We start from the raw sequence: 72,089 nt of genomic DNA, 5'->3' as shown, positions 1-72,089 counted from the left end.
TGAAAATTTGTCATCTAGCTTTCCACATACTTATATGTGATATAAAATAATACTGTTAGTTTTTGAAGGGATTCAGAGCAAGTCTCCCGCAAATGTGCCACTTTGCTGCAAGGGCTATTTTGAGCTGAAGGCAATGGAGACCCTGCAGGTTCAAAGAGAAATTTTGCTCCTCCCTTAACTACCTAGAAGAGTCTAAATTGGGGGTGTTTCCCAGAATTAGAGTTAGTATTACACATAAATTTTATTTGTGTATGGTAAAGCAAACATCTAATTACCAAATATCTGCTCTTCTTCTTGTTGCCCAGTGAATTGCCCTCCTCCCCTTTGAAGCCCCAGATCCCTATCCCATACTTAGCTTAGGATGGATATAAGCCACATTTTACCTTTCTGTCTTAGAACCTCTCGTTAATATGGTGCTCCTGTATGTATGAAATTAGATTTGCTTTGCTCCTGTTAATCTGTTTTATGTCAATGTAATTCCTAGACCAGCCAGAGAATCTTTGAAGGACACAAGAAAATTTTTCTCCCCAACATTTTAAAGGATATATATATATATACATATATATATATGTATATATATATATGTTTATGGTTTATTAGTAGATTTAAACATATGACTGAGAAGAACCTATTCAGTAAAAGGAGTTTTTCTAAGGATAAAAAGAGATCTCATGTATTCTCAAATATTTAAAATAATAAGATAAAAAGATTAATGTTAAAATAATATTACAAACATATTTAATATTGTATAGCATGTTGAGAAACCTTCTGTAGGGAGGACAAGCATACTCCTGATAAACAGATAAGAAAACTAAGGCTCAAAGAGATGAGGTGTTTTCTCAATGTCACACAGTTATAGATTACTAGAGTAATGTGCAAAAATATGCGTGAAGAGGAGGTCGAAGAATTTTATATTTACTACTCTTTTTATATATATATTCACAGACTCTTCATTTAAATTAATTTATTGAGAAACTAGGCATGTTATACAACCTGATTCCCAGGTAATGAAAATCTTTAATTTTAGCATTTGAAGAAAGCTTACTGGAGATGAATTTAATATTTACTTTCTCTTTTCCTTGACAGTTCAGTGTTATTATCATGAAGGTCAATAGGATGCAATTCAAAAATGCCTTTAAAATTACGTGGGGAGTGGAGGTTATTTGACCAAACAATGAATGATGTGTTGTATTTTTGTATTGAGGAGAATGTATTTTTCTAGCTGCTAAGTTATTGTCTGCTTTCCTGTATGTTTTTTAAAGGAAATAAGATTCCTTCCTCTTTTCAGCACCAATCCCAGTCTTTCTACTTTGCTGATGCAGGGGAGGAAAAATAATATTTCCTCTATGCTTCTAGATTCTTGGTTGAGAATTACCTGTCCCATAATAAAAAACAGATTTACAGGAGAAAAACAGAAGTTTAATAACATGCATACCTCCTATATACTTGGGAGATACCAAGAAAAACTAAGTAACTCCCTGAAATGGCCCAAGCCACCACCTTAAATACTATTTCCAGCTAAAGAGAAAAAGAAATGTTGAGGTGGGGACCGGGGGCAGTGGAGAGCCAGTTGTGGAAGGTTATTAGGAAAATCACGGGAATGGAGTTGTTAGGCAGATTTGGGTTGTTCATTCTCCAGTGATAAGAGTTTCATAGATTTAGTCTTCCTCCTCTTCCTGGTACAGAGAGGGGGATGCCCTTACAGATGGAGAGTTCATTATAAATGTAAATTTCTCTTACAAAGGGTAACTTCTACTCAGTTTTCAGGGCTTCTTCTGTGTCTGTTCTTCCTTAAAAATAATCAGTGTAAAATAATCCTTATGCCAAAAAGTGTTTTTTGGGGTTACAAATTCTTGTCCTCTTTACTGTATTTGTTTCAAAGTAAGGGCAATATACTTAGAGCTGAGAACTTGAGGATTTTCATGAGATTAAGTGCATAAAACTCATGAAAACATGAAAAAACATGAAAAAAGTTACTACCTTTATGACACTGAAGCCAAGAGTTTACGTGTTTAAACTCCATTGGAATTCCACATTTTCAGTTATATTCTGGGGGGCTATAATATATGCAGATTTACTTAACCTTCCTAATAGTGACATGTTACCTGTTCTCAACTGAGAATGTGTTTCATAATATTCATGGTATGAATAATTTTTATTGGACCACTGTGTTTAATTTTTTCCTATATTTTCTTCTTCTTCTTCTTTTTTTTTGGACTCTGTACAAACTACTTTTCATTACCAACTGAGAATGTGTTTCATAATATTCATGGTATGAATAATTTTTATTGGACCACTGTGTTTAATTTTTTCCTATATTTTCTTCTTCTTTTTTTTGGACTCCGTACAAACTACTTTTCATTACTTTTGTACAAAGCATGAGATTTCAACACAAAGTTGTACAAAACAGAGACCCTAGAAAACCAGGGTTCAAAGGTGTCTCTCTGAACAATGTAGGAGGAGTGATAAAGGTAAAGGAAAAGAAGCTATCTGGCCACCAGTGCAGGGGTTAATTATCCTTGCCCAAGGCAAAAGAGAAGAGGGTGCCTGGGATTCTTTTTCCTCTGCAATTTGTGGTTTTGATATAAAAAGACTTCAGGAAGACTGGCCAGCACCACTAGCCCAACAGAAAAGCCTCAGGATCCGAGGAGGGGAGGGGTGAGCTTGTCATCAAGAAAGAGCTGAATTTCTGGCATCTCCTTTGATTTGAAACTCTAAGTCAGGCTTAGAAAACATTAGGAAAATGGACATCAATGAGAGTGGTGGCAAATTGTTATGTCTTTTCAGATACTAAATAATTGTCAAGGGTAGTAGATGAAGAATGGGTTTTATTTTTTTATTTATTTTTTTTTAAAGATTTTATTTATTTATTTGACAGAGAGATCACAAGCAGGCAGAGAGGCAGACAGAGAAAGAGGAGGAAGCAGGCTCCCTGCTGAGCAGAGAGCCCGATGCAGGGCTCAATCCCAGGACTCTGAGATCATGACCTGAGCCGAAGGCAGCGGCTTAACCCACTGAGCCACCCAGGCGCCCCAAGAATGGGTTTTAAATCCTTTGAAGTCATACAAAATGTTCCACATGTCCATAACGCCAAAGGCAGTTGCAGGACTAGCTGTTTGCTCACATTTTCACTTTCCTACACTAACCTTCACCCAGAATTCAGTGTCTTTCCTGGCTTTCACAAGATAACCTGTCTTACTTAGAATTTAGTGAGTTTCTAAACAAAGAGTTCCACTAGGCCCATACCACCCAGACCAGTTTGAACTTAACCCCTGACTCAAGCCAGCACAGATGGACCATGGAGTGACCCAGGGAGTGATGGAGAATTACCATTGTTTCATTATACTACTAAAAATCTCTGCCCAAAGAGGAGCACAAGCCTCCTTTACGTAGCATGCAATGTCTGCATAGGCATGTTTCCTTAAGGCCCATGGGCCACCTTATGCCCATCTTTACACAGGATGATAAGGTGCCCCTATCCAAATATTCATTCTAACCCTAAATAAAAGGAACCCATTTATTTTTGCCAAGGGCATGTTAGTTCCATTATGTTTCTAGCAACATAACTACATGTATGACAGTTTCCTTTCTTTCTCACTTTTGTTCCCCCCCATGCACGTTTCCTCCTGTGAGCTCTCAGTTTTCACGTTATAATATGAAACCTTTCATATATTCATATTATATTCATATTCATATTATAATATGAACTTTCTCCTTTAATGTGTTGGTGCTGACAACTCTGTTTACCTGATGAAAACTTTTAAGACATTTCCTACAAGATGAATTATTGCATTAGCTGTTAAAATGATGCAAATTTGCATTTACATTTAAAGGAAAAAAAAAACCTAACACATGAAAAAGTGCTTGATTGTGGAGCACATATCAAAAGCGTTGACAACAGGAATTCAGCCACCTAGAAATACTTTATAAAAATAGCTATTTTAACCAAGTCATGAACAGTTTAATAGACTGTATTGCTACATACTCATGTGCAATTCCTTTTACTTTTTTAAGCTTTCCCATTATGAAAATTTCCAAGCATTTTGAAATAAATAATACCATGACTGTCAGTCAGCTTTAAAAGCTATCAACATTTTTCTATACACATTTTACCTATTCTTCCTGCTTTCTACTTCTGCTAGGATATGTCAAAGCACTTCATTTTTAAATTCTTTAACATGCATCTTTAGAAAAAGGACACTGAAAATCCACCGTACCTTATCATATCTTAATCATAACAAAAATATTTAATAAGATTTAATTCTCAATACACAGTCCAACTTCTTTGGTTGTTTAAAATGTTTCTTTTTCATAAAATCAGCATCAACTCAAAGCTCATTATATCCTCTAACATGTTTCTGTTTTACACATGAAAAGTCTTAATCGTTTTATTCTAGTTTCATGTCCTTGAAATAAATCTGCTAAAAGCAGAATTGAAACAGAGCAGAAGAGGAAGGTTGTGGATCCCAGGACATAAGCTGGTTGTGATAGACACAGGCAGGAAAAAAGGAGGCATATTTCAGAAAGTATAGCTGCAGTGAAATACAATTTTAAAGAGAAGAACATTGCCTTAGAACCTGTGCAAATTCCACTATAGGCTATTTTTCAAACTTAGATCTTCTGAAGTTCTTTTAGTTCATTTTAACTCTTGGGTTGCTGTTTCCATCTCTTTTTATGTCCCCATTTTCCAGATGTGTGCTAATTATCTCTTGGGATATCATTTATTTCAAGGTGAATTTTGTTTTCTGAAGGCACATATTTGTTTGATAATTCTAGGATCTTTGAGACCTAAACCTCCACAATCCCCTTAGTGATTCTCCTCATTGTTTTTTTACCCCACACCTGGAGTTTATAAGGACTTTTTCCAAATATTCTCAGGTATTCTCAGATTTCCACAAAATATATGCTCTCCTTTTGGGGTGAGTGTTGGGAATTTCCCAGAGTCCCTTCTCTCTTTCTGTTCTCATTGCTGCTAATATTATCCAGCGGCTTATGATACTTACAGAGTATTGATCATGTTCATTCATATTTCGGGTTTGTGAGGATTACTTTGTCACCTCGCTCTGCTTAAGATGTTCATACATGTGTTGTTGTTGTTGTTTAAGATTTTATTTATTTATTTGAATGAGAATGAGAGCAAGAGAGAGCATGAGAGGGGAGGGGGTCAGAGGGAGAAGCAGACCAGGGAGCCTGATGCAGGACTCGATCCTGGGACTCCAGGATCATGACCTGAGCTGAAGGCAGCTGCTCAACCAACTAAGCCATCCAGCCACCCCATACATGTGTTTTGATTTAATTTCATTATTTTAGTTTTTCTGTCTGTGTTTAGATAGATTGTTATGTTCTTGTCACCAGAAGAATTCTCTTTGCACAGTTAATAAAATTACTCACACTTTGAGAATATTTAGTTGTCATTTTTGATATTTTACTAGCATGCCCTTAGAGAACACAAGTTCTAGTGATAACAGATGTCAAAACAGAAACCCCTGCAGTCTTCAGTCTGTGTGTTTGTGTGTGAGCAAGTCAAGAGTCCCTGGAGGGTATAATACCTATAAATATTAATTTTTTAAAAAAGTTGTAGTTATTCTAATAATGTTAATATCACAATATAAATTCTAGATGTGGGAACACTAAGTTTCAGGAATGTCACCTTTTGAAAGAAATTATTAGATCCCTTTTGTTACATTCCTTCATGCCCGAAAGAAGGAGGATAAGATCCTGGGGACATCTCTCACATACAGTCATGGTACTCAGTCACAGTTTGAAGCCAGTATGGTCACTGCTGATGTTCATGTAAGTCCAGCAAGGACATGATGAACAGTGTTCTATCATCACAGAAATAGAGGAGACAATGGGTCGATATGAATATGGGAGAACAGGGACAAGATTTAATCTAACAAATCCCCTTACTGTTATAGTTCGTTATCAAGTACTACCACCGATCTCTTTCCCTGACTCATTACAGACAGGATAGATACCATACCATGGTGACAGGACTGAAATAAGGGATTAGTCACATTGACACATTGCTAAAGATAGGTTATGGATATTTTGTCCAAACCTTGGTTTCTGTTTGCTACTCAGTCTTGTTTATTTTCTAAAAAACTGGAATCCTTAAATTTTTTTTTTTTTTTACTCCAAACCTAAGACTCTTAGGATAATGGTGTAACTGACAGAATCTAGATGGTGGGCTGAATCATAAACCCCTGATTAGATGTGCCGTTATCATAGTTTTTCTTAGTTTAGGATGTACTCAGATGATTCTGAGGCAGCACGAAAGGGATGTTCAGCAGTTAGGTTTGCTCACCTTTCTGGTCTTTCCTCAGTAGCCCACAAAGTCATTGGCTGAGACCCAGCAGCTTGCAAAGCTGGGTCTCATCTTGTCTGAGAGCACTTAAAAAGGCCTTCTTCAACAACACTGATGCCCTCACTCCCTCTGATTTCCTCAAATATGTTATTTGCTTTTTCCTTTTTCATAGGAAAACCTGGTACTTACTTTCCAAATACTAACATTTATCAAGTTAATCATATATTTGGTTTATTTGTATCTCTAACTAACTTCCCTTGAACAGTTTGAAGGTCTGAGCCACTGTTGGCATAAACACCCACCACTACCCACCTGCTGATTAGTGATTTTTATAATTTAAGTTTTGTATTATATAAATTGCTATGATCAATACAGTTCTCAGTGCTCCCTATGGATTTAAATACTTTAACATTTTTATGGAGAATAATGTGTGTGGAGTTTTAACATCTTAACCCATACATCTGAGTAATAGGCACCTATGCCACTTGTTTAAGAATCTTTTTTTTTTTTTTAAAGATTTTATTTATTTATTTGTCATAGAGAGAGAAGTGGCAGGCAGAGGCAGAGGGAGAAGCAGGCTCGCCGCCAAGCAAGGAGCCCGATGTGGGACTCGATCCCAGGACGCTGGGATCATGACCTGAGCCGAAGGCAGCTGCTCAACCAACTGAGCCACCCAGGCGTCCCCACTTGTTTAAGAATCTTAATCCTAATTGGCTAAAATATGAAATCATGTCATGACCATCCTGGTTACTACACATACACCATCTTCTGAGAGAGTGTTATTGAGAGACAAGGAAGAGCATGAAACTAGATACTTTTATAGGTAAATTACAAAATAAAGGCAAATTCACAAGCACACACAGTTCTATACAGTGCTATTACCTGTCCACCATTTTGTGAACCATTTCCCATATGCCTACCCAAAACTTTCATCAACTTTTCATTTGTAGTCTCTGTGTCCATTCATTGAAATTCCACACCCTGCTCTGGGAGAAAGATATTCTCCATTTTTTCAGTATTGGAAATCACAGCCACATGTTTCATTCAACTAAAAGTTGTATCAGAAAACAAGTGTATTCCATAAACATCAGAAGGCAGCATACAATAAAAATACTGGGAAGACAAGGAAAAATGCCTTACTTGTCCAGTGGACCAAGCTAGTCCACAAGGCCATACCTGCCCCCATACCAGGCTTGTGGCTTCAACCTGCGACTCTATAACCTCACTATCATATCCTTTATAGGGACAAGATAAGATAATTGAAGTCTCAAAGAAGGGAACAGAAATTGCTATGCAGCCCAACACATACCCAATAGGTAATGAATGCTACAATTCTCCAGCTATTGCTCTATGGTTATTAGAATAGTGAAAGGTACTTTATTATTTAGAATCATAGATATATTTCTGACCCCTGAAAAGGGTCAAGAAATAAAAGTAAGAACATTAAGTCATTCTTAGGTTTGAATAATTAACATATAGTTCCTTCTCTGTAGGGGTCTGTCCCTTTTAGGAGGTTTATGTTAACAAAGAGAAAAAAAAGAGATTAAAATGTTGTAGAATAAAAATATTTTACAGGAGGAATTTACCCAGCTACATGGAAATTACTTGGCTGAAAAACATAAAGACATGAGATGGCATTAAAGATCAATTATAGGACAATAGTACCAAATACCTGATAACTAACAGGAGTATCAAGTGATACACCCAAATGCTATTTTCTTCAGCAAATGATTGCTACATTTTCTTTCTGAGAAAGAGGTCATGCTCAGAAAGAATTGTGAAATTATAGTGGCTAATTGGATTTACTACTGCCTAATAGAATGCTTAAGGAAATTTTTCAGTCAGGGACAGAAACTATAATTAAATTTGATTTCAAATGCTAATGTTGACCATTTGATATGAGTTTCATCTATACTTGCATTCACCAAATACTTCTTGAACATCTCAAGTGCTAGGTACTCTAGGAGACCTCAGAGATAAACATGCTCACATTCCAGTGAGTATGACTTTTTAAAAAAAATATTGAACTTGTATAAGTAGCTTAGTGAACATACAAACTAACATATACAGTTGAACCTTGAACAATATGGGGGTTAGTGGAGCTGACCCCCATGTAGTAGAAAATCCATGTATAATCTGACTCCCCCTAAACTACTGATAGCTTACTGTTGACTAGAAGCCTTACTGATAACATAAACAGTTGATGAACACATATTTTTCATTACATATTTTTATATATCAAATTCTTATAATAAAATAAGCTAAAGGGAAGAAAATCAGAAGGAATAAAGTATTGTACTATAAAAAATCTGCATATAACTGGACCTATACAGTTTAAACCTGTGCTGTTCAAAGGTCAACTGTATACATATGTGTTTCATTTAACTCTCATCCTATTGATTTAGGTTTAATCCTAGCCTGTGAAGATAATTTAAAATCTTTATTTTGTGATCTACTCTATTAGTTGCTCTCTTGTTTCTTTTCTTCCCACCAACTTATTTCATCTATAAAACTGATAGCTATTTCATTTATATTATCACTGAAGTAAAGTGATAAACATTTGGGAAGCATTAAAACTCCGTTTTATGAGTTTGTAGTCAAGCAGACTTTCTTTTTCTCAAATTATAATCAGTGAAATGTAGAGATACTTTACCAAACTGCTTTTATCTTCAGTCTGATCATACGCAAAGTAGTAAAAATAGTATTTATCTCTGAGGCCTTATATGACAATTAAATTGATATTCCACTATTATACTCAAAGTGCCTGGCACATCCTAGGGACTAATTAACTAATCAACTAACCAACAAACTGTGGCAGCAGACCACAGTCATCCTTCCTAGTTACTCTTGATCTATTATTCAAATATCTATTGAATATCAACACTACTCCAAGTATTATACTGAAGTCTAAAGATCTCAGAAACAGTAAAATGCATTTTCAAGTTTGCAACTATGAGAGACAGAAATAAGCAAAATATTAGAGTGAAGCAATTGTATCATCAAACAAGATACAACATTGATCAATTCCATCCATAGTTTCGTTTTCTACATCATTCACAGATATCCGAGCAGATGCTTTGTAATTTTTAAAAAACTCAAGATATAGCTCCATCAACTGAAGGTGAAGTTCAAATTGCATGATAAAGTCAAGTTTTAATCAGTCTTTCAAGCCTTATTTTGACTTATCCCTTACTTTGATTAATCCCAGTGCCTTTCATATATTCTCTCTCCAAGCAACCAAACTATTCACCATTTTACATACATATTATTTGCCTCTTGTTGCCACAAATTTGCATATGCACGCTTTTCTATGTTTCCTTTTCTTTGCCTAGTAAATTCATATTTCAAAGATGAATTTAGATATATCCACTTTTATGAAGCTCTTCTGATTTTCTGAGGTAGAGAGAATGCTTGCCTCTTCTAGGTTCCCAAAGATATCATATATGCCTCTTCTATAAATAAGAAATATATTAACCTTAATAGTAATCTATGTATGTATGTATTTTTAGTAATCTCTACACCCACTGTGGGGCTTGAATCCACAAGTCCATGTACTTCTCTAAAAGAAAGTGGGGGACCTATGTGGCTCAGTTGGTTAAATGTCTGATTCTTGATTTTGGCTCAGGTCATGATCTCAGAGTTGTGAGATCAAGACACCACTGGGCTCTAAGAAGTGTGTGGGGACTCCTTGAGATTCTCTCTCTCTCTCTCTCCCTCTGCTCCCCATCCCCCCACCTATCTCCCTCTCTAAAATTACAAAAAAAGAAAAGGAGTCACATGCTCTTCTGACTGAGGCAGCCAGGTACCCCAATACTAATCTTTCCTAATGATGAAATAATATTTCAACATATGGAATATTTAATTTATTTAATCATTTTTATATTGGTATTTCTATATAGTTGTATTTTGCTTTGATTTTTTTTTGTTTCAGGCATATTTGTTCAAACAGTTTTTTTTTTTTTAAGATTTTATTTATTTATTTAACAGACAGAGAACACAAGTAGGCAGAGAGGCAGGGAGAGAGAGAGTAGGGGAAGCAGGCTTCCCACTGAGCAGAGAGCCAGGACCCTGGGATCATGACCTGAGCCAAAGGCAGAGGCTTTAAACCACTGAGCAACCCAGGCACCGCTTGTTCATATAATTTTAACATAAATGACAGAGATCGGATTACTTCATCAACATTGCATTATTATTTATATGTATTTTCAGTCATCTTTTTAATTTACCTTAAATTTAAATACATTTGAAATATCTCAAACTTTAAAGAAGCTACCCACTTCTGAATTAAAGAATATTAATGCAATACAAATAATCACTACATTTCTATTTCAATCTTAAGGTTTTTTTAATATATAAATTATGTTTAATTTAAGAAGATAACCATCTTATGTTAACTTCCCAGTAGCTGTTCTATCTAGCTTATTTTGAGAGTTTGAGTTCTCTAAACCAAGAAAGGTCCTATGCAATTAATGATGCACAAATAATATACTTTTCTTTCTAAAACAAATGCCTTAGAATTTAGTCTTCAGATGATTGCCACATGTAAAAAACCTGTATCTTGAATAAATGGTTAGATATCCAAAGATGTTTCCATTACTCAAATAATTTTTGCCTTATTCCTTGAACCTATCTCTGAAGACAATAATATAAATCATTATTTTACATTTATTCCTCTTTTTTCCTACTAAGGAATTCATCACTTCACTCTAATTTGCATTGCTGACCAAGTTATATTCTAATTGCCAAAATGTTATATATACCTTCAAATTGTAAATGTTAAAAAAAAAGTGTCTGAATCCAAAGTACTTCTAAAAGGAGATTTTTAATGATTCTTTAGCATCACTGTAATAATTTTCTAGAAGGTCTACTTTAAAGATGACAGAACTCATCTTTTTCATTATGTGTCTTCCAAGATAATTTGCTTTATTTAGTGTTTTATATTTGTATTACATTTTATAATTCTTAATTTTTTTAAATTTTAAAAAAAGATTGATTTATTTTTGCAAGAGAGAGAGAGCACGCACAAGCACACATCAATGGGGGCAGAGAGAGAAGCAGACTCCCCACAGAGCAGGGAACCCAACACGGGACTCAATCCCAGGACCCCAGGATCATGACCTGAGCCGAAGGCAGTGGCTTAACCCACTGAGCCACCCAGGCGCCCCACATTTCACAATTTTAAAATAGATTTCACATATATGTTTTTCATTTGACCCACACATCAGTATTGAATGTCAACAAGTAGTTATTAAACACCCTTATTTTACTGATGTTTCTGTGACACTCAAAGACATTGTGTTCATCCTCCACCAAAAAAATCACTTGAACCAATAAATGAATTCAATAAATTTGTTGGATACAAAATTAATATACATAAATCTGTGGTATTTCTATATACTAATAATGATCAGAAAGAGAAATTAAGAAAACTACCATTCGCAGCTGCATTAAAAATAATAAAATACTTAGGAATAAATTTAATCAAGGAAATGAAAGACCTATGGCAATCTGGAGAAAGAACAAAGCTGGAGGTATCATACTTCCTGATTTCAAATTATATACAAAATTGTGGTAAACAAAATAGTATGTTACTGGCATAAAACAGACACATAGATCAATGGGACAGAATAAGGAGACCAGAAATAAACCCATGCTTTTATGGTTGATTAATCTTTGACAAAGAAAGCAAGAACATACGATGGGAAAAACATAGTATCTTCAACAAATGGTATTGGAAAAACTGAACAACTACATGCAAAAGAATGAAACTGGATAAGTGTTTTATACCATGTATAAAAATAAACTCAAAATAGATTAAATACTTTAATGTAAGATCAGAAACCATAAAACTGCTAGAAGGAAATACAGGCAGTAAGCTCTTGGACATTGGTCTAAGCAGTACTTTTTTTTTTTTTTGATATGCCATTTTAGTCAAGAGCAATAAAAGCAAAAATAAACAAATGGGAGTATATCAAACTAAAAAGCTTTTGCATAGCAAAGGAATCATCAGTAAAACAAAAAGACAACCTACGGAATGGGAGAAAATATTTGCAAATGGTATGACTTATAATGGGTTAATAGCAAAACATAAAAAGAACTTACACAACTCAATATTTAAAAAACAAAAACAGAAAAAGTCCAATAAAAAAATCGGCAGAAGACCTGAATAAACATTTCTACAAAGAAGACACAGAAATAGCCAACAGACACATGAAAAGATATTCAACATCACTCATCATCAGGGGAATGCAAATCAAAACCACAATGAGATATCACCTCATACCTATCATAATGACTATTATCAAAAAGTCAAGAAATCATAAGTTTTGGTGAAGATGTGGAGAAAAGGAAAACCTCATGCATATTGGTGAGAATCCAAAATGGTGCAGCCACTATGGAAACCAGTATGAGGTTTCCTTGAGACATTAAAAATAGAACTACCATATGATTCAGGAATCCCACTTATGGATATTTATCCAAATAAAATGTAAACATTAATTCAGAAAGATATGTGCACCCCTATGTTCATTGTAACATGTTCAAATAGCCAGACATATAAGTAACCTAAGTGCCCATCAGTAGATGAATGGATAAAGATGTGATACATTAAACATTCAAAGAGCCAGGATAGCTTCCTGAACTGTGTGAAGGAAAATCATCAGAGAAAGAAGGAAGCCAAAGAGAAAAGCACTTAGGTTCAATTTAAGTGCCAGCCTACTCCACCCAGAGAAGCACACTTTGTGAGAAGCAATGGAAAGGAGCCTGAGATGCTGGAACCCATTCCCTATGAGCTCATGGCATGATAAGTGTTAAAAAAAGAGAAAGAAAGAAAGAAAGAAAGAAAGAAAGAAAGAAAGAAAGAAAGAAAGAAAGAAAAGATTTCAAGACAATTAAAAAAAAAAGAAAGAAAGAAATATTGCCATTTGAGATAACATGAATGGACCTAGAGTGTATTGTGCTAAGTGAAATAAATCCAACAGAGAAAGATAAATACCATGTGATTTCACTCAACTATGCAATCTAAAGAGCAAAACAGAGAAAACAAAAAAGAAACAGACTCATAGATACAGAGAGCATAACAATCTGCTGGTCGCCAGGAGGGAGAGTTTGGAGGGGATGTTATTAAAAGGTATAAACTCTGAGTGATAAAATAAATAAGACACAGAGATACAATGTATAGCATAGGAAATATAGTTAATAATATGTAACAATTTTGTATGGTGACAGATAATAGCTAGATTTGTTATGATGATTGCTTTGCAATATATATAAATGTTGAATTACTATGTTTCATTGTATTGAAACTAATACAATATTGTATGTCAACTGTACCTCAGTAAAATTAGGAAAGAGAAGATACTGTGTCCATCCTGACACCAAAAGGTCAGTAGACAGTGAAACTGAGGCTAATATTCCAGACTCTTGATTTCTAGTCTATTTTTACTCCTCACACTGTCTCCAAGCTGTTAGGATTCCTTATCATCTGAAAATGCCTCCAGAACTGTGAATTAATTAACCTGACATAGTAGGAGACTTTGTAAATCTCTGTACTTTATAATAAGTGTTCTCATGACTATAGAGAAATATAATAGGCTTCATTTTCTAGTACTCTTATATATTTTTCCACTAGGCAGTATATTATCTATGATAATGAACTCTCATGTTTTATTGCATGTACCAACAACTCAGTAAACTTACTGTACTCTGGGGTTTTAAGCACCTTGAATAGTCTTCTGACTAATTAATTATTGAGCTAACTGCTTGCAGTCCAAAAAAAGACATAATATCTTTCCAAGTCTTATAATAAATTTGTTACCTAAGGATAAATATAAAAGATTAAATAGCAAATGTCTTATTGTTTCATGATTCTTATAACACTTCAGCCACTCAGAAGGCACTGTATCTACAAAATGAGTTAGGACAACTGAATTATTAAGTTCCTTTCCATTTTTATGTATGTAACATATTGAATATCTTCAAATAAGGTACTCCAGGGAAACTCCTAGTTAGGATGCTCAGGAAAGTTTGAAATCTCTAAGGCAGCTTTAGAAAGTTCCATGTTATGCCAGATGGTTTTCCAGAATTCTTAGATTATTATAAGATTCCCAGGAGCCTGTGAGGCAGATCAAAAGTCTAAGTAGAATCTGGATCCCTTCTGCCACTCTGAGTGTACTTTTGACTTTCAGAAACTTGATTTAGTTCAAGTTAGCAAACACTTCATACTTACTATATACCAGATACTGGGTAGGTCTGGCAACATAAAGGTGAATAATGTAAGGCCTCTGCCTTTAAAGAATCTTTTTTTTTTTTTAAGATTTTGTTTATTTATGACAAAGAGAGATCGTTAGAGAGGGAACACAAGCACGGGGAAGCTGGTGAGGGAGAAGCAGGCTCCCCACTGAGCAGGGAGGTGGATATGGGGCCCCATCCTAGGACGCTGGGATCATGACTTGAGCTGAAGGCAGAGTCCCGATGACTGAGCCACCCAGGCACTGCTGCCTTTAAAGTATTTTATTAATGAATAGGAAAAATAGACAGGTAAACAAATAAACTAGGTATGGTCAGTATAAGAGAAGTGTGTGTAAGACAGATGGGTGGCAAAGAAAGGATTGTAAAGCTATGTAAGAAACCGCTTCCACACTGAGCCCCATTGATCTCACTTCTCTATGTGGAGCTGTTTGGGGATAGCAATCACATTTCTTTCACAGAATATTCCACTTACTTATAAAGCACTAAATATATATACTAGTATGCTGAGGTTTCCTTAGGACATAAACTATTGGTGTTTCAGACCCTGCAGATAATGGGGGCACCCCACCTAAAAGGTGTTTTTAACAACCCTTGACTTATGAATTGTATACTGGGCATGTTTTCCTTTTATTAATAAAATTTAAAGGCAAACAGAGCCTATCTTTGTGCGGTTTTATCAGATATTTCCTTTGCATAATAGCATAAGGAATGAAATAATATATAAATTATTGATACAAAAATATATTAATTGGGATTTAGTTAGGAATACAGATGCCATGCTAAGTATTTTGAGTGGACCTATTGAAAATAGAGATTTGCACAGTGTCTGAAAGGGCTGCAGAAGCAGGAGTGAAAAAGCCAACACTGGGAATATCAGCTTCTCGCAGTCTCAAAAGTGGAAGATACTCAGAAAAACCCCTAGAAACCTAGGAAAGCTGCAGATGGAGAATATGATTGGTCCCTCCTTCTTTATCCTGTCAAATCTTCCTCAGATGCTTTTCATTGACAGAATCACACCGGGAACAAACCGGAAAACAGGATTCCAAGAGAATTAGATCTACTTTTCTCCCTTGCCTTTCAGTAGATATCTTATAGGGCTTATGTTGAATTGACAACAGAGCCTATCATGAGTCCAAATTACCTTGAACATATACCTAGAAATTGGACTAGTAACCTGCTTTTTTTAAATTAAGTTTATTACGGTTTCTATATTTACGTTATAATTTCAAACAGAACATATACAGACAGATAGCCAAGAGTTACCATATAAATGACAAGCCACTTAAGAACTGCCACTTGACTTTTGTGTAGGAAAGTGACAGTATATAAAATGGTTCAGAGCATAAACAGATGAGATTACACCTACGTTTCAGTTCCACCTTTACCACTGATTAGCTGTATCATTCAGAGCAAGATATTTCAATTTTTTAATTCTTGGTTTCCACATCTAAAAAAATGGGGATAATAATCTTCAAATTGCTTGGGCAGATGAGAATAGATAATGCCTAAAGAGTACTTAGCAGAGAGCTTCACACACATTAGTAAGCACTCAGTAAATAACAGAAGTTATTACTGTTGTTACCATTGCTATCATCATCACCATTAACATACTTGTTGAGTAAAGCATAAATCATTTGATACTCAACCTGCTACTTGTTTGAAAATATGCAAAATTTGGAATAAAATGAAAATCCTTAGGGGAAATCAAAGCAAAAATTTAGGTTTATTTTTTTAGGAGACTGGAGTGTGAAGATCCTAAGTAGAATATTAGCCAATTAAGGAGGGGTGTGTGTGTGTTTTGTGTGTGTGTGTATGTGTGTGTATTAATATCTGAAAAGCTGTCGTGAACAGCAAGAAAAGCATATTCAAGCTCATTAATGTTTGAGAATAAGATTTTTTGGGGAAACTGGAAATTAGTTTAGATGAAGTTTAAAGTTTGATAATGGGCAAGGGATTACTGTTCTCCAGAGAAACAGAACCTATAGTCACACCCACACTGGGAAAGGCAATTGGTTTTACCAGTTCACTGATTCAAATGCTAATCTCATTTTGAAACACACTCACAGACACATCCAGAATAATGTTTAACCAAACACTGGGCATCCTGTGGCCATCAAGTTGACACATAAAATTAACCATCACAGGCAGGGATTAAGGAGAGACAAGGATGAAACAATACACACCATTTATCAATTGTGAAGCAGTCTGGAGTTTGGATTTTATCTTAAATGGAAATAGGAGCCAATAAAGAATTTTTTTGGCAGGTTATTGGCAATATCAGATGGGGTTTAAGAAAGATCCATCTGTTTAGTGTGTGAAGAATGAATTATGGAAGAGAGACATGAATCAGAGAAATTAATTATAATAATTTAGACAAGAAATGATGATGGCCTGAACTCAAACAGTGGCAGTGAGAATGGGGAGATGTAAATGAACTTAACTTTGGAGAAGTTGGGGATGGAGACAGAGCTCTATTACCGAAAAAGGAGAAATCAAGAATGACACCATTTTTTTTTTCTTGAGTTAGTTGTATGTGGTACAATTCAGATATTCAGAGAGGGAACAGTAAGGTGAAGGACAAAAGCTGTTTGGGGATAGCAAGTTTGGCCTGACGTATCCATATATCCATATATCACATATATCCATTTATCACAGTAGAGGTATCTGGACAGTGCAGCAGAGAAGATATATCTAGGCATGAGATTTAAAATTGGAAATCATCTGGCTATAGGATGATTGTGGGAGTGGACAAGCCATTTCTGGAAGATAAGTACAATGAGAAAAAGGGCCATACATGGAGAATAAGGAAGGGGGAAGAAGGAAAGATAGAGGATGAAAGATGGTGAGGTGAGTGGCAGAAGGTGAACCCTGGTTTTTTTTTTAAGATTTTTTTTTTTAATTGCTTGATAGAGGGAGAAAGAGAATGTGCAGAGCTAGTGAGAGCACAATGAGGGAGGGTGCGGGGCAGGGAGCCTGATGCAGGGCTCAATCTCAGGACCCTGGGACCATGACCTAACCTACTGAGCCAACCAGGCACCATGTGAGTCCTGGTTTTAAAGAATAAAAGCTTAAGGAGCAATTCCATGAAGGCTCCCAGTTATCATCTCAAAAAGGAATAAAAACCAGACTTCAGGGATTCTGAATGATTGGTCTTATACAATTCTCTAAACTTTGTCACTTCTTCACTTTTGTCCTTTGATTTTCTCAATTCATGTCAGTGCTGTGATCATCAGTCATGCTCTTTGTAATTATTTTTGAAGACAGTGAGTAAGAAGATGATGGGAGACAGCATTTTCCTACTGCAGCCAGTTTTTGGGAGAACAGGAACCCAAAGGATAAGGTGGTAAAGCGTAACTGGAATGAGGAAAGACAAGCATGCTGAGTGAGCTCCAAAGGAGAAAGACACCGATATTCAGCCCAGTGCTTTCTTAAGGGGTTGGTTTTAAGTCTAGGAGAAAGTTAAGAAATCCTGTAGATTTTCTTATAATTATTATGGTGAGAAAGGAGGTAGGTAAATGGAAATAAACTTCAGCTGCGGAAACAGAGGGGTCATTTGACAGAAATATCCTTAGTGTCATGGTTTTTAGGATCCTAATTGTGACACAATAGGGTATGGGACCCTTAACCTTTTTTTTTTTTTCTTCTAATTTATCTATCTTTGCTGGAAAGACAAAGTTGAGTTGCAAAGTAAAGATTCAGATAACCCCTTGGCAGTTGGTTTCTGACATTTACTGCTGAAACCAACTTTCTTCCTATTTTTATGAGTATATCCCCAACAAATAGGAAACCATATCTCAGAAATAAACTCCTGGTTGTGGAAACAAAACTTCAGCTTAACTTGATGACCTTTGCCCAGAACCAACTTGCACTGACTTCAGCTTAGACTAGGAGCTGTTGCATTATCTGTGATCTCTTTTCAAAACGACACTTAAAATATAAAACTGGCATATTTTTATGGGGTACTGTTAGCCCCAAATATGCCCTTTTTCATTCACAGTGTTAAAAACACTTTACTGATATTCCAGCATGACAGTTTTCTCTGTCTTTTGCAGTAACTTCATTGAAATTGCTTGCTGATTTGAGTAGAAAGTTATTTTTTACTAAGCGAATCCTTAGGATGAGTGAAATCTTGTGTTTCATCTTTGTTTAAATAACTTGGTAAATGACAAATTCAGGTTTAACAAACATGCTACTTCTCTATTATTTTGACTAGGAAATGCCATCTTTGTTTCTTTTTATGGGGAACATCCTCTTCCCAATACTGAAGTTTCTTTTTCCTATAATAACAGCCTCTCATTTTAACTCAAAACATTTGGATAGAGCATTGGACTATTTCTACCTTCCCTCAGTCTATCAGTACTGGATTGAATCTCTATTCTCTAGCTTTTAGAGGGCAATCTGATTCACTGGGAATGACACTTGCTTGACTCTCAACTGTTCAATAACAGCCTGGATTCCAGTTTCCACAATCTGGTCCCTGTTCTCCAATTCCAGAATTAGAAGTATTGTCCCATCTTGGCACCATGACTAGATTTCTCTCGAAAGGTGCACTTTCTCTCTCTCTGGGTCCCACAATGACTATTCTTCCTTGTCCACATCACGATTTTTCCTCCAGTTGGTTTTATGCCAAAGTTCCATTTTGACTTCTGTTCTCTTAAGATCCTCTCAGTGCTTCCCAGAAGCATAACCAGGGAGAGGCAGACTGATTCTCGTGAGTCTGGATGAAAGAGTTTGGGATGGGAGTTACCACTAAATTAATATTTATCATCAATTATCACTGAAGTGCAAACCAAAATATCTAAATGTACAGTATTTCCAGATAAGCAATTAAAGCAAATAACAATTAGAAGGCTTGTACACATTCCAGCAGCAATAATAATTAATGTCAAATATTCAGAACATGAGGTATCTGTTCTAAGTTGGGCCCCACTTAAACAAAGTAGAGATAGAGACATGCTAGATAAGGAATACTACCCCTTTCTGCCTATTGACAACCTGTGTGAAAAAGAAAAATCATATTGTTCTGAGCAGTTACTGTTCTGAACAGTTAAAATTCTAGAGAGCATTCTAGAAAGCACACTTACAACCAATGGGTGGAAGTCAGCAAGAAGAAAGGATTATTAATCCAAATACATAAGAATGTCTTGATAATTTGAAGAATATGTAAATTGAACTTTTGAATTAATGGTCTTCTTATTCATGCCTAGAAAGTTTGAGCAGAGGCTACCAGTTAGGAATATTTTAGACAGTATTTCTGTATTAGATCAGTTGTTGTACTGGGCAAACTTAAAAAACAACTTTTTGGGTTCCAATTTCTGTGGTTTAAATAGTCAGTGCAGCATCATGGAAAAGAGTATTAGATTTTGAGTCAGAAAAGCTGTCATCAGTTCTGAGCTATTCATTAAGAGTGTGATTTTGAGCAAGTCATGTAAGCTCAATGAGCCTCACTTCTTTACCTGTAGAATGGCAAAAATATCTGCTCACTGGGAAATGAGGGTGAGATTAGAGAACAAGTGAAGCACTTAAGACATAGTAGGTGCTGAATGGATCTTCCCATTAATTCTACAAGTGTTGGTTCTGGGATACTTTTTGCCCAATCAGCAATCTAAAGCAGAGGAAGAGATAGGATGTGAAATGTGGGCAGCACCAGATTTCCAAGATGCAACTGGCAGGAAACACTTCTCTAGGCTACCATGTGTCTTTTCTGTTTGAAATCCTACCCCCGCCTCAATAAAATTGTCAAAATCACGACAAAGCAGGTTCCTTGTACATTTAGTTCAGATGTCAGTTACTGAATTAACCAATAGATGATAGAAAGTCATCAGGCATGCATCACAAAGATTTGCTGAGTGCCTACTAGGAGCCAGACACTATATCCCAACCCTAATGATTTTGGAAAAACAAAACAAAACAAAACAAAAACAAACTAGAGCCCTGAGGTAGCATGTAGAATAATGAATTAAGATTTTAAAACCTACCGCAAATTTAGGCTGCTTTCCTTGAAACTTAAAATTAATCTTATTCTTGCTTTCAACATCTTCCTGGTGAAGATCACTGCAGCAAGGGGGCATTATAGCTAATTACTTTAAAATTGTCTTTTCTTAGGAGTACATTAATATATATTATATCATTTAGTCCTCAGAGGGGAAAAAAAAATTCCCTGGTTTTCTTCTTTTTATCAGACTGAATTTTTATATCTTTTTCCCCTTAAATTTACACAAGTGCTTGAGGGAGATTCTTAGTATATCAAGTTCCTAAATCCTTAGCAAATTTGTTAAGAAAAGTTAAAAAAAAAAATGAAAAGATTTTTTCTTTCTTTCCTGAAAAGAATGAAAACAATGGGCAAAAAACACTATATAAAACTATTTTTATATCTTTTTGGATTTGAGGCTCTATCAGTTGGGGACTAGTCAGGAAACAGAAACCATAGATTAATTTGGGCAGGAAATCTCATATAAAGGATTATTAACCAATCAACAGAGGATTAACTACTAAGTGTGAACAATAATTCTAAAAAATACAGGAAAAGCAGAAATAGGAAGCAGATGCTACCCTGGGGCTGATGCAGAATACTAAAGGAAGAAAAAATTTCAGAAGAGCCCACCCTCATCATTAAGACTGAGATCGGGATCTCACTGGAGGGTGGATCTGGCCTCCTAAACAACTGAGAGTTAGGTGGAGAAGACACAGGCTGAGGCTGTCAAGCAGGAAACTGCCTCCTGGAGCACCGACAAGGCAGGAAGCTATCTTCAGGGGCACTGCTGAAACTTGCTGGCACCCTGCCCATTAGGGCAGCTCCAGGCCTGGCTGGGAAGTCCATTGTGGTACTAATGGAACTCACTGGGAATCTGACTGTGAGGCTGGTGCCAAACTTCCTGGGAAACTGGCTGTGGTGCTGGTGGAATTGTCTTAGAAGGGTGCCTGCCAGAATTGGACTGAACACCCTAGAAAGTTCACTGGGGTGCCGACTACTAAACTCTGAAGTGTCAGTAAAACTTACTGGGAGGTAAATACCAGTGGGTGACTGGCATACTGACCAGCAATGGGACAGTAAGAACAAGGGGGCACATCGGGATCAAAAAGAGAAGACTTTTCCTCTGCAGCATCCCTCCAGCATCCTCTATTGACCACATCATGCCATCTGGCAAAAGAGAAATGTTTGTAGGGTCTGACTCTGGTATCACACAGCGGGGCAATAAAGAATGGACTTATTATTGACAGCAAAATGTTGAAAACTGCCATAAAGACCATTAATAACTTTCATCCGTGAAAATCTGGGTTGGTTGCAATGAATTATGCAAATTAGCAAATGTCTGCAGACTGAAAAGTAGAACACATTTAAAGCCAAAATAAGAATATAGAGAATGGTGTGCCTGGGTGGCTCAGTGGGTAAAGCATCTGACTTTGGCTTGGGTTGGGATTTCAGGCTCCTGGGAGAGAGTCCCATGTCCAGCATCCTGCTCAGTCGGAAGTCTGCTTGACTTTCCCTCTCTCTTTGTCCCTCCTCCCACTTGTATGCTCTTGCTCTCTCTCTCAAATAAATAAAATCTTAAAAAAAAAAAAAATAGAGTACAGGTAATACTTTGCACTCTAAAGTTCTAACCTTGCCCAAAGAGAAGTTTGGTCTTTGTTCCTGGCTCTTGGGAGGTAACCTCTAAGCTCTTGCAATGTCCTGCCTGAGCAGTTTCTTTGTTTACCTGGGGTCCCTGGGCCACATCTGGTGGTCTACACTATCAGTGTGATTTATAGTGAAAGCATTAGGTCATATAGTATTAGCTTGACCTCTGGAGAAGCTGGAGGCTAAGGTCATCCAGACAGGCAGTCAGTCATGTCTACGTGACTACACCCCAGGAAATGTTCTAGACACCAAGGATTGGGGCTAAGCTTCCATAGTTGCCAATACTCTGCTTGCTGTCACATATCACTGATGAGAGAAATAAGCACTGTCCACACAAATCTACTGGAAATCATCAAATGAAATATCCACATCTGATTTTTCCTGGACCCTGTCTTATGTGCCTTTTCCTATTGCCAATTTTAATCTGTATCCTTTTGTTATAATAAAACATAAACAAGTATAACAGCTAGAATTCACTGACCTCTTAAACTTATGTATTTATTAGTTATCTATTGCTATATTAAAAAATCACCTCAAGGGGCGCCTGGGTGGCTCAGTGGGTTAAGCTGCTGCCTTCAGCTCAGGTCACGATCTCAGGGTCCTGGGATCTAGTCCCGCATCAGGCTCTCTGCTCAGCAGGGAGCCTGTGTCCCCCTCTCTCTCTCTGCCTGCCTATCTGCCTACTTGTGATCTCTGTCTGTCAAATAAATAAATAAAATCTTAAAAAAAAATCATCTCAAAACTTAGCAGTTTAAAGCAACACACCTTCCTCTTATCTCACTATTTCTATGGATCAGGAATCCAGGCATGGCTTAATTAAGTCTTCTGCTGCAGGGTCTCTCATAAGACTGCAAAAAAAAAAAAAAAAAAAAAGGTAGGCATTGAGGCTATTGTCTCAATTGAATGCTCAAATGTTCCAAGCTCATTCACATGATTCTTGACAGGATTAATTCTCTCAAAGGTTGTTGGACTGAGGCTATTGGCTAGTATCCACCCTGGTTCCTTGCCACAGGGCCTCTGCTAGGGCAGCTCAAAATATAGCACTTTGCTTCCTCAGAACAAGTATATCAGAAAAGCCAGAGAGAGTACAAGCAAGATAAAAGTCACAGTATTTTAGAGTCTGATTTTGGAATTGACATCCCACCCTTTTGCCATATTCTATTTGTTAAAAGCAAGTCATTAGGTCCAGCTCACACAAAAGGGAGAGGATTATATAAGAGCATGAGACAAGGGTCATTGGAAGCCATTTCAAAAACTGTCTACAACAAACACTTAAATTTTCTTAGGAAGATTGAATAAAATAATGTCTGTGTTAACAAAGAAAAAATAATGTCTGTGTTAACAATGAAAGTGGTTTTTTTTTTTTTATGATGAGTAGTATTATTAGTCCACAGGTACAGTTTTTGCTCTGATCTCTAATTTGAATTCCTGTTCTGTAAATTACTTGGTTCTCCCATCTTACTTTGTAATTGAAATTTGCCTTGACTCTTGCAAGTTTTACTCTGGGGATTACAGTCCTGCCAAATTCCCTATCACCAAGCACTAGGGTTGATATTATCATTTCCAGTGTCAGGCTTTGCAGATTCTGCCTACCTGGGCATAGACTACTAGTAAGTTCAGTTCTCCATTCCTGTTTTATTTATTGACATTGTCACTGCAACTGTCTCAGAGCCAACCATTTGCTGAGCTTCTGGGGACCACACCTTGTCTGTTTTGCCAAATTTCTGGGTTAGCCCTCTGTGGAAGTAATGTACTTGACAGAAGACTTACTCTTCCCTAATTAAATATATATTTTGGGCTTTGTGGAGGCTTATGTCATGCAATATCACTACCCTATGCTTGATTAGGGATCTAATATTAGATCAACATGACTTGAAGAAAAGTGTATTATACAGCATTTTCAATGTTTCAGACAGAAAAGTATAAGATGATTCAGTGAAATTATTTCATGTGCTCTACCCCCACCCCCAAATCCAAGACACTGTGAAATAAAAGAATGAGCATGGGCATTAAAAAAGAATAATTAGGTGGGACGCCTGAGTGGCTCAGTTGGTTAAGCAGCTGCCTTCGGCTCAGGTCATGATCCCAGCGTCCTGGGATCGAGTCCCACATCGGGCTCCTTGCTCGGCGGGGAGCCTGCTTCTCCCTCTGCCTCTGCCTGCCATTCTGTCTGCCTGTGCTTGCTCTCTCTCCCTCTCTCTCTCTGACAAATAAATCAATAAAATCTTAAAAAAAAAAAAAGAATAATTAGGAGAGAGGAAAGATGGCAGAGGAGTAGCAGACTGATATGACATCAGGTCCCAGGAGTTCAGCTAGCTAGGTATCAAACCATTCCGAACACCTACACACTCAACATGAGATAGAAGAGAAGAAGAGCAGCAATTCTAGGAACAGCAAATCGACCACTTTCTGAATGGTAGGATGTTTGGAGAAGTGAATCCGAAGCCACGGGAAGATACACCGCAGGGAGAGGGGCCAGCTCCTGGCAAGTGGTGAGGCAGAGCACAAAATCAGAACTTTTAGGAGTCTGCTCCACTGAGGGACATTGCTCCAGAGGCTAAATGTGGGTGGAGCCATAGGAGGGACAGTGTGATCTCAGGACCTGCAGGGTCACAGAAAGACCGGGGGTGTCTGAGTGTGCCAGAGCTCCCAGGTGTTGGAAAGGGGAAGCTGACTACAGAGACAGAGCCAAGAAGTGAGCTTTCAGATGAGGGTTACCTTAAACCATGATCCAAGGCACAGTTGAGCCACTGCTCTTAGTAAGCCGGCTACAGAGGTGGAGCCAAGGAATGAACTCTTAGCTCAGGCCTCAACTTAAATTGTGATCTGAGGCATAGTCAGGGTACTGCTCTTCAAGCAGGGACCCCACAAGAGGCAGATCTGTGGAGACTCACCTTCCTGCTCTGGGAGGAGCAGCACAAGAGGAATCTGCTGGGTTTGGAAACTCCAAACAGGAATGTGTGCCAGAGATAGAAATGCTTGGTTACAGGCCAGGTGAGCATAGAGTGTGACCAGAGACCAGGGAGAAGGGAGGGATTGACTGCTTTTCTCTGAGGGCACACTGAAGACTGGGGCCCCGAGCTCTCAGCTCCTCCAGGCTGAAGATTGGGAGGCCACCATTTCATTCCTGTCCTCCAGAGCTCTATGGAAAGTATTCAGGGAACAAAAGCTCCCAAGAGTGAACCCGAGCAGATTTCTTAGCCTGGCCCCTGGCAAGGGCTGTGCAATTCCACCTCAGACAAAGGCATTTGAGAATCACTGCAATAGGCCCTTCCCCAAAAAGATCAGCAAGAACATCCAGCCAAGACCAAACTCATGGATCAAGGAGAACAGCGGAACTCCAGAGCTACGGGAAAGCAACACATAGAATTCATGGTTTTTTGTCCATGATCTTTTAGTCTTACCAAGTTAAATATTTTTAATTTTATTTTTTTCTTATTCTATTTTTTGAACTTTTCCTTTTTCCACTTTTAACATTTTTTAACTAGTTTATATTAACAATACCTTTCTTAAAAAGAATCTTTTTAAACTTTCATTACTATAGTCATATTTTATCCGTTCATTGTATTTAACCTTATTTTTTGTATACATATAGGTTTTTTTTTTTTTTTTAATTTTGGGATACAATTTCTTCTAAAAGATCGAAACATACCCTAATCTAACACATGGCTTTGTTCTAGTCTCCAGCAAAAAAACATTCTCTCCTTTTTTTTCTTTTTCCAACCAACTTTTCAGTTCCTTTTTTAGAATTTTTAAAAAAATTTTCATCTTTACAGTCATATTCCATCCTTTCATCGTGTTTACCCATATATATATATGTATATATATATATATATATGGGTTTTTTCTTTCTTTAAAATTTTGGGAGGTAGTTTCTTCTAAGAGACCAAAATACACCCAAAATCAAGTGGGTGGCTCTGTTCTATTCGCCAGTCTAATATATATAATATATATATTAGACTAATATATTTATATATATATATTTTCTTTCATCCCCTTTTCTTCTCCCCCCCCCCCATTTTAGAACTCTTCTGATTTGGTTAGCATACATCTTTCTGGGGTCTTTGTGACCCTTTTAGTATTTTATTCTCTCATTCATATATTCTTATCTGGATAAAATGACAGGGCAGAAAAACTCACCACAAAAAAACAAAAGGCAGTACCAATGGCTAGGGACCTAATCAATACGGACATTGGTAATATGTCAGAACTAGAGTTCAGAATGAAGATTCTCCAGGTACTAGCTGGGTTCAAAAAAGGCATGGAAGATATTAGAGAAACCCTTTCTGGAGAAATAAAATCCCTTTCTGGAGAAATAAAAGAACTAAAATCTAACCAAGTTGAAATAAAAAAAGCTATTAATGAGGTATAATAAAAAATGGAGGCTCTTACTGCTGGGATAAATGAGGCAGAAGAAAGAATTAGTGATATAGAAGACCAAATGATAGAGAATAAAGAAGCTGACCAAAAGAGAGACAAACAGGGGGGAGGAGTCAAGATGGCGGAGAAGTAGCAGGCTGAGACTACTTCGGGTAGCGGGAGATCAGCTAAATAGCTTATCTAAAGATTGCAAACACCTACAAATCCAACGGGAGATTGAAGAGAAGAAGAACAGCAATTCCAGAAACAGAAAATCAACCACTTTCTGCAAGGTAGGACTGGCGGAGAAGTGAATCCAAAGCGACGGGAAGATAGACCGCGGGGGGAGGGGCCGGCTCCCGGCGAGCGGCAGAGCAACGGAGCAAAATCAGGACTTTTAAAAGTCTGTTCCGCTGAGGGACATCGCTCCAGAGGCTTAACTGGGGTGAAGCCCAGGCGGGGTAAGCGCGGCCTCAGGTCCCACAGGGTCGCAGAAGGATCGGGGGTGTCTCAGTGTCGCAGAGCTTACCGGTATTAGAACGGGGAAGCCGGCTGCAGAGACAGAGCCGAGGAGTGACTCTCAGCTCAGGGTTGCCTTGAACTGGTCGCAGGCTCGGTCAGCTCAGAGCGCGGCCGGAGGCCAGGGTGACGGGAGACATTTGGCGCTGTTCTCTGAGGGCGCACTGAGGACTGGGGCCCCGGGCTCTCGGCTCCTCCGGGCCGGAGACCGGGAGGCCGCCATCTTCATTCCCGTCCTCCGGACTCTACGGAAAGCGCTCAGGGAACAAAAGCTCCCGAAAGCGAACCCGAGCGGATGACTCAGCGCGGCCCAGGGTAAGGGCGGTGCAACTCCGCCTGGGGCAAAGACGCTTGAGAATCACTACAACGGGCCCCTCGCCCAGAAGATCTACGGGAAACCCAGCCAGGACCAAGTTCACCTACCAAGGAGAACGGCGGAATCCCAGAGGAGAAGAAAGCAAAGCACGGAACTCATGGCTTTCTCCCCATGATTTTTTAGCCTTGCAGTTAATTTAATTTTTTTTTCTTTTTCAATTTTTTTTTCTTTTTCTCTTCTTCTGCTAAATTTTTTTTAACTTTTACCGTTTTCTTTTTTTTAACGTTTTTTAAATAGTTTATCTAATATATATATTTTTTTTCCTCTTTTTATATTTTTTCTTTATCGGCTTTCTTTTTTTTAATAGTTTTTTTTTTCTTTCTTTCTGAGCCCCTTTTTATCCCCTTTCTCCGCCCTCACAATTCAGGATCTCTTCTGATTTGGCTAAAGCATATTTTCCTGGGGTTGTTGCCACCCTTTTAGTATTTTACTTGCTCCTTCATAAACTCTTATCTGGACAAAATGACAAGGCGGAAAAATTCACAACAAAAAAAAGAACAAGAGGCAATACCAAAGGCTAGGGACCTAATCAATACAGACATTGGCAATATGTCAGATATAGAGTTCAGAATGATGATTCTCAAGGTTCTAGCCGGGCTTGAAAAAGGCATGGAAGATATTAAAGCAACCCTCTCGGGAGATATAAAAGCCCTTTCTGGAGAAATAAAAGAACTAAAATCTAACCAAGTTGAAATCAAAAAAGCTATTAATGAGGTGCAATCAAAAATGGAGGCTCTCACTGCTAGGATAAATGAGGCAGAAGAAAGAATTAGCGATATAGAAGACCAAATGACAGAGAATAAAGAAGCTGAGCAAAAGAGGGACAAACAGCTACTGGACCACGAGGGGAGAATTCGAGAGATAAGTGACACCATAAGACGAAACAACATTAGAATAATTGGGATTCCAGAAGAAGAGGAAACAGAGAGGGGAGCAGAAGGTATATTGGAGAGAATTATTGGAGAGAATTTCCACAATATGGCAAAGGGAACAAGCATCAAAATTCAGGAGGTTCAGAGAACCCCCCTCAAAATCAATAAGAATAGGTCTACACCCCGTCACCTAATAGTAAAATTGACAAGTCTTAGTGACAAAGAAAAGTTCCTGAAAGCAGCCCGGGAAAAGAAGTCTGTAACGTACAATGGTAAAAATATTAGATTGGCAGCAGACTTATCCACAGAGTCCTGGCAGGCCAGAAAGAGCTGGCATGATATATTCAGAGTACTAAATGAGAAAAACATGCAGCCAAGAATACTATATCTAGCTAGGCTATCATTGAAAATAGGAGGAGAGATTAAAAGCTTCCAGGACAAACAAAAACTGAAAGAATTTGCAAATACCAAACCAGCTCTACAGGAAATATTGAAAGGGGTCCTCTAAGCAAAGAGAGACCCTCAAAGTAGTAGATCCGAAAGAAACAGAGGCAATATACAATAACAGTCACCTTACAGGCAATACAATGGCACTAAATTCATATTTCTCAATACTTACCCTGAATGTTAATGGGCTAAATGCCCCAATCAAAAGACACAGGGTATCAGAATGGATAAAAAAACAAAAACCATTTATATGTTGCCTACAAGAAACTCATCTTACACCCGAAGACACCTCCAGGTTTAAAGTGAGGGGGTGGAAAAGAATTTACCATGCTAATGGACATCAGAAGAAAGCAGGAGTGGCAATCCTTATATCAGATCAATTAGATTTTAAGCCAAAGATTATAATAAGAGATGAGGAAGGACACTATGTCAGACTCAAAGGAACTGTCCAACAAGAAGATCTAACAATTTTAAATATCTATGCCCCTAACGTGGGAGCAGCCAACTATATAAACCAATTAATAACAAAATCAAAGAAACACATCGACAAGAATACAATAATAGTAGGGGATTTTAACACTCCCCTCACTGAAATGGACAGATCATCCAAGCAAAAGATCAACAAGGAAATCAAGGCCTTAAATGACACACTGAACCAGATGGACATCACAGATATATTCAGAACATTTCATCCCAAAGCAACAGAATACACATTCTTCTCTAGTGCACATGGAACATTCTCCAGAATAGATCACATTCTTGGTCCTAAATCAAGTCTCAACCGGTATCAAAAGATTGGGATCATTCCCTGCATATTTTCAGACCACAATGCTCTAAAGCTAGAACTCAATAACAAGAGGAAATTTGGAAAGAACCCAAATACATGGAGACTAAACAGCATCCTTCTAAAGAATGAATGGGTCAACCAGGAAATCAAAGAAGAATTGAAAAAATTTATGGAAACAAATGATAATGAAAACACAATGGTTCAGAATCTGTGGGACACAACAAAGGCAGTCCTGAGAGGAAAATATATAGCGGTACAAGCCTTTCTCAAGAAACAAGAAAGGTCTCAGGTACACAACCTAACCCTACACCTAAAGGAGCTGGAGAAAGAACAAGAAAGAAACCCTAAACCCAGCAGGAGAAGAGAAATCATAAAGATCAGAGCAGAAATCAATGAAATAGAAACCAAAAAAACAATAGAACAAATCAACGAAACGAGGAGCTGGTTCTTTGAAAGAATTAATAAGATTGATAAACCCCTGGCCAGACTTATCAAAAAGAAAAGAGAGAGGACCCAAATAAATAAAATCATGAATGAAAGAGGAGAGATCACAACGAACACCAAAGAAATACAGACAATTATAAGAACATACTATGAGCAACTCTACGCCAACAAATTTGACAATCTGGAAGAAATGGATGCATTCCTAGAGACATATAAACTACCACAACTGAACCAGGAAGAAATAGAAAGCCTGAACAGACCCATAACCAGTAAGGAGATTGAAACAGTCATCAAAAATCTCCAAACAAACAAAAGCCCAGGGCCAGACGGCTTCCCGGGGGAATTCTACCAAACATTTAAAGAAGAACTAATTCCTATTCTCCTGAAACTGTTCCAAAAAATAGCAATAGAAGGAAAACTTCCAAACTCATTTTATGAGGCCAGCATCACCTTGATCCCAAAACCAGACAAGGATCCCAACAAAAAAGAGAACTACAGACCAATATCCTTGATGAACACAGATGCAAAAATTCTCGCCAAAATACTAGCCAATAGGATTCAACAGTACATTAAAAGGATTATTCACCACGACCAAGTGGGATTTATTCCAGGGCTGCAAGGCTGGTTCAACATCCACAAATCAATCAATGTGATACAACACATTAATAAAAGAAAGAACAAGAACCATATGATACTCTCCATAGATGCTGAAAAAGCATTTGACAAAGTACAGCATCCCTTCCTGATCAAAACTCTTCAAAGTGTAGGGATAGACGGCACATACCTCAATATTATCAAAGCCATCTAGGAAAAACCCACCGCAAATATCATTCTCAATGGAGAAAAACTGAAAGCTTTTCCGCTAAGGTCAGGAACACGGCAGGGATGTCCGTTATCACCACTGCTATTCAACATAGTACTAGAAGTCCTAGCCTCAGCAATCAGACAACAAAAGGAAATTAAAGGCATCCAAATCGGCAAAGAAGAAGTCAAACTATCACTCTTCGCAGATGATATGATACTCTATGTGGAAAACCCAAAAGACTCCACTCCAAAACTGCTAGAACTTGTACAGGAATTCAGTACAGTGTCAGGATATAAAATCAATGCACAGAAATCAGTTGCATTTCTCTACACCAACAACAAGACAGAAGAAAGAGAAATTAAGGAGTCCATCCCATTTACAATTGCACCCAAAACTATAAGATACCTAGGAATAAACCTAACCAAAGAGACTAAGAATCTATACTCAGAAAACTATAAAGTACTCATGAAAGAAATTGAGGAAGACACAAAGAAATGGAAAAATGTCTCATGCTCCTGGATTGGAAGAATAAATATTGTGAAAATGTCTATGCTACCTAAAGCAATCTACACATTTAATGCAATTCCTATCAAAGTACCATCCATTTTTTTCAAAGAAATGGAACAAATAATCCTAAAATTTATATGGAACCAGAAAAGACCTCGAATAGCCAAAGGAATATTGAAAAAGAAAGCGAAAGTTGGTGGCATCACAATTCCGGACTTCAAGCTCTATTACAAAGCTGTCATCATCAAGACAGCATGGTACTGGCACAAAAACAGACACATAGATCAATGGAACAGAATAGAGAGGCCAGAAATGGACCCTCAACTCTATGGTCAACTCATCTTCGACAAAGCAGGAAAGAATGTCCAATGGAACAAAGACAGCCTCTTCAATAAATGGTGTTGGGAAAATTGGACAGCCACATGCAGAAAAATGAAATTGGATCATTTCCTTACACCACACACGAAAATAGACTCAAAATGGATGAAGGATCTCAATGTGAGAAAGGAATCCATCAAAATCCTTGAGGAGAACACAGGCAGCAACCTCTTCGACGTCAGCCGCAGCAACATCTTCCTAGGAACATCACCAAAGGCAAGGGAAGCAAGGGCAAAAATGAACTTTTGGGATTTTATCAAGATCAAAAGCTTTTGCACAGCAAAGGAAACAGTGAACAAAACCAAAAGACAACTGACAGAATGGGAGAAGATATTTGCAAATGACATATCAGATAAAGGGCTAGTGTCCAAAATCTATAAAGAACTTAGCAAACTCAACACCCAAAGAACAAATAATCCAATCAAGAAATGGGCAGAGGACATGAACAGACATTTCTGCAAAGAAGACATCCAGATGGCCAACAGACACATGAAAAAGTGCTCCATATCACTCGGCATCAGGGAAATACAAATCAAAACCACCATGAGATATCACCTCACACCAGTCAGAATGGCTAAAATTAACAAGTCAGGAACTGACAGATGCTGGCGAGGATGCGGAGAAAGGGGAACCCTCCTACACTGTTGGTGGGAATGCAAGCTGGTGCAACCACTCTGGAAAACAGCATGGAGGTTCCTCAAAATGTTCAAAATAGAACTACCCTATGACCCTGCAATTGCACTGCTGGGTATTTACCCTAAAGATACAAACATAGTGATCCGAAGGGGCACATGCACCTGAATGTTTATAGCAGCAATGTCTACAATAGCCAAACTATGGAAAGAACCTAGATGTCCATCTACAGACGAATGGATAAAGAAGATGTGGTTTATATACACAATGGAATACTATGCAGCCATCAAAAGAAATGAAATCTTGCCATTTGTGACGACGTGGATGGAACTAGAGGGTATCATGCTTAGCGAAATAAGTCAATCGGAGAAAGACAACTATCATATGATCTCCCTGATATGAGGGAGAGGAGATGCAACATGGGGGGTCGAGGGGGTAGGAGAAGAGTAAATGAAACAAGATGGGATTGGGAGGGAGACAAACCATAAGTGACTCTTAATCTCACAAAACAAACTGAGGGTTGATGGGGGGAGGGGGTTGGGAGAGGGGGTGGGGTTATGGATATCGGGGAGGGTATGTGCTATGGTGAGTGTTGTGAAGTGTGTAAACCTGGCGATTCGCAGACCTGTACCCCTGGGGATAAAAATATATGTTTATAAAGCTGTAAAAAAAAAAAAAAAAGAAAGAAAGGATGAATACCCAAGTTTTGTAGCAACATGGATGGGACTGGAAGAGATTATGCTGAGTGAAATAAGTCAAGCAGAGAGAGTCAATTATCATATGGTTTCACTTATTTGTGGAGCATAACAAATAGCATGGAGGACAAGGGGAGATGGAGAGGAGAAGGGAGTTGAGGGAAATTGGAAGGGGAGGTGAACCATGAGAGACTATGGACTCTGAAAAACGATCTGAGAATTTTGAAGGGGTGGGGGGTGGGAGGTTGGGGGCACCAGGTGGTGGGTATTGTAGAGGGCACGGATTGCATGGAGCACTGGGTGTGGTGCAAAAATAATGAATACTGTTATGCTGAAAAAAATTAAAAAATTAAAAAAAAAAAAAAAAGATAGACAAACAGCTACTGGACCATGAGGGGAGACTTCAAGAGATAAGTGATACCATAAGACGAAACAACATTAGAATAATTGGAATTCCAGAAGAAGAAGAAAGAGAGAAGGGAGCAAAAGGTATATTGGAGAGAATTATTGTAGAGAATTTCCCTAATATGGAAAAGGGAACAAGCATCAAAATCCAGGAGGTACAGAGAACCCCCCTCAAAATCAATAAGAATAGGTCCATACCCTGTCATCTAATGGTAAAATTTACAAGTCTTAGTGACAAAGAGAAAATCCTGAAAGCAGCTTGGGACAAGAAGTCTGTAACATAAAATGGTAGAAATATTAGATTGGCAACAGACCTACCCACAGAGAACTGACAGGCCAGAGAGAACTGGTATGATATATTCAGAGTACTAAATGGAAAAATATGCAACCAAGAATACTTTATCCAGTTAGGTTATCATTGAATATAGAAGGAGAGATAAAAAGCTTCCAGGACAGGGGCGCCTGGGTGGTTCAGTGGGTTAAAGCCACCTGCCTTTGGGTCAGGTCATGATCCCAGGGTCCTGGGATTGAGCCTTGCATCATGCTCTCTGCTTAGCAGGGAGCCTGCTTCCTCCTCCTCTCTCTCTCTGCCTGCCTCTCTGCCTACATGTAATTTCTATCTGTCAAATAAATGAATAAAATCTTAAAAAAAAAAAAAAAGCTTGCAGGACAAACAAAACTAAAAGAATTTGCAAACACAAAACCAGCCCTATTGTAAATATTGAAAGGGGTCCCATAAGCAAAGAGAGTGCCTAAAAGTAATAGACTAGAAAAGAAGAGAGACAATATACAGTAACAGTCACCTTACAGGCAATACAATGGCACTAAATTCATCTTCAATAGTTACCTTGAATGTAAATGGGCTACATGCCCCAATAAAAAGACACAGAGTATCAGAATGGATAAAAAAAAAAACCCACCAATATGCTATCTACAAGAAACACATTTTAGACCCAAAGACACCTCCATATTTCAAGTGAGGGGGTGGAAAACCATTTACCATGCTGATGGAGATCGAAAGAAAGGTGGGGTGACAATCCTTATATCAGATAAACTAGATTTTAAGCCAAAGACTGTAATAAGAGATGCAGAAGGACACTATATCATAATCAAAGGGTCTGTCCAACAAGAAGATCTAACAATTTTAAATATCTATGACCCTAACATGGGAGCAGACAATTATATAAATCTATTAATAACAAAATCAAAGAAACACATCGACAGTAATATAACAATAGTAGGGGACTTTAACACCTCCTTCAATGCTATGAAGCTAGAACTCAATCAAAAGAGGAAATTTGGAAAGAACTCAAATACATGGAGGCTAAAGAGCATCCTACTAAAGAATGAATGGGTTAACCAGGAAATTAAAGAATTGAAAAAATTCATGGAAAAAAATGAAAATGAAAACAACTGTTCAAAATCTTTGGGACTCAGCAAAGATGGTCCTGGGAGAAAGTATATAGCCATACAAGCCTTTCTCAAGAAACAAGAAATGTCTCAAGTACACAACCTAACCCTACACCTAAAGGAGCCTGAAAAAGAACAGCAAAGCCTAAACCTATCAGGAGAAGAGAAATATTAAAGATCAGAGCAGAAATCAATGAAAATAGAAACCAAAAGAAGAGTAGAACAGATCAACAAAACTAGGAGCTGGTTCTTTGAAAGAATTAATAAGATTGATTAACCCTTGGCCAGAATTATCAAAAAGAAAAGAGAGAGGGTCCAAATAAATAAAATGATGAATGAAAGAGGAAAGATCACAACCAATACCAAGGAAATGCAAACAATTGTAAAAACATATTATGAGCAACTATATGCCAGCAAATTTGACAATCTGGAAGAAATGGATGCATTCCTAGAGACATATCAACTACCAAAACTGAACCAGGAAGAAATAGAAAACTTGAACAGACCCATAACCAGTAAGGAGATGGAAGTAGTCATCAAAAATCTCACAACAAACAAGAGCCCAGTGCCAGACGGCTTTCCAGGGGAATTCTGCCAAACATTTAAAGAAGAATTAATACCTATTCTCCTGAAACTGTTCCAAAAAATAGGAATGGAAGGAAACTTCCAAACTCATTTTATAAGACCAGCATTACCTTGATCCCAAAACCAGAAAAAGACTCCATCAAAAAGGAGAATTACAGACCAATAGCCCTGTTGAACAAGGATACAAAAATTCTCACCAAAATACTAGCCAATAGGATCCAACAGTACAGTAAAAGGATTATTCACCACGACCAAGTTGGATGTATTCCTGGGCTGCAAAGTTGGTTCAACATCTGCAAATCAATCAATGTGATACAATATATTAATAAAAGAACAAGAACCATATGATACTCTCAATAGATGCTAAAAAAAGCATTTGACAAAGTACAGCATCCTTCCTTGATCAAAACTCTTCAAAGTGTAGTGATAGATAGTGATAGATAGCTCAATATCATAAAAGCTAACTATGAAAAACCCACAGTTAATTCATTCTCATTGGGGAAAAACTGAGAGCTTTTCTCCTAAGGTCAGGAACATGGCAGAGCTGTCCACTATCACCACTGCTATTCAACATAGTACTAGAAGTCCTAGTCTTAGCAATCACACAGCATAAAGCAATAAAAGGCATCTGAATTGGCATAGAAGAAGTCAAACTCTCACTCTTTGCAGATGGTATGATACTTTATGTGGAAAACCCTAAAGACTCCATTCCAAAACTGCTGGAACTCATATAGGAATTCAGTAAAGTGTCAGGATATAAAATGTGCAGAAATCAGCTCCATTTCTATACACCAACAACAAGACAGAAGAGAAAGAAATTAAGTAGTCAATCCCATTTATAATTGCACCCTAAATCATAAGATACCTAGAAATAAATCTAACCAAAGAGGTAAAGGATCTGTACTCAGAAAACTATAGAGTACTCATGAAAGGAAATGAGGAAAACACAAAGAAATGAGAAAAACATGACATGCTCATGGATTGGAAGAACGAATATTGTGAAAATGTCTATGCTACCTAGAGCAATCTATACATTTAATGCAATCCCTATCAAAATACCATCAATTTTTTTCAAAAAAAAAAAATGGAACAAATAATCCTAAAATTTATATGGAACCAGAAAAGACCCCAAGTAGCCAGAGGAATGTTGAAAAAGAAAGCGGGAGTTGGTGGCATCACAATTCCAGACTTCAAGTTCTATTACAAAGCTGTCATCATCAAGACAGTATGGCACTGGCACAAAAACAGACACATAGATCAATGGAACAGAGTAGAGAGCCCAGAAATAGACCCTCAACTCTATGGTCAACTGATCTTTGAGAAAGCAGGAAAAAATGTCCAATGGAAAAAAGTCTCTTCAACAAATGGTCTTGGGACAATTGGACAGCCACATGCAGAAGAATGAAACTGGACCATTTCCTTATACCACACACAAAAATAAACTCAAAATGGACAAAAGGCCTCAATTTGAGATAGGAATCCATCAAAATCCTTGAGTAGAACAAAGGCAGCAACCTCTTCAACCTCAGCTGCAGCAGTTTCTTCCTAGAAACATCGCCAAAGGCAAGGGGAGCAAGGGCAAAAACAGGCTATTGGGACTTCATCAAGATCAAAAGCTTTTGAACAACAAAGGAAACCGTGAACAAAATCAAAAGACAACTGACAGAATGGGAGAAGATATTCACAAATGACATATCAGATAAAGGGCTAGTATCCAAAATCTATAAAGAACTTAATCAAACTCAACACCCAAAGAACAAATAATCCAATCAAGAAATGGGCAGAGGACATGAACAGTCATTTCTGCAAAGAAGACATCCAGGTGGCCAAAAGACACATGAATAAGTGCTCAACATCACTTGGCATCAAGGGAAATACAAATCAAAACCACAATGAGATACTACCTCACACCAGTCAGAATGGCTAAATTTAACAAGTCAGGGAACAACAGATGATGGAGAGGATGCAGAGAAAGGGGAACCCTCCTACATTGTTGGTGGGAATGCAAGCTGGTGCAGACACTCTGGAAAACAGCATGGAGGTTCCTCAAAAAAAGTTGAAAATAAAGCTACTCTACGACCCAGCAATTGCACTACTGGGTATTTACCCTAAAGATACAAATGTAGTGGTCTGAAGGGGCATGTGCACCCGAATGTTTATAGCAGCAATGTCCACAATAGCCAAACTATGGAAAGAACCTAGATGTCTGTCAACAGATGAATGGATAAATAAGTTGTGGTATAGATATATACAATGGAATACTATGCAGCCATTACAAGAAATGAAATCTTGCCATTTGCAATGACGTGGATGGAACTAGAGGGTATTATGCTGAGTGAAATAAGTCAATCAGAGAAAGGCAATTATCATATGATCTCCCTGATATGAAGAATTTGAGAGGCAGAGTGGGGGTATGGGGGTAGGGAAGGAAAAAATGAAACAATATGGGATTGGGAGGGAGACAAACTATAAGAGACTCTTAATATCATAAAACAAACTGAGGATTGTTGGGGGTAATGCGGGTATGGAGAGGGTGGTTAGGTAATGGACATTGGGGAGGGTATGTGATATGGTGAGTGCTGTGAAGTACGTAAGTAAGTATGTAAGCCTGACAATTCACAAACCTATACCCTTGGGGCAAACAATACATTATATGTTAATAAAAATAACTAAAAAAAAGAATAATTAGTGTTTCTGAGGCAAATTTTTATGTGTCTTAATTGAGAATTTGACCATGGAAACTAAGAATACCTATGAAGTTGGAATGATTATTTATCAAAGGTAAATATTCATAATGATTAAGTATTTCTGTAAAGACTACGTTCAGCTTCCTGTGCTATTGGAACTTTGTCATTCTTAAGGTCAATTTCATTAACCTTGCTCTCTTTTGGCCATGTTAGACAATTATTCTCCACAGGAGGATAGGAATTTATAACGTGCAATAGTATATGAAGAGTCAGTTATATAATTGGAACTTAAAATGCAAGTGGAGCTCCTTATTCCCACCAGCAGTTGTTAGAACAGAATCCTCTATGAGTTTAAACTCTACCCAAATTGTAGAGCTTCCTTTGGTTTGTTGAATGTGATAATTTCAATAATGTACTCCAGTCTTGGCTCAAATTTCATACCATTGTTTCATATAGACTGAAAGGAAATTCCTGATTTCTTAAGCTATATAAATGACAAGTGTTCAAATTTGGCAAGGCTTTAAAATGTTTTCAAGGAAATTTTCCAATTCTGCTACTCACTGCCTGATTTTGCCTTTCTGAACTTACTGTTTACAAGGATTATAGGAATGATGTTTCCAGTATTGAGGGGTATATAAGATCAGTAAATTAAAAACTGAATCCTATTAGAACCCTTTCCACTTTTCAGGAATCCTAGTCAAGTTACTACAGTAGAAAAGGCTATAGTTACTACACAACAAATAAAACTAGGAAAAAAAATCATCTCTGTCTTGAAAAGATCACCATCCAACATTTCCTCAATATGCCTAACAATGCAGCTCCCCAAAATGCAGTAAACAGACTGCTAAGATGACACTTAAAATTTCTACTCCCTCTCCTTCCCCATCCTTGCCTGCTCCAGAGTGCACACCCTATGTAATCCTCCTCACTTGGGTTGTATACAAAACAGGTGAATGTGATTGATGTCAATTTCATGATTAGGATATACATTTAGCAAAGGGATTATGTGATTAAGGTTCTTAATCAGTTGGCTCTGAGTTAATCAAAAGGGGCAATTGATAGGGGTGGGCCTGGCCTAACAGGTGAGTCCTTTAAAAGAGGGTCAGAGACTTGAAGACTTGAAACAGATTTTTTTCTCTGTCTCTGTCTCTCTCTATTGCTGGCTTTGAAGAAGCAAACTTCCGTGTATTCCTAGCTGCAAGGAAATAGATTCTGCCAACAACCGCGTGAATTTGGAAGAGTTCACGAACTTGCAGCTGCCCAAGACAAGTCTTGTATGTAAGTTCCCTTGCTTATTAAACCCATCACCTACCAAGCTGTAGTGGTTTGTTTCTTCAGTCTCTTCTTGCTCGCAATGTCCAGGGGCCAGTTGCAGATTTTACCCTGGAAACTATCATGATTGCAAACCACCACCCTACACCTCCCATCCGGTGTATACTTGTAGGATATTTAGGGGCAGGTCCTTTTCCACACTAATGTTGGATATGGTGCCTGCAGATCACCTATGCCTGGCTTCGGCTGTGGATAAATGCAACTTCAGAGAATTGTGTGCCCTCTACGACTTCTCTGCATTTAGTTTTACCTGGTAAACCCTATTTTGTATGTGTACTGTATGTAGAGTTGGTAGATTTAGCAAATAAAAGTATAGGACCCCAGTTAAACTTGAATCTTAGATAAATAATTTTAGATATACTTTCAGATAAAGCATAAATAGATGCATTTTATGTATACCCATGCACTACTAAGGGTATGTTTGTATGTATGTGTGAATGTGTATTATGTGTGTATGTGTGTGTGTCTATATATATATATATATATATATAATTGTTGTTTACCTGAAATTTAAATTTAACTGGGCATCCTATATTTTATCTTGCAATCCTAACTGCATGGCTTTAGTAGTATGTGTCTTCAGCCCTTTATAGCACATTATACAATACACCTTCTTTCTTATTTCCTCCAATTTTGTGTATTCATATATATTTGTATTTTGTTTACTTTTGATTGGTAGGCTAGTTAGCATTTAATTTTTTAAAAACACTTTGTCTTTTCAAACTTCTATTCATAGGTTTAATTAATTACTTCTATTATTCTTATACTATTTCTTTTCTGCCTACATCATTTATTAATTTCTTTTTTCTTTCTCCTTTGGTTCATCTGTTGTTTTGTTTCTTGCTTCCATTTTTGTAGGCTTAATTAATTAAAATCTCTTTAACAAAGATTATTTATTTGAGAGAGTGAGTGAGAGAGCACAAGGAAGGGGAGCTGCAGAAGGGGAGGGAGAGGCAGGCTCCCTGCTGGGTTCTGAGCCTAAGGCAGACTTCAACTGACTGAACGACCCAGGTGCCCCCAAATCTTTTTTATTCAGTAATAAAATTATTTCCTATCATAACTATTTTTTAAATATATTTATATATCCATTTCAGTTAGGTTTTGATACTTTGAAATTAATTTTCTCTCAAATATTTTGTTTTTGTAGTTTTGCTTCCATTTTCCTCAGTTGGAGCCTGAGATCGATTTTCAAAGGAGATATTAATGACATTTAACATTTATTCTTTTTTAATTTATTTTTTATTTTTTAATTTTAATTTTTTTAAACTACAATCTACAGAGACAATTTTAATTACTACTAGATAATGGTTATTGTATCTCCGCCACAGATATCAAAAATTGTCCAAAAAATTTTCTGGTTTTGGTCAATATTATTCAGATTAGATGATTTTCTGGCCACCTTATAAATATTTGCAAGACTAGACATCATAAACTCCTTTGGTATGTCTAAATTAATTCATACCTTCTACTATTATTACCTTTGGCACCATCTTTTGACTTTAGATATATTTCCCAAAATACCAGTTAGTAGTTACTTTGGCTAAATACTGGGTGAAAAAGAGAAAATCTAACAGGTTGGCTCTCTTTATGTAAAAGTCAATCTTCTTTCTTAAATTTTTCTTCATGTTTCAGTGCTGTATGACATTACTGTTTTCAAAAATCTCTAATCTCATTTCATAACCACTGAAAATGAGCACAGAAGGACTTGGCAATATTCAGATAAATGAACCAAGGTTAAGTGAGAGTAGGGAGTCTACTGCCCAAGGTATCCTGGTAATTATCATATTACCTGTTACGGTAGTTACCATAACAGCCTACCTCCTAGCTTTCCTTTATAAAATTTTAGGAGCTAGTTTTTAAAGCAATTTTCAATAATAGCAATAAAGAGCTATTTCTCAGAAACAAACGATTGGAAACTAACACTTGGTAAATTCATGGCTCAGCTTTTGTTTTTTTTTTTCCTTTTTGTTAACTAGACTGTATACTTAAAATTAAATCCTCTCCTGGGCTCACAGCTGCTACCACAAACACTGCTAATTGGACAGACTGAAGTGTGAAACTAAATATATATGTTGTCATTTTACTCAACAGTTTCGGGAAAATGTATTGCAGGTAAATCAGCAGGCGTTAGCAAAGCTTTTGAGAAAGTACACACAAGCATATTAAGCCTCATGATGGATATGTTTCCCTGCTGGAGCAAAGCAAGCATCTGACTTTTGTAGCCATTACGGAAGCAGCATAGATTTGTCATTCTGAAAACAAATGGGACTTTTCCCTCATGCAATTTTGAATGTTTTGATTGATTTTTGGATAATAGCCTTCTCAATTCCTTCGCAACTTTTTTCTCCTTCAACATTTTATTCCTCTCTTTGTCCTAAGAGGAATACCAAATATCTCCTATCAAATAATTCCAAAATAAGTTTTAAAGGCCTTTCATTGTGTCAATTACACAAGAGGAGTTTGCAAAAATGTGTGTCTCCTGGCCAATTAAATAATCATATTTTACTCATTTTGTTTTTCATTCTGCAGTCTCAGGGACATAAAAGCACAGGATATCAGGCAACTAGATACTTAAGAGGAAAGAAAACAAAAGAAAAACTTCATTGGGGTTCTTTTGGAACCCAAGTGTCATATGCACTTATATGGTAAGCTTTTTTTAATTTCAAACTTATATAACCATTTTCAACTTCTATTTGGAAGACATCATTTACTTTTAACTCAGAAGAGACTCAAGTTAATGACAGTGTTAGTTTTCTCTGTGTGACAATTTTGGTTCATTTCCATTCTTTTCTGTCCTGCATCCTGTGAGAACAAATTTTATAAAAGGCAACATTCGGACTCTCTCAACTTCTGGCTTCCATTTGGTTTTGGTCCGTGACATGCATTGGCAGAACATTAGAAAGCAGGAGAAGAAAGATGGTTGGTATTTATTTCCCTGTTCCTTTTCTACCAGGTCACAGTTTTGTCAGTGGTTGTGTTTATCTATCTAAGACTTAGTCTTTGTGACAGCTCCTGCTCTCCTCTGACTCTGAATCACTGTTTCTTCTCCTTGCCCACTTGGGTATAATGGTACTACAGTTTCATGAAGTCTTCATCTCTGAGCACTTTGTCATTCCTCACTGATTCCCATAGCTTTCTCCACACGTCTGTAAATTATCCTTTCATTATAGTCTCTTTGGTTATATTTTAAAGGCAAAATCTCTTTTCTGATAAAATTCTGATAGAGAAAATAATTGGTAGCAAGATTGGACACTGAAACCAAACCCTCAAAATGGGATTCTGGGTTTTGTTTTATGTAAACTGAATGATTTAAACAGATGATCTTGACACTGGCAGTTGATGTCATACAGTGGCAACAAATATTTTAAATAGTCATTATTGGTGGGATCAGAGGAAGTGCCAGTGGAGAGTAACCCATTTGGAGGACAATGACTAAGTGTCATTCAAGAGTCTGTGTTTCCACAGAAACACTAATTCAAAAAAATATACATATATGTGTGTGTGTGTGTGTGTGTGTGTGTGTGTATCTATATATGCTCTCTATGTTTATTGCAGCATTATTTGTAATAGCCAAGATATGGAAGCAAGTGTCCATTGATGAGTGGATAAAGAAAATGTGATACATACACATACACAAAGTCACACATACACATATGCACATATGTGGGAATACTACTCAGCCACAAAAAAAGGTTTTGCTATTTTCAACAACATGAATGGACCTAGAGGGTATTATGCTAACAGAAATAAGTCAGACAGAGAAAGACAAACACCATATGATTTTACTCATATGTGGAATTTGGGAAGCAAACAAGCAAACAAATAAGAGAAAACAGAAAAATGGACTCTTAGAAACAATAAACTGGTGGTTGCCAGAGGGGAGATGGGTGGTGGGATGGGTGAAACAGATGAAGGGAATTAAGAGTACACTTATCATGATGAGAACTGAGTAATGTATAGAATTATTGAATCATTATATTGTACACATGAAACTAAAATAACACTTTATGTTAATTATACTTTAATAAAGAAAAGGTTTGTTGCCTTTGTACTGCACATGGTAGCTTTTTATCTAAATAAAATGATGAGAATAGGATCTGAAAAAGGGTGGACTGTGCTGACCCATTCTCATTTTACCTTTATATATTTGTCCTTCTTTTCACTGACCTGTGCTTTAGGGGGCTGACTTCTGTAAACTGTCACACCAGATATCTTTCTATGTGGCTATCATTTGGTTGTCTCCTCCACCTATGATTCATCTCCATAAACTGTCCTTTCATTAAATTCTCTTTAATCAAATTCTTTGATGCGCTCTTTGCTGCCATGACCTTGACTGAGGGGACAAAGTCCCTAAAATACAACATGGAGGCATTGGATCTTTTTGAATTTCCAGTTTGTGACCTACCTTGTATTAGAAGACAGGAAGCCTGAAGTCAAGAACTGTTCTCTCCTCTGAAGATTCTCTCTTGCCTCTGTTTTGTTTTCTGTTAGCAATGGCCCCTATGATGCGATGTGCACATCTACATCCAAGGCTTGTTATGGTAGCTGGTCAACAGGAGCCTGTTGGCATATATGGACTTTTCTTGCCTTTCTGGGAACAACAACAAGGTATTATTCTCTGAGAAAATGATCTTAGAAGTCAGAAAGGAAGTGGTCACACCATTTTCTAAAAATGGTGAGCTACTCTGAGAACACACTCAGAAATAAAAGATAGCCAGGATCATACATCTTAGTTCAGGACACTAATTGATTATTAGTGAGAGGAAAATTCCTGATTCTGACATAAGTGGGAGTTTCTTAACTCTGTCTCAGTTTCTGTGAAATATTTTTCAAGTTGCAAGAAAGAGAATAAGCTGCGAAACAGGGAAGTCTTCCTTCCATAGTGTATGAGATTCATAATAGCTCGGGAGAAACCTACTTGGAAACGTCGATATTGGCTAAGTGAGCAGAGCCAATAGTGTGGCAGTGGCGGGAAGGGGCTTATGCATCATTCTTGTTATTTGCATTATTGAAAGGAATGGTTAACAAGGGCTTAAAATGGCCATAAGCTTGCAAAGACACATTACAAAGAGAGAGTTCTCAGTGAACTGTGGTTCTAGTTTCTGCAATATTGGTTGAGGGATCAGAGTAAATATCATTATTATCATGAACACTTTTGGTGTGTCCTGGGGAATACTGTTAAAGGTACTAATCATTACTACTGTTTATTGTGCTAGACAGCATATGGCACTTGGTATACTTTATTCCATTAATGCTAACAACTTTTCAAAGTACCTCTATGCTCACTTTATATACGAAGGAAAGAAATCTGAGTTAATAAAATTAACTTGCCTAAGTAATAGAACTAGCAGGTCAAGTCTAGATTCAAACCTTGTTCATGCCGATTCCTAGGATATGGTTGACTCAAAACATGCTTGATGACCGTAGGCCCAGTGTTGGCCTACAATTCTGTTTAGGGGAAATTCCTCTTCTTTCATTATTGGTATTTTTGTGGGAGTGGGTTTTTATATTTTCTTTTTTTTCCTAATAACTGTATATATCTTCTATCTCATGTGGAATGAGGCCAACTGCAGAGATTGAAACCCAACTCATAAAAAGAAGTAAAGCAAAGAAAACAGAGAGTGAGGAAGACCTGGCAATAGCTCAGTAGCTTTTAGACCCTGGATTCATGCTAAGCCTTGGTTGGTTTGGTTTACGTTGTTGTTGTTTTTTTTTCTTCAGTCAGTTTATGTTATGTTTTGTCATCTGTAACAAAAGGTACACCAACTAATACAATGAAGATCTAGAAAAATAATGGTCATTATCCTGGAAATCTGAATTAGTAGCCCAATGATGGACTAAATTGGCCTCCTTTCACTGGTAGACTAGCTTTGAACTTGTACAATAGTTTTATTCTTTAGGCATTTTTGTGAGAACAAGTAAACAAAACACATTTTTCCTTGTACTTATAACCAAGCACCCACTTTATGGATTAAATATTTTAAAACCTCTCTTGAGATATAGCACAGAATTCCAATACTCCTTGCACTAACTAGAGTACTTCCCCCCCCCCCCCACACCCCTCTCATTTAAAAACCTCTCCTTTGGACAACATTCTGTCCATGAAAATCCCAAACCTACACTTGAGGTCTCACTTTCCAATTTCAGGCCCTGCAATTGGTAACTTATTTTTGTATTCCTGTGTCTCTGAGTACCATCTCCTGAATTTCCCATTACCTTTATACTTCCTCTTCCATGAACCACATTCAAATTCTCTGTGATACTTTTGATATGGGCCCATCTTTTTTGACTCAACTACTAGTAACTGCAATAGACTTTTTATCTTCTGTGCATTGTCAATGTGACTGGATAGGTATTACTGTTTGCTGCTTTGTCCTCTCCTACTCCTGACTTACTCTGCCTGTGACTCCTTACAGACTTCTTTATCAACAAAATTGTGACACAGAATGCACTCTTTCCTCCATACAATCCTCCCTGATACTCTGATGGTTCATCTATCACAGAAAAAGTACTATGACTACCATTCCCTGATATGGAAGAGAGATATGACATGATTTCTAAGATGAATTTTAATAAAACATATGAAGATTTTTTTTCCTGTCTCATCAACTTATGGAGTAAATATGTATAAGTATGTGTGTGTGATGATAATGCTCTTCAGAAAGGTATCAGTGAGGGCTAGATCTGTTATCACAGGTCAATTCAACAAACTTATTCAATAAGCAATTCAATTATAAACTTTATTGATGGGCTCTTTAGGGAAGTTTTGGCCAAGAAAATAAGTCAATAATTATTAGATCCCAGCGTTATTATTTGTCAGGCTACCCTAAATGCGTGCAGTTATTGAAAGAAAAACAAAAGTTACATGGCTCTTAAGCCCTTTTCCCACATATGTTTCTTTAGAGATTTGAATTATAGTAGATGAGCAAGAGAATTTTAAAAGGATTTCTTTGTGGACAGCTAGGCTTTAAGGTCTATACACTTTCAGCTAAGATTGGGGGTGGGATCTCATCCCAAGCTTTATGAGGTATATTTCACAGGTACAATTCAAAGGGCTTAGTAAGTGTCTTCTGCAGTTAAAATGTTATCTCTCTGCCATCCAGTGAACAGAAGGAGAGAAAGCTGTGTTAGGATCAACCTTTATACCCCTCTGCCTTCATTCCTTTTGGCTCACATATGACCAACTGGGAGACAGAGCCACACTGAAACCATTTAAAATCCTGTCTACAATAACCTCTGAAAGGGGCAAAGATAGCCAAATAGAGAACAAGAGAATAAGGTGCATTTAAACCAATTACAATAGGATCAGCAATAGCAATAAAAGCAGGACTTGAGTGAGGTTGGTCAACAAAAAAGAGCACATTACACAGATCCTAGGAGGTGCATTTCTCCTGGTGGAGAATGTAAGAATTGAGGAAAGCACCAAAGAAAGAAAGAGTCCTATTTAAAAATCTGCTCCACCCAGAGGATACATAAAAGTGAAGTAAAATAAGAACTTCATCATCACACTGATAGTTAATTTTATGTGTCAATTTGACTAAGCCATATTACCCAGATATTTGCCCAAACACCAGTCTTGATGACCTGTGAAAGTACTTTTTTTGGATGAAATTTTAATGTTTAATTTTTTAGATGAGATTTTAACATTTAAATTGGTAGAATTTGAAGAAACAGATTACATTCCATAATGTGGTAGGTCTCATCCAATCAGTTAAAGGCCTTAATGAAAAACATTGAAATTCCCCAAAGAAGAGGGGATTCTGTCTCTACACTGACTTTAGACTCTAGTTACGATAATAATTCTTCCCTGGGTCTCTACCTCTTGGCCTGCTCTATTGTTTTCAGACTTGCTAGTCTCCAAAATAGAGTGAGCCAGTTCTTTAAAATAAATTTTTCTCTCTCTCTCTCTCTCTATATATGCACACCCTATGGTTTCTGTTTCTCTGGAGAAACCCAATTCACTAATACAACCTCCTAACCTATTCTCCTTTCTTCACCTGACCATGAATGGGGGCAAAAAATGATCTGTAAATTTCCTGTTAGCAATATGAGGTGAAGGAAAAGAAGCATTAGACTTGGAGAAAGGACTATTCTCACTTTCCAGGGCTTGTTGGTAATTAAGGGACCCAAATGATGGAGAGGAAATTTACATCAGTTTTGATTCAGATATAAACATGGACATTTTTAGAAACCTTTTTATTGGAGTGAAATGTATATAAAGAAAAAAGCTCTTATTATAAATTAATAGTTCTCAGTTTTCACAAATGGAATACATATGTGCAACCGGCACCCAAATCAAGAAAAAGACCGTTACCAATATTATCAGAAATAAATTTTAAGGAAAGAAACAAACAAAATAAATTTGCTTTTGGATTATAACCAGTGATTTCATAACTTTTAATGAAAAGGTTACAAATAGAGTTAATATTTTGTTCTGATTCTTCATAATGCAAAAGCAGCAAAGTATATGAACGGGTCTGTGTGTCTGTCTGTGTGTTTTTACAACCATAAAATGTTAGCATTTAACTTGAGGACTTGATTTTATGCCCTAGGTCTCTTCCAAAAGTATATGTTACATATTCAAATTCATAATGTTCAAAGGGAATTCAAATATCCTTTCTCATTGTTTTATTAACACATTCCTTTTATTAATAACTATCATTTTTATGTCAGCTAAATCAGAAAGTATTAATTCAGTAAAGCAACTACAATGAATTCAGTGCAATTTGGTGAACCAAAATTTATTTTTCTGATTTTCATTGAACTGGCTTAATTGCTGAAATGTCTTCCTATCATGTAGAAACCTCTAAATTTATGAATCAAGTTTTCTTTTTCCTATCCTACCTAGGATTTAATAATCATCCCTATGTTGTTTTCTATGGGTATAATGTGACGCTTAAAATAATTAAAGAAAAATCACTTTTTCAAAATCGGAACCATTAGTTATTAACAAGTTCCTATAATTAATTGTTTAATCCAGGTATGGCTTAAAATCCCTAATAATGAATTGAATTTCATGTCTATAAACCTCTCATACTGACTTAGGAAACATTTCCTACTAAATTTCTGCATATCTTAAAAAAGCCCAGCTAAGTTCTAGGTTATGCATCTTCAGTAAATTTAAACCTTATAAACAGGAGGGGAAAATGAATCTGCAAATTGCATAATAGTTAGCATAGCTCCAGGTATACTGGGACACTTATTAAATATTGTTTGGTGATTTCCAGGTGGAGATGAATAATATATAACTCAGTAATTGGTGGCTTTAATATTTTTACAGAGAATAAACAATTTGAGTAATAAAATAGTTAGCATTTTTGTATATTAATGAACAAATGTTTATGGGACACTTTCATATTTTCTAGTGCATTTTCTATTATTACTATTATTACAACATTTGACATATGAAGAAACAGACTCAGTAAGGTATTATAATTTCAAGATCTGTGCTCTGTCCACCTTATAATAAATAGGAGCATTTTATTTTAATTAGACATACCTACTATTGTTTCCATAGAAGTACAGCAAAATAATTGATATCTCTACTACAGAGGATGCAGGATCAGGAAAAGAACAAAACAATTCCTAATTTAAGCCAATGAATTAGCTCATTTCCACCTAAAATAATTGTGCTATTTACTAAATGTGAGTTGGGAATCAAGAGCTAGCATTAAATAAATTCTGGTTTATTAACAAATTCCAGAAAAGAGAAAATAGGAAATGTCCCCAGATAAAATTGGTTTTGGATTCATTACTCTGTAATTTTTTAAACCCAATAGACCTGGCCTGGAATTTTAATGGGATTAACCCAGAAATGAGAGTTTGTACAATTAGAGTCCTAATTTACAGACATTGGTTTAATGCAGCCTGTAAAAATACATTTCTTGCACTAGTTCTGATTTATGTCTGGTCCTTAGGAGTATAGAACATTATGTTTTTTAGTATACTGCTCTTTTTACTATCAAGTATATAGTTCTTCAAGCAAGTTACAGGATGGCAAGCAACTTAGTGTTCTGGGGAATTCTTTAAATTGGAATTTTATTATAAAGCATGTCTCTTAAGGAGATAAGGTATTTTGCAAAATTGTATGTTATGCCATCAGAGTAAAATGGTATAATATATAGTGAGAAATAGTAATAGAACAGTTAATGACATTCATAAAATGAATATACAAATACCCCTACATATCCACAATTAGGAATTATGAAATATAATAGAAAACTGATTGCCTTTATGAATTTCTAAGAACCATGTAAGTCATAAAATAGCAAAGCTATAAGTTTAATAAGTAAAATTTGAGGCCTCAGTGAAGGCAGTTAAAGAATTTCAAGAAGGAACAAAAATAAAATTTGAATAATTATAGACCCCACTGATTTTTGGAGGGGGGGAAGAAATACATCTTTATTTCCTTAGGTTTATTTAATACTTAGGTTTATTTCAACTCAAAACAAATGCCAGTGATTCTAAAGCCATCCAGAGGAAAAACTGAGTGAGAATAACCATAATCAAGAATATTTATTAAAGTAGGCAGATAATGGGAATACAGGTATAAATTATTCAAGTTATTTTAAGTTTTAATAGCAGTAGAACTCAAAAGCATACTTTGGTCTATATATGGTTCTGCTTCTGCGCATGGTAAAGGAGGCATTTCATAAGAATGAGAGAAAGAAGACAATACTAGGAAATCAAGCAAATATTTAAGAAAACTGATTAGATTATGATTTATTATTAATAATTCTAGATTAATGCATTTAAAAGGGAACCATAAAATTTTATTTTTAAAGTGTGGTTAAGTATATAACTGAAATATCAGATATAGATTAAGTATGAAACCAATGAAAAAGTCTGATATCTTTGTCTTCACAAAATTTAACATATTTAGATGTAGATGCTTGAAGGCTGGTCTTTTACCCTTGATTCCTGCTAAGTTGTCTAGACCAATGATGGTCAATCAACAGAACAAGAAGAAATCTCCCCAAACATATTTTTAGTTTTCTGGGAAGACCCAGATTTCAAAGGAAATTCATTCTTGGTGATCATGCTATAGACTTGAATTTGTACAAGGAGGAAATAGACAACTTTACAAGTAAATAAACAATGGTAAGAGCAAAACTCATCACTTGAAAGGAGAACATGCTTATCATCCAGGATAGCTGTGTTCATTATAACAAATTTAATGGAAGAAACAAGATAGGCCATAAGATAAATAAACAATAAAATAATATTTCTAATGAATAGTTCCTATGGGCCCAAGAAGATGCAGAAAAGATAAAGTGATTTAGCTCTAGATCCATTCTTTCCGCCCCCCCTTTCTTGTGCCACTTTTTAAATATAAAATTTTAGGTGTTAAAACTGAAATTTTAGGTATTCAAAAATTAAAGATCTTTGTCTACCTCAGAACTAGATGAACACAAAAGCAACTTACAGAAAAAAGTATACATTTTCTTAGCAACGGTTAATTTTGTTATTGCTATACTTTACATATTACATTTGAAATGAAATTTTCTTCACAGTTCTCCCGAGTCCTGTGAATTTAAAGTGAGAAAATGAAGCAAACAAAAAAGCCAGATTTGCAGATTTTAAATGATCCTGAAAACATCTGTTTAGTTCTTTTCCAATCAAAGAAGTAACCCAAAGAATGGGGTAGCACAGTGTTTCTCAAACGGGAGTGTGCCTCAGAATCACCTAGAAAGCTGGTTGAAATACAGACTGGTAAGAGTTGCTTATTCAGCGGATCTGAGGGTGGGTCAAGAAGAGGCACTGGTGGTTTCCTATTTGATGGCAGATGCTGCTAGTCCCCATACCACAGGTTGTGAACCACTGAAAGAGAAGCTGCTCTGGAGGCAGGCAGTGGTAGGTTAAAAACTTAACTCCACTCTTACTGGTGCAGAGAAATGCTTGGTTTATTTGATACCAAATCTGTTGGGACCTATTTTCTCATTCAGGGACAGGGGAAAATAATTCCTATAACAAAGGTTTGTTATGAGATTTATGTGAGACTAACACACATAAAAAACACTTAACATGGTATCTGAAAAATGAGATTATGCCACAAATATTGACTTCCCCCTTCCTCTGCAGTAATGGAAATTCCAGTGTTTTGCACTGTATCTTGTATTTCAGTGAATGTTAACTTTCTTTTAAGACCTGAGCCGAGATTGAGTTGGATACTTAACTGACTAAGCCATCCAAGTGCCCCATCCGTGAATGTTAACTTTCTTTTCCATTCCATTTACTAGTGCTTTTCTCATGATGCATTTTAAACATGAAATGCTATAAACACTGTAATTAAAGTATTACCAACTCTTCCAGGAATAGGAAGCCAAACAACTTTAAATGTTTTAAGGTACTTGTCAAGACTGGCACAAATTTGAAAAGTCAAGTTTCATCATCATTGTTAAACCTGGAACACATGTAGAATATTGAATTATTTATAGACAGTATTTCCTCTAGTTTCACCACTACCCATGGGACTTATAAATGATTTTCTTTCCTAGTATTCTGGGCATCATTTTTAAATTGATGATATTAATACAGAAAGAAAAAAAAAACTTAAAAACAACCAGAAAAGATTTTGCAAATTTATAAATTAATAGACTTGTCACAGACATAGAAGATTTACACAAAGCTATAGTAAACTGTTATTACTTTTTTTTTTTTTTAAGATTTTATTTATTTATTTGACAGAGAGAAATCACAAGTAGGCAGAGAGGCAGGCAGAGAGAGAGGAGGAAGCAGGCTCCCTGCTGAGCAGAAGGCCTATGCGGGGCTCGAACCCAGGACCTGGGATCATGACCTGAGCCGAAGGCAGCGGCTTAACCCACTGAGCCACCCAGGCGCCCCAACTGTTATTACTTTTAAATGTAATAACACATGTTTATTTTGAAAATAGAAAATAATATTCACAAAAACAAAACATATTTTTGTACTTACTGTTAACATACAGTTTATATCTTCATTGATGTGTGGTATGTGTGTGTGTTGAAAGGACAGAGAGAGGCCAGACTCTCTCATCTTGTCATCTTGTCATATTGGAGTCAGTTTTGAATCAGCAAATTTGAAAAAAATCAGTTAATCAGAGAATCATAAAAATACATTATTTCAAATGAAGTTCAGACATACATATTCATTGATTTGTGCACACTTTTGATGCAGGGCCAAGAAATATTCATGACCTTTAAGTTGACCAGAGGAAATTTCATTCTGTTATTCCATAAGCCACACTCCTAATACATCCTCTAGAATCTGAATTTTAGGTTTTACAGAGAAGTGGAAATTTATTTTATAAAACAATAGGTGTATAATTTTGGCTTTTTATTATTTTTTCTAATCTTTAAAAGACGTTATTTGCAATATTTTAAAAACTACATTTACTGGGACTTCGCAAAACATTCAACTTAAAGAACACAGGAACTAAAATTTGTCACATTAATGTTTTATCAGATTATATAACATCAATAGTATTACATCATCAAAATAACAAGTACAGCTGACAAAAACAGTGTTAGGAACAAATGCAGGTGACTGTTGGTTGCCACTTACCCAGTGGATGCAGAAAGATACTATACTCCTTCTTTTGCTAATTAATGTATGATTTTTTTTTTTTTGTATGATGGTAGTTTTTAACCTCATCACCAATGGGCAGAAAAGCTAATATATCAAAAATATTTTATGGTTACTGTCATTTATTATACTAAAATCCCTCAGTTTTAAGATTCCTAATTTTGATGAGTCTTCCTTGTTGGTGTTTACATGTTATTGAGTAAATTCCTGAATATGCATGGATGGTATGTTTTTCAATGCCTTGGCTCTGTTAAATCAAATAAATATCTTTATTTAAAAATATCTTTCCTGGAGCACCTGGGTGGCTCAGTGGCTTAAGCCTCTGCCTTCATCTCAAGGTCCTGGGATGAGACAAACATCAGGCTATCAGCAGGGAGCCTGCTTCCTCATTCCCTCTACTTGCCTCTCTGCCTGCTTGTGTTCTCTGTCAAATAAATAAATAAAATCTTTAAAAAAAAATAAAAATATATTTCCTTTTTTAACTCCATAGAAAAAGAAGTGTTATCCTTTGACTTTCGGTATTACCATGGATATATTTCAAGATACATATACATTTCTTTATAGATATTCTACTTTCTGTTCCTGGATTATTACGAATGCTTGAAATATATATACATATATAAATATTCACACACACATATATATTTATTTATTTATGTGTAATTTGTTTAAATAAACAATTTTGTCTAGGTGTAGTTGTATTTAATTCTGCCATATACTCATGGATGCATATAGTTACAGATGCTTATCTTTTTTGAGAAATGGTGTATTAAACTGCTTTAGGGCACAAACTGTAGAGTCTGATGGCCTCAGGTTTAATCCTGCCCTTCTGCAACTGTGATCCAGGCAGTTGATCTCCTGGTGTTTGGGTTTTCTGGTCTGTAAATGACCACAATAGTCATAGCCCCCAGCCTCACAGTTGCTGTGAGGATTAACTGAACAAATAAACTCATATGTTTTGAGCAACATGACCATGATCGGCAGGGTAAAAGCCATAAGCACAAAATTGAGTGTAAGCTCTATATTTACTTCTTTGTCTCAAGAACACCTATTTCTTTTTTTGCAATATTATTTACTTTCTCCTCGTACTTTATTCTTCTTGATCTGTTCTTGATGCCTCTTAATTATTTTCCCAAGCTTGAAATTTTTCCTCTGATTTGAATTTTTTGTAGTATCCAGATTTCTTCTTCTTCTCCTTCTTTTGCTTCATTGTCCAGACTTCTGTTCAATACTTTCTTTGAAGTTCTTAATTTAGTAATGGTGCTTGTCATTTTCATGCTCTTTCCACACTTTAGATTTTCCCTGTCTGTGAGTGCATGCTCTTATTTAAAAGAATATTGTTAATTTTTAAATTTCAAGTTTCATTCATTACATGAATTTTAAATTTTTCTCTATTTAAAAAAGGTTTGCAATAAATCTTGCAAGACTTTATGGTGGAATCTGCAGAATGAAACCCAGATGCCAGAAATGTCAAGGACTTTCAATTTTGGTCTATTCTTTAAGCACTTAATTTCAATATCTTGTTTCAAAAAACCATGCTTTCTTGAATTTGAGAACAAATAAAAAATTTCTAAAATATACTTCTTACACTGTGGTATTCCCCTCCCCATAGTATAATAAATATTTAAGGTCTCTTACAATGGAAAATATTTTCATAGGCCCATGTTTTGTTATTGTAATGATTATAATATCTTTATCTGTTCATACATTCCACAACATTTAGATATCTACAACTCATTTACATCTGCAAACAGGGTAGACAAATTATTTTTCTTGTTCCCTTAACTATACACTTTTTACTATTAGAATTGTCTTTCACTTTTTGAGTAGAGTGAGGTTAGGAGGGTGGTAAAATTGGACATTTACAAATAATAACCAAATATTTGGTATTCTTTATATAGTCTTATTTAAACAAGAAGGGATAACCTGATTCTCCTGCTTAGTTGTCTAGTTATATATAGGGAAGTAAATTTCTACATTATTTCAAGAGTTCTGTAGGAAAAAAATTTTAAATAAGGGCTATCAAATAGAAATATGAGAGCTACAAATATGAGCCTCATATGTAATAAAAATTCTCTAGTAATAACATTTAAAAATAATTAAAAAATAGGTAAAGTTTATATTAATAATATGTTTTACTTTACCTAGGATATCTAAAATTTTTAATCACTATTAAACATATTGATGATATTTTTACTTTTTTTTTTTTTAATAGACACTCCTCACAATCTGGTGTGTAGTTTAGACTTATAACACATCTCAATTCAACTAGCCATATTTCAAGTGCTTAACCATCACATATGCCCAGCCAGTGGTTACCATACTGGACAGAGATATTTTAAACTTCTTAGAAAGGATGGATAAAGTTTAGAAATCAAGGTGTACCTCTCTCTCAAATGCTTCTGCTGCTTACTTTATATTCCAGGAATTAATCTACTATCACTTGCTTTCATCTGTTTTAACTAAGTTGTATTAATTGAACATCATAGTCCCCAAATCCATATAGAGTGTTTTTCTTGCAGTATGCTTGGGGGAGGGCAGTGGGGGTTGCAAGGTAATGAAAGAATCTTAAAGTTAAACAAGAGACCCATTGGACCTGTCCCTCTGTTAAGTGTATACCTGAAAGAGCACTACAATAGGTGTGAACAAAAATGTTTACTATGTTTTCCTTGAAAGTGTTTTGCATCAGGACTCTACCCTCACTTTGATTAGCAAATATCTCTCTTTGGAACTGACAGATAATTAATCAATACCTTCACCTTCTAATGCTATTGCAATTGTGTATATCCATCTATTGTTTTTGTGAATGGCTCAATAGGAAAGTGGGAGAAAATAAACAGGAACTGCTAGAGAAGCACCATTTTAACCATCATAACTCCTAATAAGTTAGAAAAATTATGTTACCATACAGAAAGATGACTTGTTGCAATATTTACTTTTATATTTTTTCAGGTTCAATGACAAATCATGATGATCTTTTCCACCCCCTTCTTTATCCTGAACAAATATTTAACCCCTTGTTCAACTTTAAATCATATGCTAACCAGCATGACTGGGTGGACTCATAATACTATCTTCTAATTTATTTATTCTTTTTTTAATTTTAAACATCTTGTTCATTTTATTTTCATTATGTTTCTCCATAGAGAAGTGGTCTTCAGGGAATTTTTTCTCAATAAAACATATGAATATGCAACAAAAAGTAATTAATTCAATGAATTAATCTTACCATTATGTTTGGTAGTCAGGCATGTTATATCATTTCTTTGATGTGAACCACCATTGGGAACAATCTATCTTATCTGTCACTGCAATGAATTTTATTAAAAATTAAAAGTCTCCAATCTGTAATAAAGCTAAAGATCAAGGACATGTCTAATAATATTTTATTCACATCACAGCTGTGCTTTGGCCTTTAAATATTTTACCCGCTTACTAGTGTGCCATTTTGAGATAACAAATCCGATTTTAAGCTCAAATCTCTGTAGAGAAACAATTCACAAATAATAGTTTATGCTAAAGCCATTTGTAATTAAATATTTAAAAGTAAGATTTTTTTTAATGACTGTGGTGATATATTTAGCAAGATGATCAGAAGTGACACTCTATAAAAATACTGAGCAGCATTTTAGGGGCCATAAAACAAACTGCAAAACTATATTAGGTCTCTAATAAGAGCCTAGAGAAGTCTACTCCGGTGTGATATCACGAGACAAGACAAGATTAATTTAAGACTCTGAATTGAAGGAAGTGGTGTGCCCTAGAGTGCATTCTCTGAGTTTCAAGCAATACTTTTTCTCAGGGCAATCCCCAGAGAAACCTAAAAAAGTATACAATGACTACTGGCTCTATTTCACGTGTCTTTTTCATATAAGTTAATTCCTTGTAAATCACAATGTTTTAGGGTACGGGAGTATTCATTAATTCAGCCAACAATGCAATTTGCTGAGCTATTCCCTAGAGATACATAAATAAAACACAATCTCTGCTACAAGGATTTCACAGTCTAGTGGGAAAGGTAGACAAATAATAGAACATTTTAATAGAATGTGTAAGTACATATAATAAGAATTTCAAAAACTCACCATTAAGTTTGCCACTAAAACTTAGAAGTCAGTGAACATTTTCTTTGTGCCAAGTATTATAAGCGGCATTCTTCATATCTTATCTCAATAAATACTATGTGGCTGATAATACTTTTCCCATTTCACAAATAAGAAAACAGAGTTTCAGATGGCTTAAATAACTTGACCAGGAAACTGAGCTTGTAAAATGATAGAGCTAAGGCATCGAACAAATTTTATGACTCTGGAGCCCATGAGCCTCTTAGGTTTTCTACACTTACTCTCAGTGTTAGATAGGGGTACCAAGAAAGAATGCTGGAGAAGCACCTGCCTGGTTGGAAGGTCAAAAATGATTCCTGGAGGAGATGTAATATGAAGTGAGTCTTAAGAGATACGCAAGGGGCGCCTGGGTGGCTCAGTGGGTTAAAGCCTCTGCCTTCGGCTCAGGTCATGATCCCAGGGTCCTGGGATCGAGCTCCACATTGGGCTCTCTGCTCAGCGGGGAGCCTGCTTCCTCCTCTCTCTCTGCCTGCCTCTCTGCCTGCTTGTGATCTCTCTCTCTCTCTGTCAAATAAATAAAATCTTTAAAAAAAAAAAGAGATATGCAGAAGTTTTCAACCTGAAGTGGAAACAGGTGTTGTTGACAGATAGGTTTTCTAGTGTAAAGCCTCATGCACACAGAGGAGGCAAAGAGTAAGGTATGTGAGCAGGAGTAAAAATAAGGAAATGAGGATGAAATAGGGGTATGTGGAGCAGGTTGTCTATGGAAAATACATGTGACCTGAAGGCAAAGGAAAGCTTGGAGATTTCTCTTTAAAAAAGGGATTGATAGGGGGTGCCTGGGTGGCTCAGTGGGTTAAGGCCTCTGCCTTCGGCTCAGGTCGTGATCCCAGGGTCCTGGGATCGAGCCCCGCATCGGGCTCTCTCCTCAGCGGGAAGCCTGCTTCTCCCTCTCTCTCTCTGCCTGCCTCTCTGCCTACTTGTGATTTCTGTCTGTCAAATAAATAAATAAAATCTTAAAAAAAAAAAAAAGGGATTGATAGGATGATCTCTAACTTCCCATTTTTTTTGTCTCAAACAATATAGACTGAATTTATGGATAAGTTACAGGGCAATTTAAGAAAAGAGTTTAGATGTGATGAGTGTTTGGCTCAAGTTAGGTTTATTGAGAGGCAAGAGCTTGACAATATTTTCCAGATGGGTGAGGTAAAAAATCATCTATTGAGCAAAATGGAATGGAAAATAAAAACAACAACAACAACAAAAAAATAGAAGGGAAAGTTTATTTGAGATTGTTACTAGGAGCTAAATGGTAAAGGAAAACGGGCCCAAGTTGAAACTCATCATCTGTTAGTAAGTAAACCTTGAATAAATGCTTGGATCCTAAATAATAGGTTGTAGATAGGCAAGAAAGCAAAAGAGGAAGATACTGGCTGGAGAAATGATATAAATGAAGGATTCATGGTGAAAAGGAGAAAAACAAACAGAGAAGAAAATTTCTATAAAGCTAAATTTATTTGGCCCAAAGAGTTCGCTTTAATTCTGAAAGAATATCCCCCTATTTTTCTATGTTTTACTGTTAACATATTGTTTGATGAAATTATGATGACAGCAGACAGGGTTGAGACTACTTTTTTGCTTTTAAAAATATCTTAATTGGCAAAGTAAAAACTAGGAACCATATGCCAGTACTTCAATTTTAATTTTTTAAAATTATTTTGATCCATGAATCCTAAAGTCTGGGGATCCTGCTCTAAATTACAGAGAATCTTTTAAAGTGATTGGGAAAAGCTCACTATTTTTCCAGCCTGCATTAAATACATAAGACTGCCTATGCATTGTTTACATACAGAAGGCCGATTTGCAAAAAGATTTGATTGCAAAAAAATTTTTTGAAGAAGGGCATCTTTTCTGCAGATTATGATTATGATAGTCGCCTTGTTACTCACCATTTCTCAGCAGGGATACCTTTGACTCTTCAGCTGCTTTATGTCTCTTTTTTAGGGCTCCAAAGAAACCTGACCCAAATGAGTATCAGATAACTAGACTGTTAGTGTGGGGAGGACTTCAATTAAAGGTTTATGAGCAGAAAAAAGCAGATGTTATCTAATAACACCTGTTCCAGGAACAGTCTGGGAAAACCGGCAGCCTTTTTGCTGCACCTGTTGAAAGCAGCATCTGGAGGATCCACCTTTCCACTCAAATGTGTGTTGGCATCTATGACAGGTTAACTTATAGCTATATAATTCGTAAGATCAACAACAACGTTTAATTTTGTACGAATCCAACCTTTTAAATTTTTTTTTCAATTTTTTAAAGATTGTATTTATTTATTTGGGAGAGCATACTAGAGAGAGAGAGAGAGAGAAAGCATGAGTAGGGGGAGGGGCTGTGGAGGGAGAGGGAGAAGCAGGCTTTCAGGGAGTCCAGTAGGCAGGAGTGGGGGGCTTGGTCCCAGTTACCTTGGGATCATGACTTGAGCTGAAGGCAGCTGCTTAAATGACTGAGGCATCCAGGCACCCCCAAATCCAATCTTTTAAAGAAACTTGCATCTCTTATTAGCAATTTTCTGATCAAGTTTTCATATTAAACTTGTCACTATCTAGTAAGGCGTCATTAATAAATTTAATGAGTCAAAATAAATATTCTAGTGTATCATGTTTATCTATATAATTTGTATGCAAAAAACCTGCCCAACTCAGCTCCCAGAATGCTTTTGCCCCAACCTGATAATAGCAGTGAGGTTAGAGTCTCATCTACTCCTGTTTACAGCTCCAGACCTATCCTTATTATGGCCTCAGGGAACTTTGGGATTATGAGGAGACCTGGCTGTTTCTGGAGTTCCAAGGCCACTGATTACAGCAGAGAGACATAAGGAGAAAATAAAATAATAGTGAGTCATGGTCTCTGAGGATGTTGATGTTGCCTTTCTTTGAAAAACAAACAACAACAACAAAACCTCCTGAAAATTAGCAGTGTGATTTAAGTCTAGCTAGGAGGGTGGGATTATTATCCCTACTAGAATTCTCTATCAACCGTGCTGTTTAATGCGTGGTCTCTGGACAGCCCCAGCTGCATCACTTGATCGATTTTGAGAACTGGAATCAGAACCTGTCTTTTTAACAAGATCCTCAGGTGACTCATACAAATATTCACTTTGAGAATCACTGCTCTGTTGCACCTTTTCTATATTTGGAATCTCAGTCCCTATTAGTTTCCTTAATCCCTTGTGCTGGAATTATGTACCCTTTGATAGCACAGTACTCCCACCCTCTGACTCAGGGGTCTCTGCCTTAAGACATGGAGTACAACATGTGCTCAGGAAGGCTCATCTCTGATTACATCTCATTTTTTCCTATTCTCCCAAGCAAGCCTTAATTAGCCTGTTACTACTGCTCAATTCTCATTATGGTGAAGTTTGCTGAGTAATATCCAGCCTTTACATAAGCACAGCTTCACCACTTCAAGGAATTTAGTCCCATAAGCATTTTTTATCAAGTTCTATTTAACATCTCTGCTGGGAGATATCTTCAACTATATCTGAAATCATGTTCCAATCATTTGGTCCTTGGCAGCATAGAGAGTCACAGTGCTAAAACTTTTCCTGGGTCAGCTTCGGGCGTGCTAATTTGCTAAGTCCCAGGAGGTAATTTGTTGATTTGTTACAGCTATCTTGTTTATGACCATCTGCCACCTTAGTAGCACGTTAGTAGAATTAATTTCCTGTCAGAGCTGTGTGTCTGCTCTGGAAGCTTTTGTAAGAGAGAGAATCCTAAGTATCTTTACTCCTACGAAGCTTTAAGCATAATGAATTTGAATTACGACATATGATTGTCAACTTCCATACTCAGCCTTGAGTTGGGTCAGATCTAATGGGTTCTTTGATCCTGGATTGTTATCTAAAAGAAACCAACGTTACCTCGCTCTCTTCCTTTCCTACTAACAGAATTACAGCAGGGAAGGCTGGGAGGATTCCTGCAGATCTCCTACGCTGAATGAGGTTTTCTAGCAGAATTTTAACTAGATATAGTCCCATTATTATTTGCTCTAATCAAGTGTGGTACTTCCTTTTCTGCAAAATAGCCACTTCGTAGACAGTTCTTTGCAAAAGTCACTTCCATTTTTAACACAGGTGAAGAAAAGTTGGATGGGTGTGCTCCCTTTGATTGCTACTTAGAAGCCTGTTGTATACCCTGAAGTGTTTGTTGTTTTAATTCTACATATAGTTTCTAGGACTTGAGTGGCTCCTTGACAGTCTTTTTCCTCATACTCCTGTCATCAGTACTGTAACATCTCTGTGGTATGTCTTGCCATAATTAGGTTTCTAAACAGTCCCAATACCTTGATCAAAGACTTCTTATACCTTTCCATAAAAGCTTGGATTTTCTGTGAGCAGATAATGTTTTCACACAAGTTTTCAGGATTCTTCCTTACTTCTCACATTTAGGAAAATTTTGAAGTCAATTACTTTCAGCAATTATACATACTCCTAAGCTTTCAATCTGGGACTTCCAACCAAGAATACTCAAGATATGAGTTTTAAACTCAGCTAAAAAAAAAAAAAAAAAAGCCTCTAAAACTTCTTTTGATTTTAAGGTGCTATTCTGTGAATGAATACAATCAATATTGTGTAAATTTAGTCTTTCCCTCCTCTCTCCTTTGCCTTTCATCCAATAATTTAGCAGCTGTTTATGAGGATAAAATCTTGGATAAAATTTAGGTAGTAGTTTAGTCTGAAGTGCAAATGGGGTTAACACTGGAGTTTAAAACTGAGGACAGTTTTAATGGACAAGCCCCATTTGTAATCATATGTTAGCTGTGTTCACCCTATCCTTCAAAATTCCAATGATAAGCTGGAAAACTTCTGTTTCTACTTAGCATGTATGTATAAAGACACAGCAGAATATTTTTCCCATTGTACTGATGACAGAGGGTAGGAAAACCTACAAAATCACAGGTTTAAAAATTTCATCAGATAATTTAGGTCACAAAAATACCTATTAAACTGAAATTCAGAAAGTGACAAACTCCTCTCAGGAAGAAAAAAAAAAACAAATTCATACTGCATTCCATCATTGGTGAAGAATCAGAAGGATGAGTATGCTGCTCTCCTTGAAGTAAGAAAATAGCAGGTAGACTTTTGAAAAGACTGGGGTGTATGCAGCATGCCTGTGAACCCTTCCTGGGATCCCCAAACACAAGGATAATCTATAGACATCCACAACTCTTCCCGATGGGCCTTAACAAAGCACATGTGTGAAAGACTGGAGGCAGGAGAATGGGGACAGTCTCTATGGCACATGTGTATCACACAGGATGAAGTAGGAGCAGAACTCCACAAGTACTCCAGGCCTTGGGAAAGCTTGAGATGGTGGCTCCTGGGGCCAAACAGGGACAGGGGAGCTGACAGAGACTCCCCAGTGAGGTCCAGGTACACATTGTCTGGGAAGTCAGAGGCCTGCACAGGTAATAGAGATGAACCATACAGACATTCTGGGTTCTACACAGAGTAGGAAGCCATGACCATGCATGGCTGGAGAGTGGCAGAAGATGGGAGAGAGAACTCCATGAGTCATAGGCACATAATCTTATTGAAATCTAAGGATAGTCATGAGTATTGAGAAACCCCAAAGGTACTTTGAATCTTAGTTCAAATATATAGCAGCAGCACTTCTGTGGCTTGGGAAGAGCCAGAAAGCTGAGAGAGACCATCCTGAAGCACAGGCACAGGGGACCTGTGGTTGGCAGAATCACAGTTTCCCAAAGATATACTAAGTCCTAACATTCAGTACCTGAGAAGTTGTTATACTACATAGCCAAAGAAACTTCGTATGTGATTAGGTGAAGGAGACTGAGATGGGGAGATAATCCTGGATTATCCAGTTATGTCCAGTGTCATCACAAGGGTCCTTATGAGTGAGAGGGGAGGCAAGTCAGAGCCAGAGAGGGACAAGAGAACCAGAAATTTGCATGGATGCAATCGTGGGGTTTGAAGATGAAAGAGGCCATGAGACAAGGAATGTGGGCAGCCCCTAGATGCTGGAAAGGGCAAAGAAACAGACTCACCCCTAGTATCTCAAGGAGAAATGCAACTCTGTCAACATCTTGCTGTTAGCCCTCTGAGATCTGTTTTAGACTTTCAGCCTCCAGACTGTATTAAAATAATAAATTTATGCTTTTTTAAGCCACTAAATTTGTGTTAGCTTGTTATAGCAGTAGTAGTAAACCAATATAAAGCCTGATGATGTCTAAAAGCAGGACAAGAGAATTTAGAGAAATCCTCCAAGCATTCCATACCTTACATCTGCCTATTGCTAGAACTGTAACAGAGATCTCCCTTGAGGTGCAAGTACACAGACTCTGCTGAAGGCTGAGGGAAAGCCAGAAGAAATGAAAACTTTCTAGGCACTCAGAATGCAAGCCCTGCTAAGGGGGAGGTGTTGATTCTGCCATCAAAAAATCTTGTCTGTAGTAAATTGAATTGAACCAAGCCACCACAAAGCCTAATCCTAGTTCAGTACAAACCAGATTGAATCAAACCTTGCCCCACATTTACAGCCTAATAGAAAAAGACACATGCTTACTTCTGGTTACATCACATACAACTTTGGCATTCAATTAACAAATATGAGGAATCTGAAGAAGCAAGAAAAAGTGATGCTTTGTCAAGAGACAAGAAAAGTCAACAGAGATAGACTCAGAGATGAAAAAATATAAGAGTTACCAGCTAAGAACTATGATTAACTATAATAAATATATTCAAGGATCTAGTAGAAACAATAGACAACATGCAAGGAAATGGCAAAGAAATTGAAGTTAGAAAAAAGAGATAAATTAAAATACTATATATGAGAAATATGATATCTAAAATGAATTTTTTTTAAAGATTTTATTTATTTATTTGACAGACGGAGATCACAAGTAGACAGAGAAGCAGGCAGAGAGAGAGGAGGAAGCAGGCTCCCTGTTGATCAGAGAGCCCGACAGAGAAGCAGGCAGAAAGAGAGGAGGAAGCAGGCTCCCTGTTGATCAGAGAGTCTGACGTGGGGCTCGATCCCAGGACCCTGGGATCATGACCTGAGCCAAAGGCAGAGGCTTTAACCCATTGAGCCACCCAGGCGCCCCTAAAATGAATTTTTTTTGAATGGGTTTATCAACAGACAAAATATAGCATGGGAAATAATCAGTGAACTTGAATATAGGTCAATAGAAATGATCCAAACTGAAATACAGAGAAAAATGAACAAGAAGAATCAGTGCATTTGACATCTGTAGGGAAACTATCAAATACTCTAGTGTATATGAAATTACAGTTTCAGAAGAAGAAAAGAGAATGGAGCAAAAAAAAATAAGTATTTCAATGCATATTGGCTAAGAATTTTTCAAAATTTATAAAATACATTAGTTACATATCCAAAATGCTTTAAGAACACCAACTCAGGTAAATACAACCATATCTAAAGACATCATAGACAAATTGCTACAAGTGAACACAATTATACAATGCTGAAAGCAGTCAGAATAAAAACATATAGTATGTGAGGGGAACTATAAAATGAAATATGGCTGACTGCTCAGAAACAGAGGCCAGAAGACAGAAGACCAGCATCTTTAATGTGATAAAAGAAAAAACACACACAGACACATCAAACCAGAATTCTATATCAAACAGAATCTTCTTCAAACATTAAGGCAATATGAAGGCATTTTTAGACCAACCCCTGATTTTGTCTCTCTATAAGATGTACACTACAAAATATGCTACAGAAATTCCTTAAGCCAAAAGACAATTTATGCAAATAAAACCCAGAAATTTTAGATAGGAATGGAGAATTTTAAGAAGGGTAAATGTGACAGGAAATATAGAGGACCTTTAAAAAATATATCCTTTTTCGGGGTGCCTGGGTGGCTCAGTGGGTTAAGCTTCTGCCTTTGGATCAGGTCCTGGGATCGGGGCTCTCTGCTCAGTGGAGAACCTGCTTCCTCTTCTCTCTGCTGCCTCTCTGCCTACTTGTGATCTCTCTCTCTCTATCAAATAAATAAATAAATACAATCTTTAAAAAAATATTTTTCTCTGGGTAAATCTAGCTCTTTAGATTGTTAACTATTTAAATTAAGAATACTAAGAATATAAGGCAGAGTTTAGAGTGTATGTGGGTGCAAAATATATGACAACTAGATCATAAAGGGTAAGAGGATCATATTTGAAAGTGTATTGTTATAAAATTCTCACACTGTTTATAAGAGGTGCAATATTTTTTAAGGCAGCTGGTGATAATTCAAAGATGTATATTATAATCTGTAGAGCAGGCACTAAATAAATTACACAAAGTGGTATAACTACGAAGTCAAGAGGAGGTAAAATGGAAAATGTTAATAATTAAGGAATATGGGCATATGGGAAGATTAACGCAGTTCTCAAAATTTCTCTAAAAGTTTGAATTTAATTCAAAATAGATTACAAAAATAAATACAATAGCCTCTTGAACAGTTAAAAAGAAGTTCCATGATGTTTTATTTATTGAGATTAAATTTGTTGGGAGAAACTATTCACAAGGTAGGCTGTATAAACCAGGCAATTTAATACAACAAAATTAAGCAAGTAAATATGATAAAATAAATTAGTGAATATTGCTTTCCATTGAGCAGGTTGTTAGGCAGTAAGATAAAGATAAATTTAGATAAATATAGATAAACATATACGTATATTTAAAATATGAAGTTATTTCTAGCTCTTGGCTTTTTGATTAAAATTGCATTTTAGAAATAATTGTTACTAGAACTAAAAAATGAACATTTTAAAATTTAGGAGGCATGGCTTGGAGTTTATCCCAGACAACTGGTATTAAAGACAATATGTTACAATGACTTGGCATTGGAATTAGTTTTTGCCTCCACATGCATTATTTTACTTGTAAATTGATTGATCAATTCAATCAAAGTGGAAGAAACAGTAGTATTCTCAATGTCAGAAGAAACAGGTGAAAATTAATGGACTCCGCCAAACGATCCTGTTTGCTACATGATGCTAATTAATTATATGACAGATATTTCTGCCCATCAGATTTTTCAAATTTAAGGAGAGCTTTTTTTTTTTTTTTTAAGATTTTTATTTATTTATTTGACAGAGAGAGATCACAAGCAGGCAGAGAAGCAGGTAGAGAGAGAGAGGAGGAAGCAGGCTCCCTGCCGAGCAGAGAGCCCGATGCGGGGCTCGATCCCAGGACCCTGAGATTATGACCTGAGCCAAAGGCAGCGGCTTAACCCACTGAGCCACCCAGGCGCCCCTTAAGGAGAGCTTTTGAAACACCGGCGATGCCTTCATGTTTTCTTTGTTGCTAAACTCTTGAAGAACTAGGTAATAGAGTTGCAACATGAAGAATGTTAAGTAGGGGCTTGAAGTCTTCGGAGAAAAACAGGAAAGGTAAAATATAGGTGAACTGAAAAAAGAAGAAACGGGACTTGACAGCAGTCTAGTATATGAACTAAGTAAGATTGAACTGAATCCTGGGTTTGGTGTTGGGGAAGCGTGAAAGTCAGTGACAACATATTTTAAAAAACAAAAAGCAATCACTAGGGGCATCTGGGTGGCTCAGTTGGTGAAGTGTCTGCCTTTGGCTCAGGATGATCTCATGGTCCTGAGATGGGGCCTGAGTAGGGCTCCCTGCTTAACAGGGAGTCTATTTCTCCCTCTCTCTGCCCCACCCCTTGTTCTTTCTCTCAGACAAATAAATACCTAAAATCTTTAAAAAAAATAGTATTGAAATAAAAAGCCGCTATTGAAATGACAAAAACAAGTACCAATTTTCAAGATGATGATGCAAACTTATTAAATAATATCTGCCAAAAGTATCAATGATACTTATGACTATGAAAAATACATAAGGTACACTGTGCATTATACTTTTAGATTATTTTAATTAAAGCAGAGAAAGCAGCAGTGAGGCAGAAATGACAAAAGTATGACAAAGACTTTTTATTTAAAAGGGAGAAAGAAAGTATTTCTTGTTCTGAGATGAGGGGGAAATAACTGAAAGGTAAACCCTAATACTTCAGCAGCAACTGGGCATTAATGCCATACGGGGTTAATTCGATACAATGCATAACATTTACTGTATGAAGACAATACAACTGATTCGTAATTATTAAGCATGTGCAATGTACTGAGATCTTTTAAAAATAAGTTGTTCTTTCTCTGACTTAGCATAATACTTTCTAGCTCCATCCATGTTGCAAATGGCAAGATTTCATATGATTTTATTCATACATAGAATTTCAGAAACAAAACGAATGAGCAAAGGGGACGAAAAGAGAGAGGCAAACCAAAAAACACATTCTTAACTATAGGGAACAAACTGATAGTTTATTAGAGGGGAGGGTGCTGGAGAGGTGGGTTAAATAGGTGATGGAGATTAAGGAGTACACTCATTTGCTGTCATGAGCACCAGGTGTTTTATGGAAGTGTTGAATCACTACATTGTATACCAGAAACTAATATTACACTGTATATTAACTAAGAGGAATTTGAATTAAAAACTTAAAAAAATAAGTTGTTTACTGGTAATCATCCACCCTCATTCTCTTTCTCAACCTTATAACCAATTATACTCATCTGTTAAGGAACCACAGGATACCTGCTTCCTGGGCCATTTTTAGACTCAGACCTGTGATTGAGCTTCCTCAGATTGTGGTCCAATTGACTGAACTATCACTATCATAAGAACCTATAGGGCAGTGGTGCTAAAAATATCATCCACCGGGTAGCATTATCACTGCCCTTACCCAGGAAACTGATAAGATGAAAATTCTTGGTGCCACTCCCCCACCTTCAGACTTCCTGAATCAGAAACTCTGGGAGTGGGGCCAGCAATCTGTCATTTACTAAGCCTTCCAGGATATTCTGATGCATGCTCAAGCTTGAGAACCACTACTATAAGGTAACCTGTTTCTCTTTGAATTTCTCTAGGATGGTAGAGGAAATAAGTGAGTCCGGCCATTTCCTGAAACTATTTCTTGTTCCTGTGAATTCATAGGTAATTATTAACATTCTTTTTTTTTTTTTTTTAAAGATTTTATTTATTTATTTGACAGCGAGAAATCACAAGTAAGCAGAGAGGCAGGCAGAGAGAGAGGAGGAAGCAGGCTCCCCGCTGAGCAGAAAGCCCGATGCGGGGCTCGAACCCAGGACCTGGGATCATGACCTGAGCTGAAGGCAGCGGCTTAACCCACTGAGCCACCCAGGCGCCCCTAATTATTAACATTCTTGTTGATGAAAGGCCTTCGGCCTTCATTGGTATACCCTGCACTCCTAGGAATTCCTATCATTTTACTGGACAATATTGGACCAAGAAAATAGTTGAATAAAGTGGACACAGAGCAAACATTAAAGTTTACAGATTATTCATTAAGGCTAAAAGTCTTCAAAATATCATTAGCACTGCCTGACTCAGTAATTTCAAAACAGAGAAAGGGCCAGGACTTTATACCTAGAAGCCACTGTTTTTTGTTATCCTCTGTTATTCCTAATACATGGAATATTTTTAGTTTTTGACAACTACTGTGTTCCCCATAAAACACAATGGATTCACCCCAGCAATGTTTCTTTGTTGCTTCTGGGCCCATCATCCTCCACTCCCCTTCACAGTTACCATTTCTTTATTTTGCTTCTTTCCATCCACTTCCTATGTACAACTGCCTATAACGTGTCCATTATCACCATGCACACAATATATTTAGCCCTCCCTCTAGAGGCAATTTAGTGAATAGATCTAGCAGTTATCTTGGTTACCCATTCCTTTGCATACAGCAACAATGATCAAGCAATGACTAATACCTATTAAGAGCCTATTTTGTGTGAGGCAATGTCTCAGGAATTTTACTTCCAACTGTGAAATTAAAAGGAAGGCATAAGATTTGATAAATAAAGAAATAAGATCAGGAAATGAAAAATAAGACTTTTCTAAAACAATTAAAAGGATGTAGACCACACTTACAATATCAGTTAAAATATAATTGCTTATACAATGTAATAATTTTATCTTTAGACATAATATTCAAAACCAAAATGTAAGATAGACATGTAGTGGGAAAAACCACATAAAGAAGCATCTAAAGGATTCTTTCCACATCTTATAGTAACGTAAGATTGTAATAAAGGATTACAAATATATAAACACAGAAGAGGAAAAGAAAACCATTAGAAGACTATTTCATTGACTTTAAATATGTTAAATATCAAGTTTTCTGTATCTAAAAAATTACTCCAATAAACTTATTTGTGTTTTCTTTTCTCCATATGTTTACTTCATGAATATTTTATTTAGAAAGGTACATCTTATTCCAATTGCCTATGCATCTTCCTTTTCTCTTTCCTAAATCCTCTTTCTGGCCATGGCATACCTTGGTTTTAGATTAAATGAACTTATTGCTCAGCCTTAATATTTAGAATAAAGGTCACTAGGGGCACCTGAGTGACTCAGTTAGGTTAAGCATGGCTCTTGGTTTCAGCTCAACTCATGATCTCAAGGTTATGAGATCAATCCCCATCTGGGGCTCCAATGTGGGGCTCCACACTCATTGCAGAATATGCTTAACATTCTTTTTCTCCCTTTGCCTCCTGCTCTCATATGCTCTCTCTCTCTCTAAAATAAATCTTTAAAAATAAAATAAAATAAAATAAAATAAAAATAAAGGACCTTAAAAAATGAAAATGGACTGGATCGATAATGTTCCAGAATCCATTTTTTTGGATTAATCTTGTAACCCTACCACTTACTGTGTTATCTTGGAAGCATTACTTGACCATTTTGTGCATGAATTTCTTAATCTACAAAGTGAAGAAAAGAGTTTCATAGTTTTATTATGAGAAACAACATCACTCTTGGTGATGTATAAAATTAAAAGTTTATTCATTTATTGTTTACTTTAAAAATAGCTAAATAAGTTAATACTAAACAGTCAAACCTTCACAGCCTTGGTCCTGGCTGTGTATAACTGGATTAATTTATGTCCCTACCATAGCTGTCTGGTTATGAAGGGGCCACTGATCATAACCTTAATCAGCTGAGACATGAAGTTACTCCCTGTGATCTGAGGGATGAGGTAGACCAGCTACACTTTGCCTCCTCTTTACCACAAAGTCTACTTCATGCCCACCAAACCCAGAACTTCAGACTAACTGAACTTCAACTAGTTTTGAATCCTGAATTCAAAGCTTCAAATATGAAGCCTACCCCTACTTTCAGTTATCCCCAATAATGTGCTTCTGCCTGGATCCTTTTTTCTTAGTTCTGGCATAGCTACTGTACCTACTAACATAGATTATCTAAAAAACTAAAGCTTTGACTTGAATATCCCCCAGGGACTCACATGCTAAAAGTTGTGTGATTCTGGATTTATGGTGGTCACGTTCCTTAGGACTAGGTACTTAAGGGAAGTCTAGAGTCTTTAGCACACTTCCCTCCTAATATCATCCAGCTGACCTCATTCTTAAAACTTTAACTTTTGCTTAAAATTTCCACTGTTTTTCCTAAGTCTTTTTTTTTTAATTTTTTTTAGATTTTTTAAATTTATTTATTTGACAGACAGAGATTACAAGTAGGAAGAGAGGCAGTCAGAGAAAGGAGGAAGCAGGCTCCCTGCTGAGCAGAGAGCCCGATGTGGGGCTCCATCCCAGGACCATGGGATCATGACCTGAGCCGAAGGCAGAGGCTTTAACCCACTGAGCCACCCAGGTGCCCCTCCTAAGTCTTTTTTAATAGAATAATTATGCCCATTAAGTTATAGGAATTTCGATGCAGATTCCCCTAGATATCATGGGTGGTCATGATTTTTCTCTTTCCTCCGTAGGGATAACATGTGATTTGCTCACTATTTGAGTACCTGTCTTAGTCTAGGGCATTTATCTCTACCTGTTTCTTTTAGCTATTTATCTCATGTTGCCAGGGACTGGCTCGTGGTGTATATATATATAAATAATATAATGTGGTGGTCGCCAAACTGTGGAAAGAACCAAGATGCCCTTCAACGGACGAATGGATAAGGAAAATGTGGTCCATATACACTATGGAGTATTATGCCTCCATCAGAAAGGATGAATACCCAACTTTTGTAGCAACATGGATGGGACTGGAAGAGATTATGCTGAGTGAAATAAGTCAAGCAGAGAGAGTCAATGATCATATGGTTTCACTTATTTGTGGAGCATAAGAAATAACATGGAAGACAAGGGGAGTTAGAGAGGAGAAGGGAGTTGGGGGAAATTGGAAGGGGAGGTAAACCATGAGAGACTATGGACTCTGAAAAACAATCTGAGGGTTTTGAAGGGGCAGGGGGTGGGAGGTAGGGGGAACCAGGTGGTGGGTATTAGAGAGGGCACGGATTGCATGGACCACTGGGTGTGGTGCAAAAGCAATGAATACTGTTATGCTGAAAATAAAAAAAAATAAAATTAAAAAAATTATAATGTGGTGCATATGTATAAATAATATATATTATATAATAGTATTATATATAATAATAAAATAAAATAAAAATATAATTGTATATATATAAAATAAAGCAAAAATATTATTATAGTCAGTGGCTTAAACACTGCTCATACTTAACATGTTTATAGTAGTCCAGTAGCATTAAGAAACTTAATTTATACCATCTTCTATGATGTTATGAGACAACATGGATGTAGAGGGGAAGTCATATAATTCCTGTGGTATAAACCAGACTATATTAACATCTATAAAAATGACTTCAATGTACATATTTCAAAACAATGTGCAATGATACTGAGATTGAAAAATACCCTAATTTGCTGATGGAAGATCTGAAATACAATGAGATTGAGAAAACTGCCCCTGGTCACTAGAGATTTTAGCAATAACAAGCTGAGTTCACACCCAGCAGGGACTCAACAAAGGCTTATTTAATGACGGAATGAACATTAGTCTCAGTTTAAGATCCGGTGCTCTATGCAGAACATTTCCCACTTATGTCTTCTGGGCACGTTCTTAGTAAACACAGTAGCAATCCCTAGATGCAATTATAGCTT

This window comes from Lutra lutra, chromosome 13, assembly GCF_902655055.1.
Source record: "Lutra lutra chromosome 13, mLutLut1.2, whole genome shotgun sequence".
Lineage (NCBI taxonomy): Eukaryota > Metazoa > Chordata > Mammalia > Carnivora > Mustelidae > Lutra > Lutra lutra.
The sequence above is the reverse complement of the archived record's forward strand: the minus strand, read 5'-3'. Positions refer to the sequence as shown.